This window comes from Sarcophilus harrisii, chromosome 4 (genome assembly GCF_902635505.1).
Source record: "Sarcophilus harrisii chromosome 4, mSarHar1.11, whole genome shotgun sequence".
Lineage (NCBI taxonomy): Eukaryota > Metazoa > Chordata > Mammalia > Dasyuromorphia > Dasyuridae > Sarcophilus > Sarcophilus harrisii.
The window spans coordinates 452992569-453064657 of NC_045429.1; the positions used below are offsets into that span (position 1 = coordinate 452992569).

At 39.8% G+C, this 72089-nt stretch overlaps 1 protein-coding gene across 2 annotated transcripts; it reads left to right on the forward strand.

Annotated features, from left to right (window-relative positions):
* Positions 1-7891: 7891 nt before the first annotated feature.
* On the forward strand, positions 7892-34574 carry TRA2B (transformer 2 beta homolog). 2 transcript variants are annotated; one of them, XM_031968065.1, is made up of 9 exons: positions 7892-8175; positions 24319-24452; positions 25699-25861; positions 26743-26931; positions 28201-28316; positions 29850-29933; positions 31705-31764; positions 32913-32986; positions 33606-34574. In XM_031968065.1, the coding sequence occupies exons 1-9, from the start codon at positions 8140-8142 to the stop codon at positions 33614-33616; spliced, it is 867 nt and encodes a 288-aa protein (XP_031823925.1). In that variant the 5' UTR covers positions 7892-8139; the 3' UTR covers positions 33617-34574. The 2 variants fall into 2 exon arrangements, with proteins under 2 accessions (XP_031823925.1, XP_031823926.1); XM_031968066.1 differs by lacking the exon at positions 33606-34574 and having other exon boundaries at positions 32913-32994.
* The last annotated feature ends 37515 nt before the right edge of the window (positions 34575-72089 follow it).

Here is a 72089-nt window from a genome sequence, read left to right on the forward strand (position 1 = left end):
TTCTTTATGCCTGAATCATATGGTGTTAAGTGTGGGCCCATGCCTAATTTCTGCCATACTAATTTCCAGTTATCCCAAGCAGTTTTTGTCAAATAATGAATTCTTATCCCAAAAGTTAGGATCTTTGGGTTTGTCAAACACTAGATTGCTATAGTTATTGACTATTTTGTCTTGTGAACCTAATCTATTCCACTGATCAACTAATCTATTTCTTAGCCAATACCAAATGTTTTGGTGACTGCTACTTTATAATACAGTTTTAGACCAGGTACAGCTAGGCCATCTTCATTTGATTTTTTTTTTCATTAATTCCCTTGAAATTTTCGACCTTTTGTTCTTCCATATGAATTTTGTTATTTTTTTCTAGGTCATTAGTTTTTTGGGAGTATAATTGGTATAGCACTAAATAAATAGATTAGTTTAGGGAGTATTGTCATCTTTATTATATTCACTCGGCCTATCCAAGAGCACCTAATATTTTCCCAATTATTTAAATCTGACTTTGTGTGGAAAGTGTTTTGTAATTTTGCTCATATAATTCCTGACTTTCCTTTGGTAGATAGATTCCCAAATATCTTATGCTATCGACAGTTATTTTGAATGGAATTTCTCTTTGTATCTCTTGCTGTTGGATTTTGTTGGTGATGTATAAAAATGCTGAGGATTTATGGGGATTTATTTTGTATCCTGCGTGCCTGTGCTTTGTGAATTCTCCATAAAATAACCTTTTTGGCAAGAGTACATTTGGCATTTGTACCATGTGACCAGCCCAAAGGAGTTGTTTTCTCTGCAGTAGACTTGGAATGTTCAGTAATTTAGTTTGAAAAAGGACCTCGGTGTCTAATATTTTATCCTATCAGGTGATCTTCAGAATCTTCCTAAGACAATTCAATTGGAAGTGATTCTGTTTTCCTGACATGATGCTGGTATACTGTCCAGGTTTCACAGGCATACAATTAGATCAGTACAATGGCTCTGGAGACCCTCAGTGGAGTGGTCAGTCTGATACCTCTACTCTCCCATACACTTTCCTTCCGAGCCTCCCAGAGCTGAGATAACTCTGGCAATGCATGTATCAATCTCATTACCATGTGTACAATTCTGGAAAGGAGCTTGCCAAGGTAAATGGCAATTTACTGCATTCAAAACTTTTGCCATTTGCTGTAACTGATGGTTCTACTTATGGATGGTGTGGTGCTGGCTGATGGAGTACCTATGTTTCCTCTTTATACCAAAATTAGCACAAGCAGCAGAGAATCAATCCATACTTTGTTGCATCTCAGCTGCAGAGGCTGCACTGAGTGTGCAATCATCCTGCCACAAAAATCAATGTAGCTAGGATAAAAAGGTAAAAAAAAAAAAGGTATTGGGAAATATTTTTGCATTAAATATCTATGATAAAGGTCTAATTCTAAAGCTATATAAAAATATACAAATTTATAAGAAAAATGGATGACTAGTCAAAAGGGATATGACTAGTCCTAAGAAGAACTACAAACTTTTTAAGAATCTTGTGAATAATTATTCCAAATCTCTAAAGAATAAAAAGTAATATAAATCAAAACAAGTTTTCTAGCAGTATTGTGTCTGTGTATGTGTGTTAGAAAAGAACTAGAAGCAAAGCAGAAGGAATGACCGATCTGGTACATGAATGAAATAGACTTACAGCCTTGTAAGAGACATGCAAAAGAAAAAATTCAGAGAAATATGGGATAAAGTGTATTAACTGATGAAGAGAGGCTGAGCCCTGTGATTAGAATGAACAAGCTTGGCCCTGGAGGTCTGAAAAAATGCAGTACTCTCCCTTCACTGCAGAGGCAGAGATCTATTTCTGAGAAATATTGCTCACTATCAGACAATGTCAATGCATTAGGTTGTTTGGGGTTTGTTTTTTGCTGAATTATTTTTTCCTTAAAAAAAAAATCTTTGCTATAAGATAGGGCTCTCTTCTAATACTGATAAAAACACAAACAAGGTTGATATAAAAACAAAAATCATAGCTAAAGATAAAAAAATGTTTAATGAAAAAAGTTTTTATGTCCCACAAACATCCATTGGATAATGCCAATCTCTTGCTTTTATATCAAACAACTCAAGAGTCCCCCAGGGTCCTCTGACAGGAGGACCAGGCAAGTTAATTGCAGAGCTCACGGTGACAATTCCAGTTTTCTATGAGACAAGCATGGAGGCCATCTGACTTGGACTATGTCTGTCCTATCCTGCATCAAGATACAGCCTTGCTTAAGTCTAGGAAAGGATTGTGGCTCACCAACATTACCTGGGAAAAATTATTTTTGCTTTTTAAGATTTTCAAAGAGTTTTACAGAACTCTCATTTAATCTTTCAATAACACTGGTAGAAGCAATTATCCCTCTTATGCAGATGAGGAAACTGAAGCAGACAGAGGTTAAGTAACTTGCCTAGGATCACACAGTAAGTATGAGATAGGATTTGAATCCAGGCCTTCCCGACTCCAAATCTGGTGCTTTATGTACTATGGCACCCAGCTACCTTCAGCTCCTGGCAGAGTGTCAGAAGGAGCCCTTCTTCTGTATAGGGTATTCCTCTGCCTAGTTGGAAAAATTTGCCCCAAAGTGGAAAATAACAATTCCACAAGTGGTCTGAATTCTCTCTGCTATCACTCAAGCAATTTCTCAAGAAAGGGTTGCACAGTATCTCATCCTTTGTCCAGGCTATTGGCCTAAAACACCCAAAAATGACCCAAATCACGTGGGAATCTTCCTCGGATAATAAGTGGTAACCCCAAAGAGAGGCAGAATTATGCTAGCTGACATTCACATTGTATGCTAAGATTCTAATGGGGAGACTGACCAATAAAGGCCCAGTCCTTGAAGGCAGTACAGATAGTTTCTCTCGGATCCAATTTAATCACATGGAAACCTTGGTGGAGTCTTCCCCTGATCATGCAAGGCTGAGAACTGGGGAAATGTTCTACCTGACTGCAGAGCTAGAACTCAGGAACTTACTTCCTGGTACCAAGTGGGCCACAAACTTCCAAGGAGGGCAGTGGGAGCCAACAACCCACCTACACCTAATATATTCGGGGGGGGGGGGTCTCCATTTCTTTCTTTGCTATCAGGCAACTGAGCTTTCTGAGCTGCATAGATCCAGCAATCAAGCTTAGGAGTTGCAGACATCTGGAGCTCTCCCTGCCTGTCACCCAGAAGCCACAACAGAGTCTTCAGGAGGCAGTTGCAGTAACAGTGGCCAATGACAAAGAGGTGGATGTGGGAATGCAGTCACCAAAGGGTGGTGGCAGCTTCAGGGATCATAGAGAGAAGGAGCAGATATGGACTCAGAAAAGTGACCCCTTTTTAGAGCTTGGAAGAACTCCATGAAAACAAAAAAGGGCAGGAGGAGAATCAGACCCGTCAACTACATGAATGCTCCTCATGTGGACCTCATTCCCATACTTGAATTTTGACCCCGCTCTTCCCAAGGGTCTTGGATGTGCCCCTGATTTGGAGAATCATTGTTTAACTATAGTTCTCACTATAACTTTTCAGTAAATGATTTTTTTTTACTAAGAGCTAATTGAAGCTTCTGAATGATCAATGGTGTCCAATGTTGAGTGATATGTTACTAGAATACAGAGAGAAGTAACAATAAGCTGCTCTTTGGAGACCCAGCCCACTAATATAATTGGGGCAGTGAGCTCAGAAGGGGATATGGAATCTCCTCTGATTCTTAAAACCCCGTTTTAAAACTTGGGAACTACAAGTATTTCTATACCAGGATCAATAATGAATGGTAGAGAGAAGATTGGAACCCAGAGCTCTCCTGGTTCCTACTCAAACATTCCTTAAGCTTTGTCTGCCATTTGTCAGTCTGATCCCTTGTATTAAAAGGATCCATAAGCATTCCTACTTTCACCACCAATGGGTGAAGACAACCACGGAGAAGTCCCTCAATTTGTATTTGTAAAAATAGTACTTCCTCCACCAAGGAAAGTCATTTGTTCTCATTTTGGTGCATTGGGTCTGAAGCCCACAGCAAGGCTCCAATGACTGTATATAGAAGGAACACCTAAGGCCAGTTTACCACCAAGGTTACTGAATTCCCCCTTACCACTTGGAGGCTGTCTCCAGACCAACAAACAAGAGAAGAGATGGGTAAAGACCTGTTGGGGGTCAGTTTTGATAGTTCAACACATTGGGCAAACTAAGTGGCACCATAGTGCCTAAAGCACCAGACCTGGTGTCAGGAAGACTCATCATCATTCAAATGAAACTTCAGACCCTTCCTAACTATATCAGTCTAAGCAAGATGCTTAACTGTTTCCCTCAGTTCCTCATCTATAAAATGAAGTGGAGAAGGAAATGGTAAAGCACTCTAGGTTCTTTGCAATGAAAACTCCTAATAGAATCATGTAATGTCTAGGCTAGCTTTCTTGGAGGTCCTTTGGACAGGTCTTGGCCTTTAGGTGGAGAAGTGATGAAGGCAGGAGAGTCACCATGAGGATGGTCAAAAATAGAATGTCTCATTTCCAGTCCTTCTTAGCCCTTATTATTTTAGTACAATTATATCATCACAGCACACTGAATATGTGTGAACTAAAGAAACATTACATCACTATACTAAGTACTAAGTATATGTGAACTGGAGAACCATGATCTCTTCAATTCCACTAAGTTAACACCTTGTTTCAAGTATACTTCTCCAAAGTTCCGGCCCTCTTCAGAGTCACAGAGAGCCAAATGCTGACTGAAACAATTGAACAATAACACCATGTTCCTACAGGAGTTCCCAAACTGGGACACTTTGTTAAGGTAAATTAATTCTCTTTGATATAATAAATCAAGCCAGAGCCTTGTGCTAACTGACCCACATTCTGAAAGACAGAATGTTGCTTTCTCTTATCTGTAAGTTCCTTTCAAAATAACTGAAAAATGACAAATGTTAGCAAAGTTCTGGGAATATAGGAACATTTCATTCATCTCTGGTGGTTCTGTGAACTGGTGAAGCCCTTTTGGAAAACCATTTGGAAGTATACTTCAAAGTTACTAAATTGTTTTTTATCCTTTTGACCACTACTAGGCCCATACCTCAAAGAAATGAAAGAAAAAAGAAGGGATCCCTATGTAGGGCACACATATACACACATAATGAGGCTCAGCTCTTTTTCGTTGTAGACAAAAATTGGAAACTAAGGGCCATCCTACTATTAGAGAATAGCTAAACAAATGATCATATTATAAATATACTATTGTGAATATTACTGCACCATAAGAAATGGTGGCAGAAGCTGGGAAATCTCTGTGAACTTAGATAAAATGAAGTGAACAGAAGTAGAACCATTTACCCAAGAACAACAACATTAGAAGAGAAAAACAACTATGAAAAACTTTGGAACACTGCTTAGTACCACAGATAAACCACAGAGTCAGAAATGTTATGGGCTTAAAATGCAGAGGGACACATAACATTTTCAGGCATGGCTTACGTAGGGATTTGTTCTAGTATCTCTTATTTATGATGGTTTCATTTTTCGTCTTTGTTGTTGCTGGTAAATCAAGGGAAATAGGACCAGTGGGAGGAGCAGATTATAAATGCATGGAAATATCTATAAAATGTTTAAAACTGACTAAATCCACCAACTCTTGGAGAAGTACCACCTGGAACCTATCAGTCTAATATCTGAATCTTGGATCACAAATATCTACAGTCTCAGACCAGGATTCCTTGAAAGGAGAGGAGCCTTTTTGTTTTTTTCCTAGAAAATCTGCAGACACAGGAGAAACCAGAGGCTTCCAGGGGGGTCCTCCAAGTCTCTGGTAAAATATTTGACTACAGGAGAAACCTGAACTCCCAATCTGCCTTAGGAAAAACACTGCTTATTTAGGGTCAGAACCAGATTCCAAAACTGCCCTCTGATGATTATTGCCTGAGTAACTAGAGTTTCAGTTTCCCTTTCTGTAAAATGAAGATGCATCTGAGGCCCCTTCTCAAGCTTTCTCTAAGATCTTGTTACTAGACTTAACTAGAAAAGCAGAATCTCCTTGAGGATAGGGATTGCATTGATGGGGGAAGAGGAGAGTTCCCTTTTCTGGATTTTCTCTGGGTTTCATTGACACAATTCTGTCTTGCTTCTCCTTTGTCTGATGGCTCCTTTGCTGGCCTGTAGTAAATGCTACTTTGGATTTTTTTTAGCCTATTGATTTGTTTGCTGCAGCTCATTTTCTTTTTCCTCTGAGAAAATTATTAAGGGCTGGTTCTTTGGAGTGAGGAGGGGGAGCTAAAACTCAGCTCAAACTTCATCTTCTGCCTGAAGTCTCTCTTTTCTCCAGAGTGCCGATACCCTCCCTCTCAGAACTGTTGCACATATTTATCTTTTCCCTGTATATTTCCTCCTATGTCCTTATTTTCCCCCCATGAAGGTCCTTGAGGATAGTTTCATTTTTGTACTTGTACCCTTAGAGTCCAGAACATCGGTGATCCTTAAAACGAGCTTTGCTATTTTATCTGGCTCTGCAAAACTATCTTTTTAATAGTTTGATCAGCACAGCAACAGATCTGCAAAGTGTGGTCACTTCCTGTTTGGCCCAGCCCCCCCATCAGTATTATTTCTCTAAGCTTTTCCTTTCTTTAAAGCTTGAATCTATATAAATATTGAATGTGCTTCAGTTTTATATTTTATGCATTCTGAAACGTTTTCTCCAAAAAGTCTTCCTCTCCCTGCTCCAGACCCTCCCCGTGCTTGCATTCAGGGAATCAATGCCGACTAAGGCTATTCCCGAGGTCACCGAAGGCCCCACCGATAATCCGGTTTTGCTTTGTCTTGGCCGGACAGGGCGGGCCCCATAAAGGGCCATTCAAGTGTCTCCCTTTGAGGGAGCCCAAACCCGGAACCGAGGCTTCACGCCCTGGGTGCAGGCCCTGCCCCCGGCTGACAGAGAGTTGGGGGCTCGGGCTGCCTGGGGTAGGGAGCAGGACAGGCTTGCGCGGGGCAGCCCGCTTAGGCCGCGACGCGCCACCTGTAGCTAACACTGGGCGGCCTAGGCGGCGGCCTGGGCCACGGCTACAGCCTCACGGACCCCTGGCCAGGGCACCCCTAGGAGCCCCTCCCCCCGCGCAGGGTTCGGTTCCTTTTCCCGGGCTCTCGCCCATCTCGCCGGGCCTAACTTGGCTTCGCCGATGGCCGGCATTTATGGGCCTTTGCCAGCGCGGTGCCCGGAGGGCCTGGGCCCCAACAGACGCGGGCTTCGGGTCGGGAGGCAAGGCCGGGAGCAGGGGGAGGCCCCCAGGTCGCCCAGGACCAGGGACAGCGCCCAACCCCGGGGGCAATGGGGAAGGCCCCGTCCTCAGGAAGCCGACCCCTCCCCCCCCCAGACCGGGGCTCCTTAAACGCCCGCGCGGGTTTATTGATTTAGGCCGAAGCCCGAGTTTAGGAGGCAGAAAAATAACCCGAACAAAGAGCAGAGTCCGAGGGGGGCTTTGTACAGGTCAAGCTACGAAAGGAGCAGAATGTTCCGGCACAGTCTGGGGTTTTCCTTTAGGCCACACAAACTACGTTTGTGCAGCTCCCCTAGGTTCCCTTCCTCACTGAGCCGGTTCCGGGCCCGAGGGGACAACCGCACGGCGAGGCCCGTGTCCCAAGGCGGGCCGTGGCGGCGGCCTCGCGGCCCTAAGCGCGTCCCGCGGCTCCCGCCGGCCCCACGGCTCCTCTCTCCAAAGGCTAAGGCGCCCCGGGCGGGGAGGAGGGAGTAGGGACCCTCGCAACATGGCGTTCTGCGGCCCAGGCCCCGCCTCTCTTCCCCTCCTTTCCCCCCTCCCCTATTCCGCTAACGACAAAGGCGCGCGCTCCTCGCAGCTACCTTCCCGCCAGAGCGCGCGCTGAGAGCGGAGCGGGGGGGAGAATGGACGTCACTTCCGGTAGGCGCCCCACCGCTCGTAGGGCGGAGCCGCGTCTGTGAGCACGCGCACGCCAGGCGCCGACCGCCATAGAAAAGGCTCTCCGTCACTTCCGGCGCGGGCAGAGCGGGACACAGAGGCAGTGGCGGGAGGTCGGTCTTCGGCAGAGGAGACGGCAGCAGCAGCAGCGAGCAGCTGAGGCGGCGACAGCGGCAGCAGAGGCGGATTCGGCGGCAAGACAGGGCAGCGAGGCAGCCCGGCGGCACCATGAGCGACAGCGGCGAGCAGAACTACGGCGAGCGGGTACGTGAAGGCTGCGGGGCGGGAGGGCGGGCGGGCCGCAGCCGTTGGGGAAGGCCGTTAAAGATGGCGGCGGGCGCGAGCCGGGGCCGGGGGCCGGACCGGATCGGGGAGAGGGGGAGGGGGAGGGGCGGCCCGGTAGGGGGTGTCTGGTTTCTCCCCGCAGCCATCTTGGGCCCCGCGCCGCCGCCGTCGCCGCCGCCGCCAAGGGCACAAAATGGCGGTCGGGTTGGGGGCGGGGGGAAGGTACTGATACCGGAAGAGGGGCCGCGCGAGGCCCCGGATGTTAAGGCCGCGGGCGGCCGCGGGCTGGGTCCCTCTAGACTGTGAGCCCTTCGAGGGCAGGGCCTCGTGGAGGCGGTTGCCTGGCTTTCTGCCCCCAACGCTGGTCACACTGTAGGAGTTGAATAAATGCTTGGCTGTGGAGGAAGCGAAATCAAACAAGTGACTTCCCCTGGGGGGAAGAAGGAGTTTGAACGCAATTCTGGCAGGGACGGCACTGAGGGGAGTTAGTGCTGGACTCGGAGTAGGGGGGGTTCGAGTCCGGCCTTAGATTCTGAGCCCAGGGGAAACGGTCCCAAAATGTCTGTGGGGAGACCGGGAAGGGCAGTTGCCGTGACCCAGTTATATGCCACGAGGCACCTGGACTGCTTGGTCACCGGCCCCTCCTTGTACCCGATTCCAGACTCGACCCCCCCGGCCCCTCTTCCGGTATCAGTACCCCCCCCCCCCCTCACCGAGCACGTGGAGGGCCCCGATTCAAGAACCGTGTCCCGTGCGGGTCTGGGACCGCCAGGAAACCCCCTCCCCCCGCCTGGCGGGGGTGGAAGGGTAAGGAGCCTGCTCTGGTCGTTAGTCCAGCTCCTGGGCCTCCTTTCCTCCTTAGCTGACTCTGGGAAAGCATTTCTCCTGCTGATTGCCCACTTGTTTCATAGCAGAAACAACTTCAAGGCAAATAGTAAACGTTTCTTACGAGGACCTCGCCAAGTGACTCGTGTGGGTTTGGACTCTGTCTGACACCTTAAGTATGACCCCATCTGTTTGTGGTTGGGGATTATAATGCAGAGGGTCCTGCACTAACTTCTAGGTGGAAGTGAGTTGTTGGTAGCAGTCATGTGATCATCAAGACATTTACGTTGAACCTTAGTTCCCTCGTCTTTAACGGACTGATCTTTGACTCGCTACCCTAGAAGGTTGCCAGGGCTTTTTTTTACATCAAGCCCAATCAGTGCAAGGAACGTGACTGTATTAGATAATCAGAAAGAAACTGCCTCCTTGAAGTAGACCTTCTGAGGCCCAAGATGTCACTGTATAGTTATCTTCGGAATTGGTCTTTAAGATCAGATCATGAGATGACAAACATATGCCATGTTTTGGAATTGAGCTTTAATCTAAAGCTCGCCTCCACGGAGTGCAGGAGGTAAGCCTCGGGTTTTCTTAAGTAGAGATGATGCAAATTTAGACTTTGGACAATAACCTGGACCTAATCCAAGAAAAAAGTGAACTTGGATGATTTAAGATTTTTAGCTAAAATAATAGTCTTAGGAGTTAGTTAAAATAATAACTTAGGAGTTGTTATTCAAATAATACGTTTGAAAGAGGTCCTTTTCAAAAACATTTTTTATTGACTTTCTACTTTGAGGGATGGCTTGCTGTAAGTAAAATCCACTAATTGGCAATATACTAATGATAAATGGTAAGTTTAGTTAAACTGGTGGATACCCCATTGAAAGAACAGGTGTTTTATCCTAGGACCTTAATTTCAATCAACATTCATTTAATATGTGCCAAGCACTGTGCTAGATGCTGAGAATACAAAATAAAATAAAGGAAACTGAGACAATGTGGATCATTGGCCTGGAACTTAATTCCGTTTATCTAGCTCCAAACTTAATGGCTTTTGGGGGGGGTCCCCAACTATATCACTGACTATCTGAGCATATTAGAAACACGTGGCAAAATGGAATAAGTCTGATATGAACCAATAGTTTATCCATAGAACTGATTTTTTTTTAAACTGAAAATTTTTGCCATAGGAAATAGTGGAATTTTGTACCAAATTGTTGTTAAATTACATTGTGAACTCTTGAATATCTATGACTGGCTTCTAGTTGGCTGCCAGTAACTAGCTGCTCCTGTAAATAGACGGGTCACTATTGAATATAGAAAATAAATTACATACTTACCCGTCCAGTTTATCTCAGATTGACATATCTATTTACAGTGTAGATGTAGTTTATTCAAAGGGATGTCAACTTACTCTTTGCTCCATTGTTCTCTTTAAGATTAGGAGTTATAGGACAGCTAGATGGCTGGATTGAGCACCAGCCCCGAAGTCAGTAGGACCTGAGTTCAACTCTGGCCTCTAGACACTTAACACTTCCTATGACCCTGGGCAAGTCGCTTAATCTCAATTGCCTCAGCACACAAGCAATAACAACCAAAAAAAAAAAGATTAGGGGTTGTATAAACCTGCCCACTGACCTATTCTACTGGGAGAAAATTTGCTCGTGGAGTGAACAGAGCAAAGTTCTGATTCCTTTATAATTCTTGTGAAGTTGCCATCCCACACATAAAATTTTCAAATGTCTGGGTAGAAAATACAAATCTTGGTATGGTGGCCTAATAGTAGTGTATGTTTACACTATGAAGACCAGACCTGTAAATTGATGCATTGCATTTTATTGTGGTTTTATTTTGATACCAAAAGTAAGTTCTTTATTCAAAACTGGAGTAAATGGAATTGTAGGCTCCTTTTTCAGAAGTCATTTTGAGACACTGAGAAAAGTACTGTATCTGGAGGGCTGCAGGTCCCATGCCTCTCTATTTGGGCCTCTGAATTGAAGTCACTTAGTCTTTCTGAATCTTTTTAACTGTAAAATGTGAGATTCAGAATAGAAGACACCCAAAGGAAGGTCTGTCCCTTGTAGCTCTGATCTGAAGAGCCTATGATCAGAGCCAAGACCTGCAAAGATATTGTGAACATTTTCTTTTTCCTCTAGATAAATGAGATTTTAGCTCTACCTTATTCCCTTCGTTTAGTCTTCTCAGAGGAATTTGACAAGCTCTGAAATAGGAGGATGGTGTTAAACACAAATACATTGTCTAGGGCATTGGATTCCCAGAGGAAGCTTAGTAAATAAATCTTTTTAAGTTCCCAGGGAACTTCACATCTGAATTTAAAGACCACTATTGAGTTCTCTGAAATACTGAGATCTTAATGCAGATAGCAAAAAAGTTGATTGAATGTGATGTTACATGCAAAAAAAGCTTAAGATAGGAAGCTACTCAGCTACAAAAGGCTTTCTTCCAAGTCTAAAAGTTATTTCATTTAGCATCTTCTCAAAAGCTTGAGAAACTACACAAAACTTCTCTTGAAAGTTAAAAACAGGCTTCTGAAATTACTACCCCAAGGGAAGAGAAGGACCTGCAGGGTCTGGCCTCACCCCAGTGGAACCTTTCAAGGCAGTATTTTCAAATCTGGTTTGGAGAACACTCCTATGTTAAAGCCCTGTCTCCGTCAGTGTAATGTCAGGTATCATGGATGGATCTTTCTGCCTTTTAAATCTTCATAGAACCAGCTAACAACAATGGACTGGTTATGCATGTACTTGAAAATGTTTCTCCCTTGGATGGGCCGGAGGAAAATTTAATTCCTCACAGAAATTATTTCTTCACTAAATACTTTTTCTTTTAATCCTTTCTGAATTTTCTTTGAGTCAAATTGGTCAGTTGTGGGGGAGGGCCTATTTTGTTGTGTTTTATTTTTTTAGGTGATGTTAATTGGTTTGTGGTTCTAAATGGTTTGCTTATCAATATTTTCCAAAAGTTTTCCCCTCCTTTTTTAATAGCCCATATTATTGACCCACTATTCTCAATATTTGTGTTGCTTTTATTTTCTTCTTGAACTTGACAAGTAAATTTTGATTCATTTCTTTAAAGGTGCTTAGCCAGTCAAACTGGAGTTTGACACTTTTACTGAAAAGTTTAGCAAGGTTTCTGGGGAGAAAAAGTTTCTTTTAAAATGAGTGCCTGCGGTAACATGTAGTTAACTATGTTAAAAGTTAAAATAGAAAGTTGAAAGGATTGGCAGGGACAAAACAGTTGGGCAAACTTGATTCAGCAGTGAATTTGAGGGAAGAGGAACATTAAAATGAGTACAGTAGTGATATGATCATTGTCTACCCTTCTTACCACTGATTGGTTGGTTGATTACTATTTGAGTTTTGTACTTGTAGGCCAGCTGCAGGTGAATACTAAACCTAACTTATCCAGAAACTACAGGAAATGCTTTACCCAAGAAAACTTGGCAGAAGAGGGTCAGTGTGGATGAAGCCACCAGTGGTGGTAGGCAGCTCTCTAAGTCCATAGCTGCTCTGGTTCTTTGCTTCCAATTGCCACAAGCTGAACATATAGTACAAAGGAAATTGATCCTGCACAAACTAATGGGATTTCTAGCCTTATAATTCTTGCTTTATTCCCACTAGAGATGTTTTTTCCTATTTAATAACCCTTCACATAAATTTTACCACTCTCTTCTCTCCAGGCTTATTAATATTAAACTTTTTCCCTTGTATATTTTCCAACGCTAACAATATCTAGTTCTAGCCGTTCCTATTCTCAAAGCATAGCACTTTAACCCTACTTTTAAGAATGTTGTCCTAAGCCTCAAAAACCGTTAGCCCAATATGGTATTGTAGTCTTTTTTCTGGTGCTTAAAGCCATAATTCAAGATAGATTATTAAACAATTACAATGAATATAGTGCTGAAATTTCCTTGTTGGAGTAAGTTTGTTTTAAAAGAAGAAAAAAACTCCACCCAAAGCAGCTAGATAGTGGTGGTGTAGATGGATGGTGCAGTAAAATACCAGCCCTGAAGTCAGGAGGACCTGAGTTTAGATCTGGCCTCAGACACTTAATACTTACTAGCTGTGTGGCCCTGAGCAAGTCACTTAATCCCAGTTGGCTCAGCAAAAGAAAAAGAAATGAAAATTTAAAAAGACAAACCCTCCAAAAAGAACTTGGACAACCAGTGATAATTCTTTTGATCGCTTAGTCTGGAAATGAAGTCTGATAGTTTTAACTTAAGATAAGTGAAAATGACAAATGACAAGGTAAGTAACTACCTGCTGTCTTTGTCAAAGATGGAAGGGAATGCCTTAGAGTTTGTTTCATGGCATAGACCTTGGTGCCTACCCTCCAAATATCTCACTCATTTGAACAGAGAGGGAGACAGGTGGGTGTTCGGTGTTCCTTAGTGCTGAATAAAGACAACAGATGCAGAGATTTTCCATGAAAACTTGATTCTTTTTAATGAAAGAAGCAGAACGGAATTTTGTCACCCTTTTAAGTTTTGGTGACAGAACTGTGGTATTTAGGAAATTTGGTATAAATCTTTTTATCTACTCTGTTTATACATCATCTTGATGTGGGTTTGGCATTTATTCACTTTGTCATAGATTGGTGTCTGCAGTTTTCAAATTTAAAGTTCTTTATAAATTAACTTTCTCTTTTTACTGTGTCAAATTTGGTTCCTCAAAATATGTTGCTTTAAATTTTGTATACATGTGGAGTATCATTTTCTGTTTATTGCAGCTTTAGCATTTTTTAGCTTCAGTGTATTTGTAGTATAAGGTTACAGTAACTTCTACCTTAATTTGGGCTGTTACATCAAAATGTGGTTCTTCTGTAGAAGGTTTATGTAAGGAGTGGTTGCTATTTTGGGAAATGTTGAATGCATTAAGAATATAAATTTAAAGTTTGTGATACTATGCCAGTTTGCAGGGTGGGTTTGGGGAATTTTTTGTGTTTTGTTTTGGGCAAGCAGGGTCACAAAAAGCATTTCTGCTTGTGACCATCGGGTTACTTTGTTGGCTCAGTATTTATTTACTTACATATTTCCAAGGATCTGGGACTTTAATTGGAGTGGGTGGGTGCTCCCTCAACTGACTGAAACCATTCAACTACTGAGCAGATGCTCTTCAAAGAATTGCTATGTCTCAACAATTGATGAAATCATGGTCAGTCTAGTTAGCCTCTTTCCCCTTCATGAATCCATTCCAGCTTGGTGTAGGACCTTGTCAGAACTATTGCTCTACTAGCATAGCCATTGGAGCTGCCATACCACAATAGGACATCAGAAGGACTTGAGTGTAAGAGAGCTTAGCTTTTTTATCTTTATTTGTGGGAACCTCCAAGAGAATATTAGTGTTGTTGATGGAGAAACCATTTGTTTTAAGATTTCAGTTTTAGGAAACCAAAATATTACTATAGACATCCTTTTTTTTTTTTTTTTTCCCTTCTTTAACCGTGTGAAAATTGATTTCAAATTGCTTTATGAACATTTAGCTTTGTGCACTTGAGCATGCCAGTGGATTGAAAAAAGCCATCTCTGGCAATAAAATTTTCCTTTTAAAAATATATTAGTGGCATAGACATCCCTATTGATCCTGCTAGGGTTTGTTTCTTGTAGCCATTAAGCAAATGAACAGTAAGTAGGATAGATGATGATCCTACAATCAACTTGGCATAAATTGCTACAGTTGGTTGTATGGAGTTGGGTATAAACAGCGGGTTTAGACCACAAATACTAAGGTTTGAGGTGTCATAAGTTGAACAGGTATCAGTACTATAGTTATTGACAGTGAAGTGTCATCCAGGAGATTGCATTCCCGATCCTTTATCCACCACTGCCCACTCCATCAGTCAGGCGCCAAAGAGGAAACGCGCTTGGGCCTTCTGATTCCATGATTACGGTTGGGATTCTGCAGATGAGCCACCTTCCCCATTTTTCCATCAGCTCTTCTAAAATAACCATTTGTAGATCAAGTTTTGTAAAAGGTGAGACTATCCCATAAATAAAACCCATTTAAAGTTATCCTAGACTAAAATTAAAATGCTGTAAACTGAGTTGAGAAAAATTTTGAAACATGCATGTCTAATGCATGAAACATAACTGTGATGGCATTATTTCATTGCCTTGGTACAAAAATAAACAACAGGTTTTTCTGAAAATAGCGTAGGTAATGTTTTTCAGATAAACTTAGATGACATGGCACATTAATAGTTTTTTAGCTTGTCTTTTAACTCAGCTAATACTAAGGTTGCACTGTTTTTATGATGCTATCTAAATTACAGTTCAGTGCTCCAGCGAGCATTAATAATATTTTTAAGTCATAGTTGATTCACTTAAATTTGAGAAATAATATTTCCCTCATCCCTCATGGTTACCAATTTGAGTAATTTTCCACTTTTGTATATTCAGTGCCTTTAAAAAATACCTTAATATTAGATGCTTATGAGGAACTGTCCATTTAGTTTTCTTTGAAAACTTCGTTTGTTGGGGTTTTTTGTTGTTTTAATATTTAAAATTAATTTTTTGATATAACTATTGTTGGATTCAGGTTTGCTCTCTTTGACTGTTCACATAGATGGTTAATATAAAACAGTCTTTAGATTACCCCCACTTCCTTTAGCTATTTTTAGTTCTGTAATCTCTTACCAATTCTAACAGAACATGCATTGTAATTGAGTAGACTAATGTTTTTGTTTTGGGGAAAGATTTTTTTTTTTTTTTTTTTTAATGATGAAGTTAGATAAACTTAAAATTAGAACTTTTCAGGGGTGGGTTAAACAGCAATATCCCAATTTTTCAGATGCAATGATATAGTTTGATTCCTCTTAACTCAGTTCTTAAATATGCAGTGCAAAAATGTTATGAATTTAAATGAGTATTAAATAGTTCAGATTACAATAAATGTGAATTACTTAAGCCCTGAATGGTTATTATCATCAGATGTATAAATGAATTAGACTTTTTGTTCCTGCATCTTTAAAATTCAGAATATCACTTTGACTAGAGACTATGCTTAACATGATGGTCTTTTGACATCTAAGCATTTTCTTTATTCATCTAAATAATTTCGCACTTGGTCAACTTAATAGACCTTTAAATGTTAATGAACAGCAAGTGTTCAGTTGTGTACTTCATGTTCAATACAGGGATAAGTAACTCTATTAGCAGTACAGACTGAAAGTTGACAATAATAGAACCAGCTGAAAACCTGATGTGTCAGTTTTTTGAACTGCATATTCTAGTTCTTAAAAGTCCAAACCAAAAAACAAGGCTTTTTTTTCTAGTTTCAGTTTTGGCACTAGATTTTATCCTGGAGTTTTAAAATATTCTTCATCCTGTTCTTTTTCTATTAAGGTTAATGTTGAAGAAGGAAAATGCGGAAGTCGTCATTTGACAAGTTTTATAAATGAGAATTATTTGAAGCTCAGGAATAAGTGAAGCTGAAATTTGAAAAAAAAAGAATGCATGCTAATTATCAGACCAGAAGTCCCACTTATAGAATATTGAGCAGTTTGTGTGAAGTGGGGAAGATGAAAGAAGTCAGAATTTGAAACGGAAGAATGAAGAAAAGAAATAAAAGTGAAGTTAAGCTAAGAAGTAATCTGGAATGAGAAAGCACTACGCTAAGTACTCACTAGTCTGTTTCTGTGTCCCTGTGTATATTTTGCTAAGCGTGCATGCGTGGTCTGCGGCCCAGGGAGAGGCCGAGCAGGGCCTAGCCTGCCTCCACCAGGGGGAGCATTTTTGATTGGGCAGCTTTAGTGCCAACTGCCCTGACTAATGATGGAGGTGTAAGTTCTGGTAACTACTGTTAGTAGAATACCCAGGCCAGGAAGGGGCTTTCTTTTCCTCCCCCTCCTGCCATTGATCCCACACTTGCCCCTCCCCCAGACCCATGAGGACCCGGGCTCTGGGACTTCAGGAGTGGGGAAGGTAATTGCTGCTACCACCACACTTGGGCACTTTTAAAGCCAAAACTATGTGTAAAGATTATTTTTCTTTATAGTTTTTGCCAAAGTTGAATTGTAGCAAAACCACCAAAATTTTCATAAACTGAATAAGTACCCTTTTGCTCCTTATGATCTGTTGTATTTCTTTGCATCAGTATTTTGGTGGTCTCATTACTTTCTTATCTTTCCAAATTACTTTTATCTTATCGACTAAACAGTATTAGCATCACCCTTTACAGACCTGATTTCTGAATATCATGCACAGTTCTCTTTGAAATTTCTTAAATTTCTCTCCTGTATATAGTCACTACACCTGAGCCACAAAGTACAAACTCCTTGAAAATTCCTCATCCTCACTGTCATCCTCCACCCTTAGTGAGGAAGGGGCTAGGAAATACACAAATAGACAGGGACTTAGTTCTGGGGCATTAATGTCTGCTCAGTTCCAAACTCATTTTGCTATGATCTTAGTCATCCCACCATCACTTAAATGATAAATTTTTATAGAATATAGATGTCTGATCTGATCTAGTATCCAGCCACAGATTGGGTTGGCTTGTGCAAGTTAAGGGTTTCCCCAGCTCTTCCTTGTCCCTCCCTACTTTGCCCCACCCATCTGGGGAAATTTGCTTTAAAATCCTATTTTTCATTTTCAAATGTGGGTTGCAGCAGTGAAAAGATTAAAAGTTCAGTTAGGTGGAATAAATAACAGTTGTTACTCCTTCATTAGAGATTGCAGCCACCATATCCATTATCAGGATGTGCCTGCCCAACACATGTTTTCCTACCTTTTTGGGAAGAGCAAAGGGATAATTTTCACTAAGAAAATTTCAGGTAGCTTTCCGTTTTAACTTTTCTTTCTCTGCCTTTCCCTTCCCTTGTCCCCCACCTTCCAAAAAAAAAGATCTGTATCAGCCCTTAGCAATCCCCCTATAAATAAGATGAGGCGATCTAAAACTTATTTTGTTTCCAGGGACATACACTTCATTGCATGGCAATTTCTATTTAAAAAATTCATGGCTCATGCCTAGGGTTTGGAGTTTTTTATAGTGTTGAGCCATTTCTGTATTCTCTGCAAAAGTTAAAAAAAAAAAAAAAAGTCTCTGGACAATAGAACCCAATTAGATACTTGTCCCCAAGCATTCTCTATGGTCTATTGCCATAGATCATTTTTGAAGGATATTTTCTTAGGACTTACATACAAATCCTGAGCAGGAAAGTATAGGGTGTCTTTCTCCCTATATATATATGCCCCAATACCTATTTCATGATTAGCTGTGGCTGTATAAGGCCTCATAATCTGGGACCATTAAGGCTACTTCATGAAAGATTGGGTTTCAGTTCAACAATTTGCATTTGGGAGTCCTTGGCTATCTTAATAGGTTTATTTTTTAAGTTAGATCTCTTTAAAGTGAGACAAGGAGTATAAATGTACAGTGGTACAATGCTGGTCCCAAGAACACACATTTTCTCTTTAGGGGACTTATCTCTGTATGGCCTATCTCCTGGATTGGTCCTATTTTCTTTGCTGTAAGACCTTAGCTTACTCTGGTCTGTACCTTTTAGGCTAGATTTTATATTGGCATGTCCCCAAAATGTCTATATCTACTTTTAAAAATAACTGTTACCTATATGCATCATCACCAATCCTCTCATTCCATTCAGCAAATTTACTTAGTGCTTAAAAGAGGTTAGAGAATAGTGTTTGTACAGGTCCCTGTGTGGGCAATGAAAATTTTAGGGTGCTGGCCATAGGGACTTAGTCCATGCTGGTTCCCATTAGGTGACTTTACAACAACTTTAGCAGATCCATTCTATTAGGTCATTAGCTATATTTCTTATTAATGGGAATTAATCAACAATCCATACAATCTAATCATCGATGGAACTAATGATAAAAAGTCCAGGGGTTGCTGGAAGCTGGGAATAGTTATCCCAAACAGCATCTCTTGTTTTGGGGATTAGTTTTGTTTCTGAATTTTGCCAATTATTTAGAATGGAGTTATATGGATTGTGGGAGGGGGAGGGGAGACAGTGTGTTAACTGGCATCTTTATTGTGAACTTGGCCAGAGTTATTCCTAATTTCCCCAGAAAAACTATTTCAAATTGTATTAATAAAAGTATATTCCTATCTTTTTTAAGTGTTGAAGTCAGATTCTCTCACCAAGCTTGCTAGACTTAGAATTTAAATCTTTTATCATTTGCAGATTCCTTGTACTTTACCCCCTCCTTGGGGATGAAATGGTACTAATATTTTTCCCTTTAGGATTTAAAATGGCAACATGTGCAACTTTTCCCAGGACACTTCTATGTGACCTTAGCTAGAATATAATTACATGTCTTGGTTCTCATTTTTCCATTAATTAGGAACCATTCCAAGAACTTTTGCACGTAGAGGGAGATACAAAATTGTACCTTCTTGGTATCAGTGAATCACTTTATCATGTCATGCCTTTGTTTCTTTTGAGGAAAGGCATTTTCTTGGACATCTGTTCCCCTTTGATTTTGAGGATGCCCTTGGTATTGCTCCCTTAGGAGAAAAAACTTTTTATCCATACAAAATTATGCTCATTATCATGAGGAAACACCACGTTTAAGAAGCTTCATAATGATCTCTACAATTGTTTTGGTTGCTGGTAGTCTAATGACTTTGGTCAAAATCTTTATCTTCACTACCCAACTAATTAGGGTGTTTTTCTAGTATCGAGACTGAAGGAAATATATAACTTCATTAAATTTCCTATCCTCAACTTATCCAATATTTAATCTATTCTCCCTGACTTTTGTCAGATAAATCATTCATATTGGCATATCTGAAAATGCTAAAGTAATTCATCATCATTTGAGTTCTTCAGTTTCATTTGTTGAGGTGACTGATGTCATTCTGTCTATATTGGAAAAACTTTTTCCCCTCTTATCTCCTCTGTTGAATCTTTATTTCTGAAATGTTAGTGAAGAGGTATTTACATTATCCTGAAAAGTTTCTTTGTTTTCTAGTGTTTATATTTATTGTTTCACAGCTAGTGGTTTAAACTTTTTGGTCCCTGGTAGTTACCTCTCTCCTCTCCCAAAGCTTACATCCTTAAGGGAGATACACTGGCAAGTTTCTCAAGTTACTTATTTCAATATCCAGGTTTCTATATCTTCTTCATTCAGTATCAGATGGACACCAAACAAGAACTTAGCAGGCCCATCCTTCAGCTTTGCTTTCTAATGACTTCCTCTGGCACAATAAATTTCCTTCAAATAATTGATTCTCTAAATGTCAATCTTTCCTTCAGATAGTCTAAACTTTGCATTTCATAAACCTGCTTAGATCCAAGTCTTCAAAGCTGCAGTGGCTGTAGGTAATTTTGATCTGATGAGTAGGTCCTTGCTATTATTCCTAACTTTTTCTTAGCAGCAGGAAGGGAGCAGTTGTCATTCTGGGAAATTGCACCTGGACATTCTCTGGCTGAGACATCTTTATTTACTCTCTTGCTTCTCATACCAGCTCCCCCTTAAAAATCTTAGCTCCTTTGGAAGTTGAATTGGTCTAGCAGGACATTTGGTTCTCATGAAGCTTCTGTCCTTTCAGAAATGGTTCTAGGCAGAACATCGATCATTTTTAACAATGAGACAAGTGGATTCATCTTCCCACCCAATAAAAGAATGCTTAGTTATCTCTATACCTAATGACAGGAAATTTAACCTCCTTCATCCTCTTGCCCTTTTTTGGATGCTTCATCTTCCATTAGTTCAAGTTAGGCCTTCTGGAGCTACTATAAAAGGTCTCCTAGGTCCTCTTTTTCCAGATTATATTTCCTAGGTCGTTAAATAATTATCAAATGCTTCCTCCTGATTATGCAAAAGGCATGCTCGGCCATTGCCCATGGAATAGTTTCTGGACTCCACTGCACTGTGGTACATCAATCAAATGCATAGCTTACAGTGAGATTTCTATGCTTACCTTGAGCTTGACTGTGTGCTTCTAAATGTCCTGGGGTTTTGTTTTTGTTTTCATATGGAACAAACAAGTGTCTGTTCTGCTCTTGAGCTTTTAGTCTTTCAAAACTCTTGGTCTTTAACCTGAACTGCTAGCAAAGGCATTTGGAATATGTGGAATTCTTTATTTATCCCCTACTCAATTTCATCATTTCCTGCCATATAATTCTAAACATTTCCAATTATCTAATTTGCTTTCTGTGTCTATCCTAAGGTATTGATAGAAATGTTTAACAGGGCCAAAAATAGAGATCAGGAAGCTAACTGAGGTGACAGCTCTACAGGACAAGAGTTTCTTCATTTTGGCAGTCTGGTGAAGCCTACTAACCCCTTCTGAGAATTATATTTTTAAATAATTTAAGGAAATTACGTTAGGGCTAGTGAAAAATGTGTAAATTCCCTTTCTCTTCTTTCCCCTTCCTTTCCCCCACCCCCCAAGTTCGCAGACATCTTGAGGATCTGAGTACCTTGCTGTTATTTTTTTGGTGTAAGTTCAGCTACATATCACCTATCTGCCTACATTTGTTGTAGTACACCAGAATAATTGAGATTTTCAAAAGCTTTGGTATAATCAAGAAATACTCTAGCAATATCTAACCAGAAGGGAAAATAAGGTTGCTTCATCTAGACCCACCGAATGCTATTTAGAAAGGAACCTTTAGTTTCTCTATTTTTCAAATGAACTGAAATAAGGGGAGGGAAAAGGGGGGGGGAGGCTGATGAGTTGGGTATAGTTCAACTGGGACTTGCATCCAGATCTCATAGAATGCTAATTCCATTTTAGTATCTTAATAAGAATCAGCATTAAGTTTACTGATCTGTTTAAGAAACTGCTGTTTCTCCCACTAAAAGCAAAATCAGAATGGATGTTCATCTGAGAAGGTTTACATGATCATTTTTGGAAGTCCTTTGGTTTTCTTTTCTTTCCCCACTTATCCTAGGAAATGGCCAGTGGGGTCTGCTAGAAAGATAACCTGAGCTAATTTACATGCCTAGCTGTGGGATCCTATGAAAGTCACTTAATTTCTCTTGGCTTTGATTTCCTTATGAAACAAGAGGTTCTGTGAACTTGTTATTTTTTAGAAAAACTATTGCCTTGTCATTTACTTCCTTTGTAATCCTATATATTTTATAAATCTAAACTCTTGAAAAGGGATCCCTAGACTTCACCAGACTGATTGCCAAAGGAGTCCAGCTCACCAAAAAGGAGATAAAGCTCTGAATTCAGATGATGTTCTAGCTCTGAAGTTATCTTTTGTCTGGGAACCTAGGCAGACATGGCACATTTTAGGTGAACTTTTCCACATTCTCAGTGTTTGTGTATTTGTCTGAAGTAAAATCTTGGACTTTGATAATTCCCCTCCAGTCAACATTGCTGATTTGAAGATCATTCTCTTTGAAGAATTTGAAAGTAAAATGGGAATGGAGTAGTTCTGTATTTTTCGAATAATTAAGATATTATACTATCTTTCCAAAGTGGTATTTCTTATCTCTCTTGCTTTTCTTGTTCCAAAAAAGACTTTTTAGAGGTTCTGTCATATGGTGGAAAATGCAGGTTCAAGCTCTGACCTTCATCCCTTAAGCATTTATCTGAAAAATGGAAATAATGTTACTTAGAGCCACCTCATAATTGTGAGGTAAGCATTTTGAAAACAAACTAAAGCCTATATTGCTTTAAGGGGGAAAAAAATCTTGCATTTCTCAGTTTCTACCTTTTAAAATACAGCCTCCCCTAAAGTGGGCAATAGACTAGAATTTTAGTCTAAAGTATTCTGGACCATAATGGTTGATCACTTTTTTCTCTTTTGAATTGTCCTCATGCCTTTTAGTTTATTTTAAGTTAGGGTGCCTCTCCTAGTAGTTTTAGGGAGGATGGTTCTATTCAACTCTATTGTGCCTCTGCCATCTAAGGACTTCCAACTCTTGCCCAAGTTAAAAATAAGAGGATCGGATTTCTTTAATACAAAGTGCCAGCCAAGTTTTGTCCATTGATAACTGTTCCCTCTTTGAAAGTAGTAACTGAATTGGGAATTGGAACACTCAATAACTTCCTGCTTTTTGTGATCTTGATTCATTGCTGGATTTTCTTGATTTTTCAATGGTGAGGATCTGATGATTTCTAAATTCCTTCCAACTCTTATCTTGCCATCATAGAGAATGTTAGTAGGCTAGGCTTTTCCCCCTGCTCAGTCTTCCTAACCCTAACCCTCCTCTGGTCCCTCAGCTCACTTACTAGGAATCACCCCCATGAACTTGTGTCTCAGCAAGTAGATATCCTTCACTGAGTCTTTAGTCTTTGCTCTCTGACACTCTGGTTCATTACATTGGTTGCTGCTCCTGGCTGGTTATAGAATCAATTCTGTCAACCCCCTCGTCTCATCTTTGTCTTTTTGCTCCACTCCAGGTTCTGATTGAATGGGCTGGCTTATTCCGGTTCATCAGCCACACCTTCATCTGGCCATGACTTCACTCCTGTTTCAGTTTTCCCTTGGTCATCTCCATGATGGCAGAAGGACTCGTTGATCCTTAGGCTGTTAATCATTTCCTCTCGAAGTAAAACTCCATCCCCAGTGCCTTTGGGTTGTCTGCTCTGCTGCCTTTTGTTTACCTCATTCATTTGGATCCTTAACATTGCCACCATATGTAGTGTCAGGGCTGTAGTCAACCCTGATCAGCTCCACTAGCGTGGGCTTCTCTCTTAGGAGCCATTATAATCTGCCACTGAAGGATGTGCCAGTCTTTCTTTCTGCCGGACAGTGAGGTAGAGGGGGATTGTACTTTCCCCTTTAGTTTCTTAGATGTGGACAGAATTTGTCACAGTTTCCTCTGAGAAATAAAAGAGCCAAAAAAAAAAAACAAAAAAAAAAGTTACACAGCTTTTCTGCCCCAAACCAGTCTACCCACAGATTGTTTTGATTTAGGAAGTTTTGGGACAAATAAGTCCTCCTTTTTCCTTGATTTGACTGCCCCTATCTGGGGAACTCTTTCCAAAAACCTTTTCCTTTTTTAAAAAAAAAAAAAAAATCTTTTGGTTTTTGCATATTACTCTCTTGCTTTGATTCTCTTCCCTCCACCCCCATTCAGTGCCCCTTCCAATGGAAGGCTTAGATAAGTTCTGGTCAGAGTTGCATCCAGGTGAAACAGAATGGGGTTGATGGGATAATGTACTCCACCCCTAGATGGAAAACGTTAACTAGATGACTTCCAAACAACCTCTAGTTATCCACTGAACAGGTGTTTCTGTAACCTCTTTGGAAGGGCAAGGGGGTCAGTCTGCCACACTGTTTCACTGCAGGTTGTTTAGATTGTGATGGCCGAGAAAGGGCCCAAATTAAACTTGACAAATCTGCACTTAGGAATCCCGTTCCGCTTCCAGAAGTGGGAGTGCCCATGGATCTGGGAAATCCGCAAGGCACACCCCTGCAAGGTCACGTTCCAAGGAAGATTCCCGGCGCTCCAGATCCAAGTCGAGGTCCAGGTCTGAGTCTCGGTAAGTGAGCCCTGAGTTTGGAGGGGTTTCTAGAAGGGAAGCTGGGAGCTGGGGCAGAGGCTGCTGAGTCTCAGTAGAGAAAGAAAATGATTTTGTGCTTTTATAACTTCATTGGGTACTAACTGCCCTTCTGAAAGCTGGTTTCATCCAAAAGTGGCTTCCAAGCATGTTCCTTGCTCCTCACACCCCAAATTTTTGCCTAAGCTTCTGTATCAATGGTGGCAAAGCTTTTCTGTATCAGTTTGTGCTCCTTCCCTCCAGACAGGCGTTTTGTGTTCCTTACCAAGGCTAATCAGTCATCTCTCCTGTATCTTCAATCTCTGAGATTTAGTCTTTGCCTTTCAAGACAGTGTCGTAGTAGGTGGTGCAATGGGGACTGGGCATCCGAATGCCCTCTGTTTCAAATCCTTGTTCTGCCTTGGTCCCTGGGCAGGTCCCGAGCCTCAGTCCTCTTCTAAAATGCAGGGGTTGTGACTCGGTAGCCTCTGAGCTTCCCTTCCTTTTGTCTGCATTTTTAAAAAGCATTTGACCCTTATAAGCCGTATCATCTCATCCTGTTCACCTTTAAATTAAATGTGTTTATACATATATATATATATATATCATGCATCCTTTAGGTGTTTTTCTCACCCCCTTTGCAATCTGTTCTTCTGACCCTCCTACTCTCCCCTTAACTATTCATTGGCTATTAGTGACCAACTTTCCCTCATTGGCATTTGACCCTGGTGACCCCTTATGGTCTCAATATGCCCTGACCCTACACTGCTAATTCTACCTCCTTTTTGGACTTATCTCTGCACCTCCCTCCTTAGTATTCCTGTTAGGACTTCACCAGTACAGACCCTCAGTGCGACATCTCTACAAGATGTTCAAATTGCCTCCAACTCTCCTTCCTAGGGTAGCACTGCTCTCTGCAGTCCTTGGACATCATTATCAGAGAATCCCCCTTGCATGGCTATCATCAAGTCTCTTGCCCCCAAACCCCCTTCAGTTGTCTTATTGCCTGCTAAAAATTTGTCTCATTGATTGTCTCCTACTCCCTCACTTTTCTGTCTAACTAAGACATTGTTTCTCTCGTACTTAACTTGGTACTTTGTATTTCTCCCATTGTGAACTATTTGGCTTTGTTCTAGCCCCTTCCAAGACTGACTCCACAAAGACAGCTCTGCCTCCTTTGTGGGGGAAGGGGAAGGCAGGTATGGACATCAGTCCGAATGATCATGACCATGGATACTTTGTCCTGTAGATCGAGATCCAGAAGAAGTTCTCGAAGGCATTATACTAGATCACGTTCTCGCTCCCGCTCCCACAGACGATCCCGGAGCAGGTCGTACAGTCGAGATTACCGAAGGCGACATAGCCACAGTCACTCTCCAATGTCTACCCGTAGGCGTCACGTTGGGAATCGAGTAAGAAAAACAGTTTCATTGTTCAGATTTAGGTTGCCTGAAATTGTATCTGGCAACTGCTCTTGGTTTCTTGGTGTTGGATTCTTTTGTCCACTAATTTGTGTTCGTGAGTAGTTATTTGACCTTGGTCCATAGAATACTGGATTGGCAGCAAAACTAGGGAACATTTCATGTTTGGAGAATTATGAATTTGTCTTTGGTTTCTTCATGGCCATTGGTATAATCTAGTGATTGTTTTAGGTTATGATATGATCAGGTAGCAGTGTTTTGGGCTACTCGGCAAATATTGAACATTTTCTAGGAATACAAAGCTATGGAGCAATAGAACATGAAATGATTTTTTTCAGTACACATTGGTAAAGGCTTGGTGCGTGCTAATAATAATTACTGTGCAGAATGATAGGCTCAGGTCTGTAATTTTGACATCCATCATTTGTGCTGCTAGTTTGGTATATGTAATAGATTAAAATGCCACTTGACAATAGACATTCTCTCAAAGCTGGTGTTTCTTTGTTTTGAGAAAACAAGTAACTCATGACATTTCACATGTGTGCATAATTCTTCATCTTCATTCCATAATCTTAAACCATCCAAGTGTATTTTTTATTTTAAAAACCCTATTCTGATCTTTTTAATAATGATTCTGATTAATCATTTAGTAATTATGTAATATATTAATGGTAATAGCAATTATTTTTTTTGTCTCCTTAAACTGGCATATTTGGGACCAAATTCTGAAACTGGGGAAGGGATTTAGCACCAGTCTTCCCTGTTAAAGGCTCTTAGAAGAACTGAAACTTCGTGTTGTTCATTTGTGCTCTTCTTTTAAAAACTTGAATTTTTTCAAGGCTGTTTTTAAGTCCTCTTATTTTTAATTACAGGCCAATCCTGACCCCAATTGTTGTCTCGGAGTGTTTGGATTGAGTCTATATACTACTGAGAGGGATCTCAGAGAAGTATTTTCCAAATATGGCCCAATTGCAGATGTGTCCATTGTGTATGACCAACAGTCTCGGCGCTCCCGAGGATTTGCCTTTGTCTACTTTGAGAATGTGGATGATGCCAAGGAAGTAAGTGGATATACACCTCTAGAATTGGGGGAGATCTGGTTTGGGAATTGTTGAAGGCAGCATTAATTTTCAAAAATGAAATTAATGTATCTGAAAATAAGATCAAGATTTCCTCAGGGGGGATGAGAAGAAAAGCAAACATTTGATAGCCATTAAAACGGTTATCAAGAATAGTTGATAACTTTTTAGAAGAAAACCACCACAATTTTAGAAATGGGAGTGCCAAAGTATGTGTCCCAGTTAATGGCATAGTTGGAATTCTAGAGCATGTGTATCATAAAAACGAGACTACCTGAAAATCTGACCATCAGTTGTGGCATTTTCTATAGGCAACTTAAAACTTCACAATGACTCAAATTCATTTTTCATTCAATGGGAATAATTCCTTCCATTCCCAAGTATGTCAGGTTTGACTGAGAAGGCTTTCAGGGCAGAAGATTCTTTTCATGTCCTTTCCTGGAGAGCAGATTAGGATTATTGTTTACAGTTCAGAGAGATGAGATTTTGAAGATGGGAAGGAAAGTATTCTTCTGTCTATAGTTTGAAATGAATGTTTTGAAATGGGTAAATCGATTTCCTACCTCTGCTCTCTGTACACTTTTATGTACGTACACAAAGGCTTTTGAGTTGTTATGGAACATTATTAACACACCAGTAGGAGGAAGCCTCCTTGACTCTTTTGCCCTGGGAAGGACTCTTGTCTACAATATGTCCTCATTTGCCATCTAAATGTAACAGTATCTATCCATTCTCATTCCGAGTACAAGGCAATGAATAGCACTTAATCCCCATACTTTGATGCATTACTTGCCAGGTTCTTGTAATTCATTGTTCCTTATTTACTTGATAGATATCATGCTGCCTCTTCTAAGTTAAGTAATGTGTGATCAGGAACTTTGTGTTTGTTTTACTTACTGTGACAGCCCAGTTCATCAGAATGTGTCAGAAACGAAGTTTTCCTGATTTTGTACTAGCCTTTTAACCACATGAAGCTGCCTTCATTACCTCTACATTTGTGGAATAATTCTCCACCCCGGGAATTCCCTCCTTGTGATAAAATCACAGATCTAGATCTAGTTCAAAAACAAAGAATGATAATCCCAAGTAGTCACATACCTCACTAGTGCTTTGCCACTAAAAACCATTCTCTACCCATGGCTCCATTTGATCTTTAGAACTTGGGCCAGGATGCAGCTTGGTACATGCAAGAACTTGGATTCAGATCTCCCTTCTTGAACAAGTTACTTCCCTTGTGTTTCTGTTTTGAAGGCTAAAGAGCGTGCCAATGGAATGGAACTGGATGGCCGGAGGATCCGAGTAGACTTTTCTATAACAAAAAGACCCCACACCCCAACCCCTGGAATCTACATGGGAAGACCTACTTAGTAAGTGGTTCTTGGTGTCCAGAAATTTGTGCCAGGAAAAAGAAATTCTGGTTTGCTCCCAGATGGCAAGCTGAGCAGAGTACCTGCTACCCATACTCCCCAGGGCTGGCAGCTCTTCTGATCCCACTTCTGACCTTGATTACTGAGGTAGTTAGAGATGACCCTGGAGGCCATCCTTGATGGTCTGTGTTTAGGTGGCTAAAGGATGTCCTCCAGAAAATTGGCATTAATGAGAAGTAATAAGAGTTGCTTGGGCTTTCGAGCCCTTAGTAGACCTTGTAATGAATGCTGTCATTTTCAATTCTTACGAAATATTTTACAAGGATCCCTGTGTCCAATTAAAAATGAGTCAACTGAGCATTTAGGAATCTTCTGTTAATCACACCTGCTTGACTCTATGCCTTTGGTGCCTTTTAAAGGACAATTAAGGGACAGGGAAGGCCAGGTGCTAGAAGACTGGGATGCATGGGAAATGGCATTCGTCAGGTTCTCTCACGTGTACCCCATTGTAAAGTTAACACTCAAATGTAATGTATTTTCTCTGCCAAAAAAAAAATTGATCTATTATAAGTTGAGGAATAATTATTGTAAGCTATAGTTTAGGTTACAGTTTTGAACATCTATACAATATTAGATCATAAGCTATATTCAGGTGGAATTCAAGACAGATTTTGGGTGGGGTGTTTTTGTTTTGTTTTTCCCTTTCATGGCCTATGTTCAAAACAAGGTGAAAGCTACTTGAGCACAATCAATATATGAATATACTAGTCACTTGGAATGTAGTGAGAGAAATTTAAGTTGGGAGAACAGCAGTTCCATTTTCACAAGATGGACTATCATAATGAATGAGGACTGGCTTTATAGAATTGGGATAATTTGGGGTTTAAGTCCTGGTACTGACACATGTCAGCCATGACAGCTCTCAAGTCACTTAACTTGTTGATACTTCAGTGTGACTTGGATAGCTTGCACTCAAAGCATCACTACAGCCAGTCTCCTCCAGACTGCAGGATGTTTCCTATTTTCTTGCTCTGTCAAAAAATCAAAGTCAAATGAAGCTATGATCAATCAAGTGATTAACATTCCCTTTTCTAAGTATACAGTGGGCTGTCCTTTCTTTAGTTCTCAAGTGTTCCTAGGAATTGAATGTTATGCTGGAGACAGCTGGTTGGTTAAGAGTGCCAGATCTGAATTCATTCTGTCCCCAGAAACTTACTAGTTATATAATGCTTGGCAAATCATTTAACCCACTTTAACTTGAGAAAGAAAGAAATGGCCAAATCACTTCAGAAACCAAATGGAGTTGCTAAGAGTTGGACCAACTGAAAAACAACTGAACAAGTGATTGGATTCACAATTTAAAAGGAGCCCTTTTCTCTTTCCTTCTGAAATTTAAATTTTCTATTACTTTGATATAGATTGTATATAAAGTTTTGCTCTGTTAAAATGTTTCTCTTTGTGTGGACTCAGCCAGGGATGAAGTATAGAGGTTTTTTTCTTTTTAACATCTAAAACTTGTTTTATATTGTGTAGTGGCAGTTCCCGCCGTCGTGATTACTATGATCGAGGCTACGATCGAGGCTATGATGATCGTGATTATTACAGCAGATCTTACAGGTAAGAAGTTCAGGGACTTTTCCAAATTTCTGTAGTGTCCTAGGAGGTCACACCCTTTGGTGTTTGGTTTACCAATTTAAAAAATCATTCTTGCAAAATTAGTTTGGTGTCGGTAGCTTTAGGATATCATATTTGAAATCTTAACTGCACTTTTCCCATCTTCTAGGAACTTTCAGAACGTGATGTAATTTTCTTGCACTCAATCAAGTTAAATTGTGCTGCCTTGGCAGCATATCTATTGATTAATTTCTTGTCACATGCATGCAGAGTTCCTCTCATGTGATCTGTTGAACAACATATAAGAAGTGCAGAGTACTCACCCATAAGTAGGTATATTGTGGCACACTTTAGTCTGTTTAAACACCAGGTGAACTCTGCCAAGGAACATGAGATAATTATACAATATTTTCAACCAGTGAATACAAATGAGTTTGTGGGATGCAATAGCCAATAGAGTAGGACAGAAGCCCTTGAAACTTATCATGAACCACATATTAGCCTGGCCCGTTCTTGCATATCTCCATGCATCTCCTTACGCTGTCCCCAAGGACCAGAGAGAAGAAAGCTCGTTTATTTTGTTGATAAAGGGAAGCCAAAACTCGGTAAGTAGAGTCTTAATGCTTGTCGTTAGGAGCCATAGAATAGTCTATTAAACCACATTCTGAGAATTCTTTCTAGTGTTCCCTTTTATGAAGTGAATCTTTTGAAGAGCCATCCTGTCTTGTACAAATAATCAGGAAAAGGCTTTTTCATTATGCCTTTGTTGAGCATGTTTGAAATTCAGTCCTCAGAAATCCTTGACAGAAAATAGCACCCATAAGCGTTGGGTGAATGGTCAGATTTACTTTGAGAAAGAGACGTTTTTTAATAAAGGATCTTGAAAAAATTCAAATGAAAATTCTTCCAAGGCAAAGATTGAGGTAAAGGAATTGAGTTGGGGAGAGAAAAAGGGAACAGGAGTGAACTGGTCCTGACTTCAACCCTGAAGAGTCCAGGAGACCCCCTACTGTCAAGTAATCAAGGTTAGGTAGTTGTGGGTGCATTTGTGCATGGTGGGGGTGAGGGGGTATGCACACATAAGACACCTAGTTTATACTCAAAAAAGTTTTGTTTTGAGAATGTTACCATTCTCTAAGGGTTTGTCTATTAATATTTACAAATCTTAAGCTTGGTTTGGGAGGGTGAGGTCTGGGTTATATTGTTAGTTAATTTGTATTTTATAGCACCTCGAGGCATTGTTGAATATCTGAGGAGCATTGTTAGCTTAATATGTTTTCCTTTGAAATGTACGGGATTATACCAAGTTTTGTAGCCTTCTTTGCTTTCCAGCATTTGTAACTTGTTTTGAAGGATGGATTCACTTATGCTTTGCCATAACTAGCTTGGAAAAGATGACTTAGGGGTGATATGATTGGTGCCTTTCAAGTATTTTTAAAAGGCTTGTCATGTGGGAAAGTTAATAGATGTGTTCTGTTGGCCCTGGTCTAAGAGCAGCGGGTGGCTGGCCCATTGAGGTTTGATTGAGGAATCCGTTGCAAACAATGAGGGCTCTCCCAAATTGGAGGGAGCGGGGTGCTGCGGAGGTCAAGCCCAGGCTGATACGGCTGATGGCAGTAGGAGATGTTTATTCTTCTCCTGGTTGAACTAGGTGGCCACGGAGGTCCAGTGATGTGATTCTGTGTTTTTTGTGTTTGTTGTTTAATGTCATCTAATATACTTTATCATTCCATAAACCAAACTGCAAAAAAGTATTTTGCTTGTGTCTTCACAGAGGAGGAGGTGGAGGAGGAGGAGGGTGGAGAGCTGCCCAAGACAGGGATCAGATTTACAGGTATGCTAGGTGAGGTCTTGGGTGTCGGGGAAAGGTCTCGGATTGCAGCAGGGCTCATGCCAAACTTGGTCAGACCAAGGGGTTCTCCATGCACTCTTGATCTCGCCCAATTGTAAGCTAGAACATGGTTATTGGACATTTTCAGCCAATGTTAAGGAATTCTTCCAAGGCAAAGATTGAGGGAGAGAAAAGGGGAATAGGAGTGAACTGGTCCTGACTTCAACCCTGAAGAATCCAGGAGACCCTCTATGTCAAGTAGTCATGGTTAGGTAGTTGTGGGTGCATTTGTGCATGGTGGGGGTGAAGGGGGTATGTACACATAAGACATCTAGTTTATACTCAAAAGTTTAGTTTTGAGAATGTTACCATTCTCTAAGGGTTTCAAATTTAGTGTGGATCACTAGGTTCTGATTGGACAGACTAAAGTGGCGCTCTAGAGCAACTTAAAGTTAACCTTTTCAAAATGTCTGGCTAATTTGTTTTCTTTAGAACCTAATGACTCAGAGCCTTGATCTGCATTCACCTCAGACCCCTGTGTGCATTTTGCATAGTTTCTGATCATTGGCACCTGGGTCCCCATAGACCTGCAAACACCATTTTGAAATTCAAACTGGGTGTGATTTCTTTATTTTAAATGAAATACCTTCGTACCCCACCTCCTACACATACATATAGACCTCTTTTTAGGTCAAAGGCTTGCTTTGGGAAAGGAGGAAAGGGATGTGGTAGTTTTAAAAGATAGCGGCTCTCCATACTGGCCCTCGGTCCTTACTTTGGTTTGGAGAATTGTCTGCTTGTCAGGGTCCAGCTTGCAGGTTGCTTGTTTGGGATCGAGACCAAACTTTTCACTACAATTGGGACCATGCTTTGACAAGGGCTAATATCAATAGCAAGCTCTTCTGGTGAGTCTCTTAAATCACGTTTTTGAAGTAGGGAATTGTCTGTCCCCAAAGGGGGAAGGGGGGGTGTGTGTCACACTCTCTGGATGATACTTACTGAGCCTCAGGATTAATGAAAGCCAGTGCAGGTTACTGGAAGCACTCCATAGTTGGATTGTCTTCAGAGCTCTTGTTTCCCAAGTACACCCATAGGCTAATTTAGGTCACATTGTTTATGTTGAAGATTGATCACTCTTTATTTGTTTACAGGAGGCGATCACCCTCCCCATATTACAGTCGTGGGGGTTACAGGTCACGGTCTCGGTCTCGATCTTATTCACCTCGTAAGTAAAGAATGTTTGAATTTGCTCTTTGCTCTTGAGTAACAAAGGCTGGTGGGTTTCCTCAGTATCTTGGGATGTTTGAGCTTAGCGTTGTTCCCCCTCAGATACAATGTGACAACTTGTCCTTTCCAAAACAAAGTTACTTGCCAGTTGTAGTATTACGATCTCCCAGTTCAAGCCAACACAAGTCTCGGTGCTCTTTATCAATTATGTCCTTTATTTCAGTATCCATAGTTAATACTTATCCATTTATCCAGTAGTTAACTTAAAAACTTACACCCAAACCCTCCCTGTACCTTCAGGGTGTAATTGGTTAGTATTTGTTCCTCAGCACCAGAGTTGTACACTACGTGCAGTTTTTGCCTTAAAAATATAACAGCTGTTGACTGTTAAAGGCATAGGACATGTCTTCCCAATCCTAAATCAACTCTGGAAAGCTAATATTTTAGATTTGGTGTATTTTGGCAGAAATTTGAGAGACTAATTAATTTACTTAGGTATATGGTAACAGGGAGAACTGTCGGGAGAGGGGCCTGGGTTCTAGATTTGGCTTTATTGAACGAGAAAGCATTATTAATATTTTTCTCTCTCTTCCTCTTTGTGTGTGTGTTTGGGGCAGGTCGCTATTAAAGCATGAAGATGGTGGATTTCTGAAATGGGATTTTTGTTTTGTGGACAATATTTTTTTATTGTCTCCTGTTTAAAAGTGAACAGTGCCTAGTGAATAGGTGACTTTTACACCTTTTATGAAGACTACTTTTGGTGGAGTTGAAATGCTGTTTTCATTCTGCATTTGTGTAGTTTGGTGCTTTGTTCAAAGTTAAGTGTTTTCAGAGAAGTATGTTTTGCATGTATTTTTTTACAGTCTAAATTTTGACTGCTGAGAAGTTTCTATTGTACAAAAACTTCATTTAAAAGGTTTTTCTACTGAATCCAGGGTAACCTGAAGATTTGACATTTATGTAAAATGCCTCCAAATGGTAAACCAACAATAAACAGTTTGATTTCTACTTTTCTTTTCACCACATCAATGCTTATTAGGAAAACTGAATTTTCAAATTAGTCTGTGGAAAATAGTCAGATGCCCTTTCACCCTTGCCATTTAGAGAGCACCGAACTTAATATATCTACAACTGAGTGTTATGATTATAATACTGTGTAACTCTGTATTACTAGTATTAGAACTAAAGGTATTTCTATCCAGCAATTGCTTATTGCTTGTCTGAGTGTTGTTTGTCAAGCCTTTATGTAATCTGTGCAAATAGCAAGTGAGGACAATAGTTACGGTCTAAGGGGGCCTCTAAGAAGGCCTGTCTTCCTCACGAGGAAGTGATGTGGAGCTTTTGGCTGTCGATGAGTTAATGGGACATTCCACCACATATGTAATCTTAATTTTCTGGCTTTTGATTACAAATAAAAATGGGTGCTTCATAAGAGATGGGAGAAAGGAACACGCCAGCAGTTTGATGAGTGAACTGAAGACTTTGCCTGTTAAATTTCAAAAACTTTTGAGATCTTTTTGCTTACCAAAGGAGGCCTGATTCACTCGACTGTTTTGAAAGCTGTGTTTAAATAAACTGTTAATTAAAAAGATAAGTTGGTGACACTTTCAGTTTGCCTAAAAGAATACTACATCTATCACTGATTCAAAGAAATGAAATGCTTACTCATTGAATTCTAGCATCATTTATTTGCTCTTATTTTTTACATCCGGTCATTTTGGGGTCGTTGTTCATTGGAACAATCTTCTGTTACACGATAGCTCCCAATACCAAATTTTTTTTTTTCCTTTAAAGTTCTCAGACCTGGCTTGGGGGGGTGTTTACAAGAAAAGGGGTTGAGTGTACTTGGGAAAAAATATAGCTGGGCATAAGATTGACAGTGCAAATTTGTCAGAATATTATAGAAAAGATTCCTTATAAGAATGCCCAGTTCGTTCTTTAAAAGGAATCCTTTCTATAATATGACAAATTTGCATTGTGTCATGGAGCCTTTAAAACTAAAATGGATTTCCAAGTTTTTTTAAATAGGGATTATTTCATCTTGTAGCAGTAATGTGTCTTTCATATCATTGAAGTGTTCAAAGCAGAGTGGAGACCAAATATTTGTTTATCTTAGGCAGAGAAAACATTTTGTCCCCTTATCCTCAAATCTACCTTTGAACTGATGTGCATTTTGACTGATATGGTAGTTAAATTCTTCTGAGGAAGGTCCCAAGCCCACCTAGTAGGGAAAAGGAAATTGTTGGGGAGGAGGGAGGGGAGTTTTTTGACACTGGGAAAACTAAAGTTGAATTTGGGAGAACTTGAGTAAGATTTAACTGAAGAAAGGATTGAGTATAAGGATGTGAAGAAACAATGTCAGTCAGTGCTCTTGTGTTCTTAAAATGAAGAGTTGGTCAATTTCTACAATTCTAAGCGAATCGTGTGGCGAATTATTATCCATGCTTGGAGAGACAGGACAGCCTGGCCACAAAGTTTATGTACAGTCAGGATTTCTTGCCAGATGGACCCATTATTAATCTTTTTGCAATGGCCTAGTAGGGAACTTTACACCTTTCTAAGCCAGCGATGAAAATTTAGTTTCACAAAGGTTGGCCCTTAGCTAACAACATCCTGGGGGTTATGGTTAAACATTAAATGCCAGGTGGTAGTGGGTGGACAAAGTCCCTGCCACCATGTGGTTTTAATGGAAGACCACAACCTGGAGGAAGGGCAGGGCCTGGTGGTACAGAAGCTGCATAAGAATGTTTTTAGAGAGTGGAATCTGCTGAGGTTGGTTCAGATGGGTATAAAAAGGGGCATTTATGTGTCCCAGTGACGGGGTCCATCCTCACGTGTACTGTCCTAACCTGAGCTTTTCAGTCACCAGCATTCTTTTCTCAAACCCAAAGACACCCCTTCTTCCTCAGAATATTTTACTCATTCATAACTGAAGGAAATGGTAAATATTTGGAGGTTAGTGAAGATAAAAGATGTCATTTACTTTTTTCCCATGCCAAACAACTAGCATCCTAAGGACTGGTGGATTGGCCCTTCCTTGCAGTGCTTAGCTGGGGAGGACTATTTAATCGCAGGTGCTGATGTCTCATAGGGCATGGGACGGGGTAATAGGGTAGAAGTTGGGGGCATCAGCTCCCCAACTCCCCCTTCTTTCTCCTTGGTCTGAGACTAAGATTAGAAGGCCTGAACATCGGGGTGGTAACCACCCAGAGGAACACTCTTTTGAGGGCAATCCAAGTGCAGGACAAATAGCCCTGAGCCCCCACTATTACACTTCCTATTCATACAAAATGAGTCACACTTTAAAGCTTTGCTAAATAAGGCAGCTAGGTGGTGCGCTTCAAGTGCCATATCTGCACACCGGGTTCAGATCTACTCTTATATACTAGCTGTGTGAGTCCTTTGAGATGCTCCCTTTGCCCTGTTTGCCTCCATTTGTAAGATGGGCTAGAGAAGAAAATGGCGTCCAAGATGACCCCAAGTGGGGTCACTGAAAAACAATGACCAAAGTAGAAATGTTTGTTCAATAGAAAGAAAAACCAGAAGGAATGGGGACATCACCGTCCAGCTAGAAACCTGGGTTACTCCCATGGTGTCCATGGGCATACTAGTCAAGCACCTCCAACCTAGGGCCCAGGGAATTTGGGGCTCCAGACTTCAGGCCTTGATCTCTTCAGGGAACATTTTGCACCATATTTTGCCTGCTGGGCCAAACCACTTCTGTTAGTGGTTCTCCAGCTTCAGGCCTGAGACAGCTTGCGGTTCTTGGAGCACAGGGCCATCCTTGGCCCTGGCTGGAAAAGTCATGATTCCAAATCTGGCTTTGCAGCTTGAAAAAAGCTACAGAAGGGAGGTCCAGGGCACTCTGGAGGCTCTTTTCCCTCCACTTCTCAAACTCCATGATTCTGCTTTCCTACAATAAGATCTCACCACTTACAGGATCCTCCTCCACTTCTCTACTTGGACTGCTTTGCCTCAGGCCCTTGCTGGCTTCTGTCTTATTCTTTGTTCCATTCCTGGTTTTTTCTCTTCTCCTATCTTCCACTTTCACTTGCTGTCTACCTCATTGACATAAACCAGGGCTTCTTGATTTGTGGCAATTCCACTTTATTTTGCATCTTTTGATGTGAAACTCCACTTTTCTGTCAAATATGACCTCCCCAACAGTCCGTACAATCTTCAGATTTTTGATTTATAATTTATCTCTTAATTCTGAAAATGGCCAGATTTACAAATAAGCTTGTAGACCAGAATAAGATCATTTCCATAGCACTTTTAAGATTTTACAAAGCACTCTACCTATATGACCTGAGAGAAAGAGAGGAGCACATATGGCAGAGAAATCGATTTGGCCAGTAATCAAAACATGGTCTAAACTGTTGCCTAAATAGAGCAAGAACATCAAGGCCTGAAGCCAATAAACATTAAGTACCTACTATGTGCAGGACCATCTCCAGTCATCTTGCTTTATCACTGGCCACTGGATCCAGATGGTTCTGGAGGAAAAAGTGAGGCTGGTGACTTTATGGCCTCACCTTCCCGATGTCATGGTCCTCTTCCAGGAATGAGGGACGAACAACAGCAACCACTGCTGAACCTGGGAAACACAGAAGAAGGCGGCCCTCAAGGGGCTCACACTGCAAATGACCATATGCAAACCAGGCTTAAATGGGAGATGACCTCAGACACCAGAATCCTCTTGGATTACAGTTGTCCATCCCTTCTGATCAACATTCAGCAATATCTCTGAAATTATATTAACCTTTTCATATCAAATCTTAAGTTCACCTCATCTACTGCCCATTTTCCTTGTCTCCAAAGCCTTCTCCAGTGAAGTATTGGGCATTTTCTTTGCTATATAATAACACAACATGTGACACCTCCTCCCCCTTCATTTTCAATCGTAATCCTTTTCTCAAACCAGCAAACTTCTAGGCAAATGTTCTTTCCAGTCTTGATGAAACTTTCTGTCTCTAGTCAAGAGCTATTTTATTTTGCTATTTTATACAACGGTGTAGAACTCAAATCATAAAGTCAAAATTCTCTTCAACAGCTCCATAGTTAGCCATTTGCTCCCATAGCTTCATAAGTTCCAATACGAGGTGAAATGCTCTCGAGTGACTTTTGGTTTCCTGCTTAGGATGTCATCATCCCTAGAGTTACATCCCAAGCTTTTTTAAGAACCACCAGAACTGGGTGATTGTCATCAGATTTAATAAATCTTGACAGACTTTCCATTGAGTCATAACAGGTATATATTGGGAAGATGACCCTCTTCCCACTTCCTTATTAAGGAAACATCCATTACCTCTTCTAGGGATACTAGTATATTGCTTCTATTTTTTTTTTTTTTTAATAGGACCTCAGAAATCCCAAACAATCTATATCCCTTTTGCCTCGATTGGGTGGGCCAGAACTTCCTTTTCTTTCTCTGTAACTCATTCTTCCCTTCCCAGAGTTACACTTAAGCATCTATCTAAAATGATCAAGCATATGTAATGGGGATAAGATAGAAGCATTTCCACTATGATCAGGGGTGAAGCCATTATCACCACTATTCAAATGTTACCTTTAGCAGCAAGAGAAGAAAAAGAAATTGAAGGAATTAAGAGTAAGAAATGAGGAAACAACTATCACTCTTTGTAGATGATATGGTGGTATATTTAGAGAATCAACTACAAAATAACCAGCAAAGTTGCAGGATATAAAATAAACACATAATTTGTTGGCATTTTTTATGTTACCAACAAAGCCCAGCAGCAAGAGAGAAATCCCATTTAAAATAACTAGACAAAAAATTTTCAAGTCTGTATACCAAGACAAACCCAAGAACACAATTGGCAAACACTTCATACAAATAAAGTCAGATCTAAACAATTTTTTAAAATATAAATCGCTGATAGGTTGAGTTAATGTAATAAAACACAATTCTACCTAAATTTTGTCAGTATAATGTCAACCAGACTGCCAAAAAATTATTTTATATTGCTAGAAAAAAATAACAAGGTTCATCTGGAAGAACAAAAGATCAAGAATATCAAGATAATTAATGGGGAAAAAGTGCAAAGGAAGGTGACCTAACTGTACCAGATTTTAAATTATTATAAAATGACAGTCATCAAAACCATTTGGTACTGGCTAAGAAAGTGGTGGATCAGTGGAATAGGTTATACACACAAGACACAGTATGTTGTCAGTAACTATAATAATCTATTATTTAATAAACCCAAAGACTCCAGCTTCTGGGATAAGAACCCACTACTTGAAAAAATTGCTGGGAAAACTGCAAAATAGTATGGCAGAGTGTAGGGATAGACCAATATCTCACACCAAGATAAGGTTGAAATGGATTCATGATTTAGACATAAAGAGCGGTACTGCAAACAAATTAGGAGAGCAAGGGAGTTTGCCTGTCAGGTCTTTGGAGAAGGGAGAGATTCATGGCCAAACAAGAAATAGAAAACGTTACGAAGTGCAAAAATGGATAATTTTGATTACATTAAAAAGGTTTTGCACAAACAAAACTAATGCAACCAAGATTATATGAATGCTATGGAATATTATTTTTCCATAAGAAACTATCAGCAGGATGATTCCAGAAAAGCCTGGAAAGACTTAACATGAACTGATGCTGGGTGAAGTGGGCAGAACCAGGGTATCATTTTACACAGCAACAAGATTATATGGTAATAACTATTATGATAAGACGACAACTCTCAGCAATACAGTGATCCAAATCAATTCCAATAGACTTGAGTTGGAAAATGCTGTCTGCATCTAGAGAGAGAACTATGGAGACTCGAAGCAGATCAAAGAATACTATTTTCACTTTTTTTGTTTGTTTTTTTCTTAAGGTTTTTCCCTTTTGATCTGATTTTTCTTTCACAACATGACTAATATAGAAATATGTTTAAAATGATTGTAATATATAACATGAGATTACTCACTGTCTTGGGGAGGAGGGAGGTAAGGAAGGGAGGGAGAAAAAAAGTGGAACTCAAAATCTTACAAAAATGAATGTTGAAAACTATCTTCATGTAATTGAAAAAAATAAAATACTATTAAAAAATAATTTTTAAGAGTTTTCACTTAGCATACCTACAACACAAATGTAGCTTTGGGAATCACCATTGGCAGGAACAGAAAGATGGATGAATGGATGGTTTTCTACTTACTGATCCAGAAATCAACCAATGTGGAAAATCTTAGGCAAAGATTTACCCAGACTAATATTTTAAAAGACAGTCAAAAATCTAAATTTGGGCTAATGGGAGGGTTCCTGCTTGTTGTATTTACTCAAGTCTGGGAAAACATGGATCCTGTCTCTTGTCAAACAGATGATAGGGAAATTGCTAAGTCTCTTTGATCAAGACTTGGCTGATTCAAGTCATGTACTCTCATTGGAATACAACCCATTTCTCATTGTAATAATCGTTCTCTCCATAATTGTAAACCTATCAGAGTTGATTGTCACCTTTAGGAACATCCATTCTTCCAAGGACATATAAACTGTGAGTGCATTGCCATGAGGGTCTTTGAGAGTTCCAGTGGCTTTTTTTTATTAACATGCTACCCTTATTAATAAAATTATTAAATTACCCAATTACATATCTTGAACCTTTTAAATGTCACAGTTTGTAATTATAGCAGATAGCACAAAGATCACAAAAACAGTTCCCTCAGAGGTCAAGATGGTCCCAAATCATCTTGAAAATTTCCTATGACTCCACCTATGGCAAATTATCCTTTTGGAGTTAGTCACAAATCCCTAGGATGCTTTTTAAGTTCACTCATCTAATTTCCATTGCTTCCACTAATTTGCCTTGGTATAAGTGAACAGTGATTAGGACCTAATTCACTAATTATTTGATATCAAATGCAAATACCAAAGGCAATTAGTAAAGGAAGATATTTGAAGAAATTATTTTTAAAATCAACCATTGCTTCCTGTTTCTTCTGCTACTATTGAGTAAACTATCCCCAACCATATTAGTTGGAAAGAGAAGAAGCATTTATTAAGGACTTATTGTGCACTAGTAGACATTGTACTGAGCGTTTTACAAATATTGGTTCATTTGATCCTCACAACAACTATGAAGTAGGTGCTATCATTATCACCGTTTTGTAGTTAAGGAAACTGAGGCAAAAAAATCTTGTGAGTTGCCCAAATTCACACAGCTTGCATGTATACAATGTTTTAAGGCTTACAAAGTTGTTCACATATATTATTCAGACCTCAAGGCAGCCTTGAGATAATAGTGCTATTATTATTACATTTGCATTAATCTAAATTCCCAAAGATTACTGCGAATAATAATGATAATAATAATAGTTAGCATTTGCATAACACTCCATCTTTGACCATTCTGGTGGCTCTCCTGCCTACTTCACTCCTCCACTAAGACCAAGGGTGGTCCCAAGATCCCTCAGAGAGCTAGTCCGGACAGTACATTTTGGCGCCCAACATGAGGCACTGAAAGAGCACACTACATTTTTGTCACACATCCTGCTTTTGCTCATAAGGAATCTAAGCTTCAGAAATGATATAACTGGTCTATAACGTGATTTATTGTAATGTACCTTATCTAATTGCCCAGAGAAAATTCAAATGTAGGTAACTTTTTATTCAATTAAGATCTTGAAAAGGAAAAAAAAAATTTTTTTAAGATCACATCAGCAGTTAAAGGAGTAGGTCGGAATTCTTAGGTTTTGATTCCAAGGAGAGTACTACATCAGATTTCCTCTTGCACATAAGATGTGACTTCACCAGCATAGGGAGCTTCTTAACTATGGGAACTCCTTCCTCTGAAGATTGTGATCCTTTATGCTTTAGTAGGAAATTCTCCGTAAACAGCAGGGGCAAAGCACAAAGCCAGAATTTTCTTGGTAGCCACACAAAATCTAACAAGCACAATCTCCTGAAATCTAAATGATTAATTAATTAATCTTGGTTACTTAGACAAATAGTTGAGACACACATCAGAGTAAACTTATCATTCCAATGTCCTCAAGTACCTTTAGCCTCCGTTTCCTGTCCTAAGATCAAAGGTAAACCTTTGAAACAGTGTATAATAGTTTTATATTTTGCTTCGGTCTCTAGATTTATAATCACATATTAACAAATATGTCTCTGCTATTTCAATAAGAAGTTTTGGTGAGCCAAGTTACTGTAAGATTCAAGACCTGGAATGGATTTTTACCTCTTGGCCCTCTACAGGGGTAGACATCATGCAGAGGGCCAGAGAGTGGGAAACCATTGATGGTTGTTATTGTTCATCCCTCATTTTTAAAGAGATTCAGTGACATCACAGGGTGATGACTTGACTTGCCCATGAATTGGATTTAAGTGGAGCAGAGTCTTCAAAGCATTGAAATCCAATGGCAAGATAAAACTCAGGATGAATGGCAATGGTCCAGGATGCTGTGGATGATTTGGGGAATCTTTAATATCTGACCAAGTTCTATGCATCCCACAGCATCTGCTTCCTGACCTTTGGAACAAAAGGTTCCCCTCTGACCATTCTGCCAGAGACATTTTTTATCCAGTTAAATACCCTGCTAACTCATCAACAGGTTTGAGACCTGGTTTAGCCAGTCTGCTGAAGGTGTTCAGGGAGAATTAGCTCCTCTAGAGTGAGGGCTTGCTGAGCCCTTTTCAGGACTGCTCATCCACTTTTGGTATCTATTCACCCAATTCTATCTGTGGCTCCAAGGTGTAGCTTGCACAGTGGCCAATGATTAATAGTACAACATTACCGAGAATTCCCACTTGTGATAAGATCACAGCCCTGGGAGATTATTTCAGGACTGCCCTTGAGGATACAAGCTCCATGCTATTCCCATTACCCTATATGGCTTCCCAGGTATTTTCCCTCTAGAGATAAAAGAATTCATCTCAAATTTTTCTTGGCAGAGATAGGAAACTATGGAGATGGAACAAGGTACACACCATCAGACTATGGTCTGATTAGTCTACTCAATTGCTTCCTCCCACCCTTTCTTTTATTTTTAAGGACTGGCCCCCTGGGCAAGGATGGGGAAAGGAATGGTTTGGGAAATGTAGGTGATATAAAAACAAAAGATATCAATAGAAATTAAAACATTTTTCTTCTAATGTGATAAATTATATTCGTAATTTTCTATGTATTATACCATTCTTAAATTCCAGAGACAAATTTCCTTGATGATTGGGAACCATCTTCAAATTATTGTCATATTGTTTGCAAAGATTAGGTTGAGAATTTTTGCATCAGTCCTCACAAGTTAAAGTAACAGACCGACATAGTGAATAGATTTTTTTTTAAGAATAGCATAATTTACTAGACATGTATATGTTAATAAAATTGAATTACAAAAGGAATACCACCAAAATATAAAATACTTATATTAATAAATCAAATATAGTTCTAACATAATTCAGGTTTCAAAAGCAAATTGAAGTATCTTTCAAGAACTACCAAAAATAGGGTGAGGAGAAATATTGGTCCCAATGATGCCATCAAAATTTTTAATAAAAAAAAATCAATATATTATACCACCCAAATTAATATCAAGAGACAGGATACCCAAACTCATGAAATGTCAAGTGCACAACTATTTCAGCCAGTGAATAGATTTCTTAAATCATAAAGTTAGAAAGCCCTGGATTCAAATTCTGCCTCTGATACCTACTGGATATGGACCCTATGGACCTCAAATATCTCTTTAGGATATAGTTTCTAAATCACAGAAGGATCATAATGTGCTTCAGAGGTAGAACTTCCCTTAGTGAAAGCTCCTGATACTGATAAAATCACATCTTGTTTGTAAGAGACATTCTGCTGCAGCACTAATCTTGGAGTGTTGAAGCCCTGGTTTTGAACCCTGACTAGCTCCTTTAACTAGTTGTATGACCTTAGATAGATCATTTCACCATGTTACCTCAAGAAATCCCTCAGCATTTATGAATGATTGAAGAGAAAGCTTCCCTACCTAATGAAATCATAATTTTTCTGTCATTATAGACTAGAATGACCTTTATTTATTTGCTATTTTGTAATTGTTCTTGCAGAATTTGTCTCCTAGAATAATTTGGAGCTATGCCCAAAGGGCTATAAAGTTGTGCACACCCTTTGAGTCAGCAGTGTTTCTGTTGGGTCTGTATCCCAAAGACATCATATAAAAGGGAAGAAAACCCACATGTGCAAAAATGTTTGCGGCAATCCTTTTTGTGGTGGCAAGAAACTGGAAACTGAGGGGATGCCCATCAATTGGAGAATGGCTGCATAAGTTCATAAGTTATAGATGTTATGGAATATTAAGTGTTCTGTAAAAAAAATAATTATCTGCTGCCTGCCATCTAGGGGAGGGGGTAGAGGGAGGGAAGGGAAAAATTGAAATAGAAGTGAGTGCGAGAATGTTGTAAAAAAATTACCCATGCATATGTTCTTTCAATAAAAAGTTATAATTAAAAAAAAAAAAAGAAATGATGATCTGGCCAATTTCAGAAAAACCTGGAAAATGTAACATGAACTAATGGGAAATGAAGTGAGCAGAACCAAGAGAACACTCTACACAGCAACAAGATTGTATGATGATGAATTGGGATGGACGCAGCTCTTTTCAGCAATTTGATGATTCAAGGCAATTTCAGTAGCATTGGCATGGCTAACACCATCGATATCCAGACAGAAAACTATAGAGATCCTATGGATCAAAGCAGAATATTTTCACCTTTTTGTTGATCTTTGTTTGCTTGTTTTTGTTTTTTTCCCTTTTGATCTGTTTTTTTCTTGCACTGTATGGAAATATATTTGAAAGAATTGCACATTGAAACTATATCAAATTGTTTGCTGTCTTGGGGAGGGGGAAGGGGGAGGAGAGGAAGAAAAATTTGGAACACATGGTTTTGCAAAAGGGAATGTTGAAAACTATCTTTAGTTTTAATTTTTAATTAAAGTTTTAATTTAAAAAATTTTTCTCTTAAAAAGAGTTGGGCAAGGGACAGCTAAATGCTGCAGTGGATAGAGCACCAGCCCTGAAGTCCGGAGGACCTGAGTTCAAATGTGACTTCAGACACTTAACACTTTCTATCTGTGTAATCCCAATTGCCTCAGGGCAAAAACCAAAAAAAGAGTTTGGCAAAATATTATCCTGTTCTTTCCTTGGTACTAGAGAAACCTGGGAAAGTTTATTTGCAGAGTGAAGTGAGTAGAAATCGGAGAACAATTTGTACAAAACAGTAACGTTGTAAAGGCAAAGAACTTCAAATGACTTAAGAACTCTACTCAAAAACCAACCACAATTCCTGAGGACTCCTGATGAAATACTCTGCCCCTTTCTGGCCCGGACTTAGTGTGGGCCAATCGATGAGAGCCACAGTGACTGGATTTAAGACTAGGTCCTTTGGAAAGAAATCTAGCAGAGCAACCCCACGATGTCTTGTGAGGGTTCAATGATCAAAATAAAGAAATAAATAAATAAAATTACATTCCTTTGGGCAGAGCAGCCACAGGTGAGTATATGATGCTCTGTGTGAACAGAAAGTAGGGAAAGGAAGGAGGCAAGGAAGGAAGAGGGAGGGGGGAAGATCAAAAGAAAGGGAAGGGAAAGAAAGGGGAAGGGAGGGGGAAAAGAAGGGGAAAAAAGTGGGAAGGAGAAGGGAAGGGAGGAGAAGGGAAAGAAAGAGGGAAGAGGGGGAAAAGGAAGGAAAGGGAGAAAGGGAAGGAAAGGAGATGAGAGAGGAAGGGAAAGGAAGGGGAAGGAAAGGGAAGAGAGGAAGGGGAGGAAAGGGATGGAATGGGATGGGATGGGCTTATCTTCTGAGGAACAACCAATGTGGAGGCTACTATTTAGGGACCATTCTGATTGCACCAAAGCTCTTAATGAAATCAAGGCAAAATGGAGCTTTTTATAACTCCCCCCACTGGTCTAGGACTCCTGTACAAACTTGTTAAAGAACCAGTGACTACTTTTTCCTATCAATTCTCGGACATTACCTTTCTCCATTTAAAAATTTTCTTCTCATAGTTTTCCCCTTTCCATCATCGAAAAAAAGATCAACTCATCCATGAACTAAAGATATAAATGAACAATAAAAACAATTTCTACTTGCAAGTGGTGGCCGGTCCAATAAGAGAAAGGGATTTCAGAGGTTCTATAGTCCATCCTCCTCCTTTTGGAGATGGAAAACTGAAATCCAACTTGGGGAAGTAACTTCTCTAGGCCCTAGAGACAGCTAGATGGCACTACAGTGAATAGACTGCTAGGTTTGGGAGTTGGGAAGAGCTGAATTCAAATCCAGCCTCAGACACTAGAGCTCCGTGATCCTGGGCAAATCATTGACAACACCATAAAACAGGGATAACAATAGCATCTGCTTCTTATTATAATAGGAGGATCGAATGGGATAATAATTGCAAAGCACTTAGCACAATGTCAGGTACATAGTTGACCCTTAATAAATGCTCATTTCCTTCCTTCCTTCCCCTAAGGTCACACAGTACGTTAGTAGTGGCCTGATTCTACATATCTTGAGAAAGTCAGTTAGAGCCTTTCGCTTGGTTTTGCTTTTTCATATTTGGAATAAAAATTTCTTCCCAGCCCCTTTTCTGCAAGAGGGAGGGAAAGAAGGAATAAGTATTTATACAGCACCTGCTTTGTGTCAGGTACTGTATTTATCCTTATTATCCCATTTGATCCTCACATCAACTCTGAGTGAGAAGTGCTATTATTATCTCCGTTTTACAGATGAAAAAACTGAAACAGACAGAAGTCAAATGACTTGCCCAGGATCACACAACTAGTAAGTGTCTGAGATTGAGTGAAATCGCATCTTTCTGACTTTGTGCCCAACACTCTCTCCTTTGTGCCATAAACAGAATTATTGTACAAAGAGTAGGAAGACCACTAGTTCAAGTGTGGACCCTCCCACTAATTAGTAGGGTAGGTAACCTTTAGGCATATATTTTGTATCTTTGGGCTTAGCTTATTCATCTGTAAAATGGGCCAATAATACGAGGACTGTTTACTTCACAGAGTCATTGTAAGGTTCACCTGAGATACTGTGAAGGACCATGGACAGATAAATGCAAAATATTACCATCCCACAGATTTGATATAAAACATTTCTTTTTAAGTAGAAGGAAGCAAAAGGCATTGCAGGAATTTGAACCCAGATTGTCCTATTTACAAGGTAGTTATTTTATTCATCTAAGCCCCAAAGTCTTATTAGATGAGAATCTTAGGATATTCTACATTTGGACCAAATAGGGGCAGCCTAGATGGCACAGTGGACAGAGCACCAGCCCTGAAGTCAGGAGGACCTGAGTTCAAATGTGGCCTCAGACACTTAATACTTCCTAGCTGTGTGACCTTGGGCAAGTCACTTAATCCCAATTGCCTCAGTTAAAAAAAAAAAAAGTCCATATAGTATAAATAGTTAAAAAAAGCAAGCTGCCAAGGTCTTGCTGGGATGTGAATTCAAATTCAAATAAGCACATCTAATTCTTAGCCTTAAAATACTAAATTAATTTAAAACACACTTTTATTGGCTTTCCTCCTTTACCGAGTTATTATTTTAGAAAGGAATATATTTAGGGAAGGAAAAAATAAAAATTTTCATAAAAGTAGGCCCATTTAATTATGCTTTCTAATTTACTTTGTTTCTTTTCTTTTGGAGGCAGTTGGGGATAGATGACTTGCTCAGTATGTGAGGTTAGACTGAATTAGTCTGAGATCAGGCCCTCCTGACTCCAGAGCCAATGTTCTAGCCACTGAATAACCTAATTTATTTTGAATCATGTTTTGGTCTGAGAATTTATCCCCTCCAAAATGGCCTTTTATATTCCCTAAGTAGGTTTTTGAGGAGTCCCAGTAATATATTTATTATCAAATTGAATGAGATGAGGTGAGATCTTTCAAGACAACTGTGAAAATCGAGTAATGCTCCATTTACTTCAGAGTTGGAGTAGGCCAGAAGGACTCTGAGCATTGATTCAAGGGCACACTTAAGTCCCCTTCCTGCTAGACTCCCATGACATCATTTTCTCCCTATTTCAATCAAATATGGACTATTATGTACTTATTGGTCAAGTTCAATTTCTTGGGTAGTTCCCAAGTTTAGAATGTAAGACCCTCAGTCCATGAGGATAAGGGCCAGTGGTGGGAGGGGTATTTGAGTACAGGGGTCCTCAAACTCCAGCCCGTGGGCTAGATGCAGCAGCTGAGGACAATTATCCACCTCACCCAGGACTATGAAGTGTCTTTATTTAAAGGTCCACAAAACAAAGTTTTTGTTTTTACTATAGTCTGGCCCTCCAACGGTCTGAGGGACAGTGAACTGGCCCCCTAGTTAAAAAGTTTGAGGACCCCTGCATTAAAACGTTAATCCTGCCCCAGAAGATGCTTCCTCCTTTAGATTGCCTGCTGGATGGGTGGGACACCTTTTTTCAAGAAGGTACAATAAACTTTGCTTTGCTCCTAGAGATCTCTCCAGCTTTTTTTATTAAATGGTGACCCCTCACCATTTCTGAGCCACACAAAATCCTGGAATTTTAGATTTAGAAGGGACCTAGTAGTCAGCCCAATACCTACCTAAGGAAGGGGGAAAGAATATGGTTCTCTCACACACACCCTCAATTCAGTTGAAAAAAATCATATGGGAAGAAATTTTAATGTGTTAACAAGGTGTGACACAATGGGATTCCTTAATGAGGTATGAACATCTGTCTGATTAAATTAAAAAGACTCATGATTGACTGAACAAACAAATTAGCCGTGCTCCAGAAACTCTAAACAGCTAAGCCCTGAATGAGTTTGATCAGGTCAAAACTGAAGTCACGGCAAATTCGGGAACGCTTTGTGGAGGACACAATGCCAGGGGAGAAGAAAGTATTGTTCTTTCTTTTTCTCCAATTCCCACTGGTTCGTGCAGCCAGCAGTTTGAGGGGTTCATTGATTAGAGATCTTGGCAAAATTGAAGAAGCCAAAACATAAACTCCAGATAGAGGGAAACAGAGATAGTCATGGAGGAAGAAAGCAGCTTTGAAGAACGGGACCACTGGAAGCAGAGAAGAGAGCCAGCAATGGAAAAGGCAGTGTGAACACACACAGCATCCAGGCCCCGAAGTAGCCAGGATTGTGGGTGGCCTTTGACACACGTGTATCACTGTACTCCAAAGCTCAACCTATTCTTATCATGGATGCTATGGATTTTTGTGGGAGAGTATCCTCCCTCCAGTTGTATTGGGGGGGGGGGGATGTATTAGAGTGTTGAACTAGTTCCTGCTTACCCTATCCCCACCCCTGCTTACCCAAGCATTTTGTATAAGCAGAAAGTCCTTGTGCTCTGTGGTCAGAGCACCCCATCCTGTATCCTGTTTTCGGTACTCCCCTGTTCTCAGTACCTCCTGTTCTTGATAATTAATGATGTCTGCTTCTGTCTCTTCCTGATTATACAATTAACACCCTCTAGCTTATGGTTTTATTTTTTTAATTGAAGTTTTTTATTTTCAAAACATATGCAAGGATAATTCATAAACTCCACTTGAAATTTTACCAAGTCTCACTGGCTGTTTTTCTCAGAACAGTTGTTACTTAAAAAAAAAAAAAAATCCTATTCTATTAAATACCTTTCATTAAGAGTTAATTGTCACCAGCCCTGAAGTCAGGAGGACCTGAGTTCAAATTTGGCTTCAGACATTTAACACTTCCTGGCAGTGTGATCCTGGGCAAGTCATTTAACCCCAATTGCCTCAGCAAGCCAAAAAAAAAAAAAAAGCAGATTTTTATTATAATTGCACCAATTAAAGCAAGCTAAATTTCAAGAAAGGAAGACAGCAAAGCACAAGGAGTAATACTGCAGATAAATTTATAAGAATTTGGGAATAGAACAGATAAATGACATCATGGGATTCAGATCGATGTGACTTCTGGGAAATTTGGTAATGAGTGCTAACAACTTCATGAAACTAAAAAAGTCAGAGTCCAGGTGTGAGACAGCAGCCCAGAATTTTGGATGACAGAGTAGATTTCCTTCAAGGATAGCTTAGTGGAATAAAGCTATCAAGCTTGGCTCCTATTTTTTTCACACACATTCTCTAAACTTGTGCCGTGTCACTTCCAAATAGTTACATTCCCAAGATGAGTATCTCATTCCCAAAGCCAAGTGATCTGGGTTTTTTGGGAAAAGTATTAGGGTCTCTACTACTATTGAAGTTGCCATTATGTCATTCCCAAAGTCAGATATCTGCAGGACACACCTTTGAACTATAATGCCTCAGGTTCCCTGAATTATTATGCTATATCCTGAATAAAATTATTATGGCCATCCCTTTTTTTTTTCCTTACCCCATTAAGCTCAGGTCACTCTCACATTACAGTGAGTTTTAAAACCCCAGATGGCTTATCTCAAATGCCTGGGTATTGCTCACTATCTCCTGTCCCAGACTCTCTGTCCCCTGCTCCCACCTTCTTGACCCCCAACCTGTCAGAACTAAAGTTATGATCCTTCCTGAAATTATGACTTCTCCAGTGTTGTCCCCCTTTGCCTTTGTTTCCTTATAGCTGGAGCCCTATAAAGGTCTGTGTTTTAATTGTTAGAGGTTGGCTCTCTTTGGGGCAGGAATCCTGTCCAACTGACTAGCCTACATTCTCCACTATTAAAATATTAAATCCTAATCTCTGTCTTGCCTCAGTTACTCTGACATTACAGAACCTGAGAGTAGTAGTCCCATGGGGACCCAAACTATAGACCAATGAGAATGAAGTTTTTTTGTTTGTTTTTGTTTTTGTTTTTTGCGAGGAATCTAAATTTAGTTTTTTTTTTTTTTAACAAAACATATGCATGGGGAGTTTTTCAACGCTGACCCTTGCAAAACCTTTTGTTCCAACTTTTCCCCTCCTTCCCTCCACCCCATTTCCTAGATGGCAGGTAATCTAATACATGTTAAATATGTTAAAATATATATTAAATCCAATATATATTGTATTTAAGATTTTGCTGTATTATTTATACAATAGTTTGAAGGGTGGTGTGGGGTTAAGTTTATTAACAAGACAGTAGCACAAAATGTTCTGTTTGTTTTTATGTTACTTTCTTGTTGTTTTGTGTTTTGTTAATTTGAATGAGATTTAATCACTAAGTATAAAATTGCTTTGCTGTTCTTCATCATCATCATCATCATCATCATCCTTAAGTAGGACCTTTGAGGGCTCCATGAGCCATCTACCATGTCAGGCAGTGAAGTGTTTATAGGCACTGGACCTAGCTTTAGATACTTAGCTTGGGTAAGTCACTTTACCTTTCAGCCTCTATTTCCCTATTTGTAAAAGGGACAAAATAATAACATCTACCTCTGAGGGCTGTAGTAGGAAGCGACTGAGATCTTCTGTGTAGAGTATTATATGTTGTTGAATCATTTCAGTCCTGTCTGATTCTCTGGGACCCTATTTGGGGTTTTCTCAGCAGATAATGTAGTGGTTGGCCATTTCCTTCTCCAGCTCATTTTACAGATGAGGAAACTGTGGCAAACAGAGTAAAGTGACTTGCTCAAGATCTCACTAATCTAATGATTAGATCAATTAGTCATTCCACAAACATTTTCTTTTCAATAAATATTTATTAAGTGCATATTTGTGCCAGGCACTCTACTGGACACATTATACACAAAGATAAAAGTGAAATGAAAAAAGTTGGAATCAATTAGTATTGTGTCTGAGTAAGTGTCTGAAATCAAATTTGAATCAGTGGTGAGATCTTCAGTGTTAGGTATAGTTAGCAGAAGAATTAATTTAGGCAAGTAGGAAGAAGGCTCTGTTGAGGTTTAGATTTGGGGTACTTAAATGAAATTAGGGCTTAGTTGAGGTCTAGTGGCAGGTTTGGGGTATAGGGAGTCAAACAGCTCCCCTGCAACCCCCTTGGATTCAGCGCAAGGATACTGTGGTAAATGAGGTCTAGGAGCGGCGCGAGTTCCCAATAAAGGAATTTATTGGCCTAGGGAGCTAGATTGGTAAAAGAAATTTATTATTGGGTTTGGAAGTAGGAGATAGGTGAAGCTAGACATAAGGAAGGCACGAGACAGAGGGTCCAGTGGACAGAAGGTCCTCACATGGCGACCATGTTTGGAATCTCTGCAAAGAGGGGTTCCCAGCGTGGCCCTTTTATAATAGGAGACTTAGCTCAAAGGGCTTTTGGTTGTAGCCCCAAAGTTGGCTCAGATTCGGATGGGGCTGGACAGGTCCGGATCTTCTATTGGAATTCTAAGGGACCAGGATTTGTGAATTAAAGGGTAATTTACATTATTAACTAGGAGGGGGTTTGGGAATCAAAGATAGGAAGTTTTTCCACATCAGCTCCGATAATGGTGATTTAGTTAGAAATCCAAGTTATGTCAAGAGTCGGAGGCTAAATTTTCCCTATAAAACAATTTATGGCCCATGGCTTTGCTTCTACCCTGCTTAGGGTCAGTCCATCTCAGCACTCTGCCTCTTGGTGTCTTTCCCCTTCCCCTTCCCCCATGCCATGTGGCAAATCCCCTAACTCTACTCTGCTTCCCAGCTCCACTTCTCCCCCTTACAGCTAACTAACCCTTTTAAGGCACTAAGTCCCTTTCAGGATTGAGCTTGCCAGCTGAGGCCATGCCCCAACCTCCCTCTCTACTCGTAATTGGGAGTTCCACTGAGGAACTTGTCTTTCATTTCTCCCCCACTCTATTTCCCATTTACCCTATGAAATAAACTGAGTGAAGCCCCTCTCATGGGAAACGGCCTTAAATTGTGTCCTAATGAGGCCTTGAAGCTTTGCAACAAGTGGAGCCAGAGCTAAAAAGCTGCAGGTGTTCCTTTGTCTTGAATGAACCTTCCCCTTCTGTTTCCCCCAACTCTTAATTAGCATTTAAGTACTTCTTTTAAAGGCAATTTATTCTTTTGTTTCTGGGATAGATTTCCCTGTTTAGAATATAAGCCTGGACTTCCCCAGACAATGGGAGAGAAGGTCAAGGGGTGGGGGGGGGCTTCTGTTCTATTTAATCTTGCGTTTTGTAGTTTGTGCTTTGCATTTCTTTAGTTGGAGATGCCCTTTCTGCTGAGATTATAATAACTCCTTTTTTGCTTTTTCTTATTCTGAGAATCTCCTATTGTTTTTGTGGTCTCACTGCCCTACACATTTACCATTCCTGGTGTCTGTTCTGCAACCCCTTCCCCTAAAATAAATCTACTTTTTGCCAAAGAGAATGGCTGTAGAAGGCTGGAACTTGAAGAAGTATATTTGTTTCAAGTATACTTCTCTAGAGTTCTGGCCCTATACATCTGACTCTGTCCCCAGTTCTTTCAGCCCTTATATAGCCTATTACAATTACATCATTACGACTATGTATGTGTGACTAGAGAACCATTATATCACCATACTAAGTACTAAGTATATATGGGAACTAGAGAACCATGATCTCTTAATTCCATTGAGTTAGCACCTTGTTGTAAGTATCCTTCTTTCAAGTATACTTGTCCAGAGTTCCGGCCCTCTACAAATGGCCATTGGGAATTCTCCACATGACTGAACCCCAGCTTTTGGTACCTGCCATCATTTTGTGTGGGATTTAGAAGACCCTTACCCAAAATGACTACTCAGAGATCACTCAAAATAGAAAGCAGGAAGGTCATTTATTATACCTCCAGAGGATGAGCCATCCCATCATGAGATAAGAAAGAGAAAGCTCGAGGGCTAAAGAAGTAGGAAAGATACACAGCTTTTATACAAGAGATTACATCATAAGTAAGAGAGCCTTGAGAAAGGAGAGGGAGGCATCTAATTGGTTGTTGCTATCCTGAGAGATTGGAATGGAAGGTTTCTGTTTCCCCGAAATCCTCTGATTTCTGGGAAACAGAAACTCAGGCCTTCAGGCTCCAGATAATTAAGTAGACAGTAATATAGCTGGCCAAGACTCAAGTAAATATGGGCCTGCACATATTATACAGGTCAGAGGGGAAACACAGAAATAATGAAAATAAAATACAGAAAAAGAATTCACATATTCCTGTAAGTTCTTCACCTTCTCTCTCTATTCCACACAATTTGGTGACAAATCCCACCCCGTAGATCACATCATCAGGACAGTGAATCTTCCTGACTCCAGGCCTGGAGCTGTAACCACTGTACTGCCATCTAGTTGCCCAAAACATTAAACAAATTCCAATTTTTTTCATTTCATTTTTATCTTTGTGTATAATGTGTCCAGTAGAGTGTCCGGCCCAATGCACTTAATAAATGTTTATTGAAAAGAAAATGTTTGTTGAATGACTAATTGATCTAATCATTAGCTTCCCTTTTATTGCCATTACTCTGTTTCTCCTGTTTCTTTCCTGTTGTGGGCTTCAGGAGAAAGGGGGTAAAATGGGACAGTGTATCAGAGTGGAGAATAACTCAGCAGAGGAATCCCACCAGGGAACTCATGCCTGGATCTTCTCCAAAGTTCTTCTCCTGTGTCTTTGTATTTTAAAGAATATTTATAGTCTAGGTACCAGTGATCTTGTGATGGAGAGCCATCCACACCCTGTGAGAGAACTGTGAGAACTGAATGTGGATCACAACATAGCATTCTCACCCTTTTTGTTGTTTGCTTGCATATTAATTTCCTCATCATTTTCTTTTCTGGTTTAATCTGATTTTTCTTATGCAGCAAAAGAATTGTATAAACACATATGCATATATTGGATTTAACATATTTTTTACCATGTTTAACATATGTTGGATTACTTGCCATCTAGGTGAGGGAGTGGGGGAAGGATTTTTTTTTTTTTTGTAAGGGTTAATGTCGAAGAATTATCCATGCATGTTTTGAAAATTAAAAAGGTTTAATTAAAAAAAAAAAGTTAACCTCAGATGTAAAGTAGTAAAAAAAAAAAAAAAAAAAAAAGAATATTAATGGTCTTATGTAAAATTCATTGCCAGAAAATGACTTTTCTCAGAATATTTCCATCTCCAACTTCATTACCTGAAATGTGTCTGAAAGACAAATTCCACGGCTGTTCCCCCATCCCTTCCTTTCTAGTGGCCAATCTCTCGGATCTTTGAAAACTCCTAGACAAGTTGGCTGTAACACAAATTTTAGTTTTCTTAGACTGTGATTAATCTAATGCATGTGTGAGTGTCTGCATTTGTGTATTAGTGTGTGCATGTATGAATGTGCATGTGAATGTGTGTGAGTGTGCATGTAAGTGTGTTTGCATGTGTGTGCATGCATGAGCAAACATGTGAGTGTGTGAGTTTGCATGTGTGTGCATGTATGAGCATGCCTGTATGTGTGAGTGTGCACATGTGAGTGCATGCATGTATATATTGGTGTATGTATGAATATCTGTATGCATTGTAATATGCATTGCATGAGAATGCCTTGGCTTGGCGCCAAGCTTGGCTCCTCACACAATGTTTGCAGAATGAAGATACGTTGGTTACTCTCTGAGAGCAAAAGCATCGACATTCCCCCAAATGCCTCCGGGCAGCACAGACAGGCCATTCTCAGCTGTGCAGAGCCCTGGCTGGGGGAGGGCTGGGGGGGGAGCAGATGGAAGCAGGTAGGCTTGATTTCAGCCCTGTCCCTGACACAGTTTGCTTGTACAACTCTGGGAAAGTCACCTAAGAAATCGTCAAGATTCCAGGCTATTGAGGAGAGAGAGATCTGTATCCATGGAGGGAGTTTCCACAGCAGACACACATTGATGAAACCCTAGCTCATGACCCATCCCCAAATCTCCGCTCCTGTGAAAACCCCGTTAGTTTACCTTCAATGTTATTACTATTTAATGTTTTTTAATCAGTTAATTATTAAATTAATTAAATCACTTTATTATTAATATTATTATATTAATATTGTAATGCCGGAGAAACTGAGGCAAGATAGAGATTAGAGAGTTTTTAATATTTTATTTAGAAGGAGAGATTGTGCTGGGGGCAAAACAGGATCCATGTTACCCCCAGCGGCTGAGTTGGACTCGTGTCTCAAAGCATCCAGCAGCAAGTGATGGATTCTGGGGATTCTTACAGGGCTCCAGCGATCAGGGGAACAAAGCAGGGTGTGGGTGAGCACTGGTGAGTGGGAACTTCCAGCAACAGACCATAATCCGGTTCTAACAGGTTGGGGATATGGAAGGTATGTAAATCCTGATACATTGGGAGGGCTAGGAGCCACTCAGTCTCAGATAGGAGATATCGCCCCCATCAGAGATTAGCCTTCTGCAGTTTTATGGCTCTATGGAATGGTAGTGGTCAGGCCTCCCAGCTCTAATTTATATCAGTCCTAATGATTAGGAAGGGGGGGTTGCAGCCGGGGAACTGAGGTAGAACAATTCAAGGAACTGAGGCAGAACAATTTAGGGAAACTGAGGCAGAACAATTAAAGGATTATTTTAAAGGATTAAAAATTATTTTTAACATTTAAATTTGTCATTAATTATACATAATTAATAATGTATTTATATGATATGTAATGATTGACATCTTGTTAATTAACATAAAATATTTAATTATTAAAGATTAATAATATTTAATATAAACAAAGATGTTCATAATATCACCTTTCTCAACTTGTGTCTTGGATCCTGTCTTCTGTTTCCCATGCAAACTTTCCATCTCTAATTTATTTAAAGTAAATGTCATTGGATTATCCTGTTTAGCTAAAAACTCTATAAAAGTTGCCTGCCTCAGTTCCTCAAGGCCAAATGATTTTTGAATGAGTTCGATTCAGTTGGCTAGCCTAACTCTCCACATTAAAACAATTAAAAATGGGGCAGCTGGGTGGTGCAGTGGATAGAACACCAGCCTTTGAAGTCAGGAGAACCTGAGTTCAAATCTGCTCTCAGACACTTAACACTTCCTGGATGTTTGACCCAGGGCAAGTCAAAACCCCAATTGCCTCAGCAAAAAAAACCCCAAAAAAACAAAAAACAAAACAAAACAAAAAAAAAAAACTACAACCTACTCTCTGTCTTGCCTCAGTTTCTCTGACATTACATTTTGTGTGTGTGTGTGTGTATGTACATAAATATATCATTTCTTAACTATAGTCTGCCTGGATGTGATGTAGGGATGAAAGGGGGAAAAATCAAAAAAAGAAAGGAAAAAAGTAATAAAAATCCCACGATTAAAAGTAAATAAAACTATTTTAAAAACTAAAGAAAAATTAAAAAAACAAAAATGTTTGAAAAGCAAAAAAATTGTAAATGAAAAAATATAAAAGTAAAACAAGTTAAAATAAATAAATTTATTTTTAAAAATTAAAAAAGAAAGAAAAACAAAGAAAAATTATCTTTATATGTAATTAGGAAAAATAAAATATTGTTTAAAAATAAAATAAATGTCATTGACAGTTTGTTTTACTACCACCTACATTTCAGTAAATTATCAAATGGCTTGTTGTTTAGTTTCTGATGACTTAGAATGAAAGAGAGAAAGCAACTGCTTTCTGTTCTCAAGGGTCTTCCCCTTTCAGAATAATACTTTCGGGATGGTAAACTAGGACATCTTTTGTCTTGATTCTTACCTATCCTTAGTCACTGAATGGATATTGCCTGGACAAACTGAGACCTGGGAAAGATTTTAATTTAGAGAAATCAAGGTCATCCACTACATCTAGGCCATTGCTAAGTCAGTTGTCTTGACTTATGTTGTACCCTCGGGTGTGAATGGCTCTGGAGAAGAAAATGAGACTGATGACTCTGCATAGCTCTGTCATACTTAAATGTGATTCAAGTTAAGACATCCATCATCTCCCTGAAGGCATGGGTCCTTTGGAGAGCAAGGAACTAAGAACAACAAAATGCATTACAAAATATAAAGGATTAGCTAAACAGAAACCAGCACAATTCCTCCCTGATTCTTCCCAGAGAGCCATTCCACTTAATGGGAGAAGAAGAATGTCCAGCAAAATTATTTGACAAGGTCTGATATATAAGCCATATTCCATACCCATAGTCCTTCACTCCTGTAGAGAAGAGATTCTCCCCTTTGTTTCTAATCTGTCCAACCACTGATTCCTCCCCTAGTCAAATGTCTCCATCATTAACAAATTGCCATAGATGCTAGCTACCATTCCCTTCAATTAGTACCCTATAATTTCCTCCCTTTTTATAGCCAGACTCCTAGAAGGAGTTAGCTATAGTCATGGCCTCCACTTGTCTCCATTTTCAGATCCTCAACAACCTCCCTTCCAACTTTGTCTTTCTGCTGTTACCAGTGCTACCTTAATTGTCACAGCCAATGGCCCCAGCCTCTTTGTGGAACTTGAGCCCCTCTCTCCCTGAGACAATCTCTCTTTCCGGGGCTTCCAGCTCTCTCCTTGTTCTCTGCTTGTTTGGTGGAGCCTTCTTGGGCTCCTTTCTCAGGTCATCATCCCCATTCCAACCCCTGAGTGTGGATGTGCCCCGGTGGTAGCCACCAGCACTCTTTTAATTGCCATATCCCTTGAACTTTGCTGAGTCGGGATTCTTGTGGAGCTTTCTGCATCACTGAACACCATTACTCCCTCTCACTTCTTAGATATTCACTTTTTCCTGGGTTTTCACAACGTGGTTTTCTCCTGCTTCTCTTTCTTTCTGACTATTCTTCTCATTCTCTTTTGCAGAATCTCATTCATGTCTTGTTCCCCTCGACTCTCCCCTGGGATCTCTTCTCTTCTTGATAATCCTCTTTATTGATGAACTCATCAGCTCCTTTGGAGCTCATCCCCTTTCCTCTCTCCTTTCCCCATTTTCTGTAACGGGTGCCAGGAATGATGATAGTAAAGGTGAAGATCCCTGATGTGGTGTTTTATTAATATTATTTTATTCGCCCCTTCATAAAAGGTACCCAAAGGATTTGTGTTCTTTTATCCATGGGGGCCAAACTGAGACTCTTGGCTATGGTCTCCCCCATAAGTTCGCTATAGGAGGTCTACCCAACATGCTGGAAGCTTTCCTTGCTTTTTCTTGCCATCTCCAGGATATCAGTGGAAACCTGAAGCCGTCTATCTATTATCTCTCACCCTCATCATCCTCTTTCTCTATTTGCACTTTTCCCCGGAGATCTTTTGATTTTTTTCTTCTTCCAAGTTCTCCATTGGTTGGAGTTTTCAACCTGCTCACATCTACCTTGGGAAGCCAGAGAGACAAATAACAGCTTTCTCGGAGGTCATTTGTGATCTGGGCCATCACTAGGGATTCTGGAATTCTGGGACAAAGGCCAGAAATCACACCTGGTTTAAGTCTCATCTGTCTCATCTCTTCCCACACACACACACACCAAAAAAAATATTGCTTATTAGTCAGGTAAATGAAAAATAATGCTCACATGGTTACTATGTTCTGAGCCAGCACTGTGCTAAACCACGGGGGATTTAAGTAGATTAAGATTAGCCCTGTTCTCAAGCAGCAGCACACATTCTATTTGGAACAGACAACACATGGAGAATTCACCTGTAGGGAGATGGAAAGGCTTTGAAAGCTTAGAGAGCCCAGTGGTCCATAGGGCAGAGCAGCAGAGCAGGTGGCAAGACCTTCCATTATCGGGGATGACTCGGGCCTCCAGATGGTAGGAGAAGCCGTGTCTGCCCTTCGGACCCTGGGGATGGAGGGGCCTGGCCCTTTGGCTAAAGACCTGGTCGCTCTGGCCTGAAATTAGAATTCTGGAACATCAAGGAGATGCTCTAGTGATAGAGCAGTTCTGGGAGTCTTGGGACTGGCCACACCCCTGAAGAAACGAGGACTCATCAGTGTGGGAAAGGGGGTGTCCTGAGGGGAGTCCAAACCGCAAGGTGGCGCCATGAGACTGGAAGACTTGGACATTTTTCGGAAAGTGAAAATCACCAAATGGGGAAGAAAATCGTTTACGAGCCCTGGTGAGTGTTTTATGGGGTTTTTCTGCATTGTGGATGGGCTCCTTGGGAGAGACCCGAGTGTGGGAAACGAGTGGGACCACGGGGTGATTTATGGTATACATATGTGACCTCACGCTCAGAAGACAATAACTGCCCTGCTTCCTAAAAGCATCCCGAGGCTTGGGTTCCAATCGTTGGTTTGAGGGTTGGCTGTTTGAAATTAAGGAAAAATGTCAGAAAAAATGGTCAGTTCTTAAACCTGTCCTAAAGTCTCCGGATGCAACAAAGCACTAGAAGTAGATCCCGTGAATTTGCCACCAAAGACAAGATCAATACAGTGACCAGTAATGTTTTTAGGGAAGGATGAGTTCTTAGTCCCAGTGAGGTATCCCAGGGACTCAACTACGAGAAGGCATGAGAGGTAGGAACAGAAAATTTCCCAGAAGCTGCTTCTCTGAGGCCATTGAGTCCAAATGTACCTGAATCTTAGAAGAGCTGGAATCTTAGAAATGAGGTTCAAAGGAGACCCCAAAAGCTTAGGGTTGCAGACTGGTATCATGAGGTGTCTCAAAAGAATTTGAAGGCTTGCACCCATCTCCAAGTCAAGGGGCAAAGTTTATTATAATTGTAACGCCAATTGAAGTGGGCCAAGTTCCAAAAGGATGAAACAAAGAACCAGGAGCAAGAAGATAACTTTACAGGAAAAAACAGAGAGATCCACTTCTTCATGTCACTGATAAGCTAGTTTTATGGCTTAGAGGTAGAACTGAGGAGTAGTTTGGTAGGCATCTCACCATTTGTCTCAGAAACAGGAGGGGTGGAATGCTTGGCAGTTCAGCTCGAGAAAGGACCTAGAGTCCGGTACTTTGTCCTGTCAGGTGATCTTCAGAATCCTGCTAAGACAATCACTGACCAACAGATTGTTATCTGGAGGCCAGCAGTGTTTTTAGGACTATACTGTAGGATTCCTAAGGCCAGGAGATTTTAGGATTGTCGACAAACAGATTATTAGAACAATCACACTCCTAAGGTTTAGGGGCCTCAGGATCGCTGCTATATTTCTCCTAGAAGCTACACTCCATCACCCTAATGTTACAGGTAAGGAAACAGATTTAGAACTGAAAGAAATCTTTGAGGTCAAGTCCAACTCCCTCAGTTTATATGCAAAAAACTGATTGTGAGACAGCTGAAATGACTTGTTATATAGCTAGAAAATTTCTGAGAGAGAATTTGAACCCAGCTTCCTGACGCCAAATCCAGAACTTATTGACACACTGCCTCTTAATGATCCTCCACCCTCTGTTTGTAGACCCTTCATAAAGAACATTTCCCTCCTGAAAGCACCTCGTTCCTTTTAGAAACTTTTTCCTATGAATCCTATGAATAATAAACTTTTTCATTAGAATAAACCTAAACCTTCTCTGCACCTTCACATTTGACTGGAAAGCCCTTCACCATCTTGATTGCCTTAATAAATGCGCTTCCTAAGATATGACGCCTAAACATGCACTCCATGTGGTCTCAGCAGGGTAAAGCACAATTCCTTCTTATTCTTCGAATAGGTACCATCCTTTCTTTGTTTGTCTGTTTTTTAAAGGTGCCATTTAACACAGCCCAAGTTACATGAACTTTTCTGGTTGTCATATCACTCTCTGGAATTGATCGGATGGTCCGTTCATTGACTGTTGCCCTTTGTTCTCGAAGAGAACCAAAATGTCATCACTATGTTAGAATCAAGGTCCGGTGTGTCTGACCAAGGCCAATCAGACCAATATGAGCTCAGGATGCTCTGCTACAGTCGGACACAATAGTCCATATGAACGTTGCAGGGGAGGGGCTTCTTTAACCTTGTGCATCTTGCATTTCTTCTGAGCTAATTCAATTCTGTTTTGCTCATAGGGCACAGCACCTTCTCTGATAAGGGCACGCCATGCTGGGCAGTCCTGTGCCAGTGTTCCTTGTGTCACGCCATAAATTCCAGAGTTAAGAGAGACCTTGAGAGTGTCCTTGGAGCTTTTTCTGACTATCATGTATGGGAGTGCTTTCTTTATGTGGGTTGTGCATAAAACAATCTCTTTGACAAGTGTACATTTGACGTTCAAACAATGTGGTCAGCCCAGCGGAGTTGTGCTCCTCCAACCACAGAGTTGGGATGCTTGGTGGTTCAGCTCAAGAAGGGACCTTGGAGGCCGGTACCTCGTCCTGCCAGGTGATCTTCAGAATCCTACTAAGACAATTCAGACAGAAACGAGTCAGTTTCCTGGCATGGCCCTGGTATTGTCTATTTTCATAAACATACAACAAAGAGGTCAGCACAAGGCTCTGAAGAACTTCAGTTTGAAGTCAGTCTAATATCTATTCTCTCTCATACTTTCCTTTGGAGCCTCTCAAAGATTGAATTAACTCTGGCCACGTGTGTGTCCACTCCATTATCAATGTGTACATTTCTGGAAATGACACTACTAAGGTAAGTGAGCTTATCCATCATTCAAAACTCTATTTGCTATAACCAGTGATTCCACATATGGATGATGTGATAACTGGCTGATGTAGCATCTGTGTTTTCTTGTTGTTAATTGTTGGGCTAAAATTGGCACAAGCAGCAGAGAATAAATCCATACTTTGTTGCATCTCAGCTTTGGAGGCTGCATTTAGTGTCCAATTATCTGCAAACAAAAAATCATGTATCAGTACTCCTTCCACTTTAGTTTTGGCTTGTAGTCTTTTCCTTCTTTTTTCTTTTCTTTTTTTCCTGAGGCAATTGGGGTTAAGTGACTTGCCCAGGGTCACACCGCTAGGAAGTGTTAGGTGTCTGGCAGATTTGAACTCAGGTCCTCCTGACTTCAGGGCTGATTCTCTATCCACTGCACCACTTAGCTGCCCTTTTGTAGTCTTTTCAAGTTGAAGAATTCCCCATTAGCAGGGGAGCTGACTGATGCTATGTTAATCCTCATTGAAGATGTTTAACAATATGGCTGAAAACATCATAAAAAGTATGTGAGCGAGCACACGGCCTTGTTTCACTCCACTGATGACTGGAAAGTTCATTATCCAGAAGCCAGGCAAGCACGCCATCATGAAATTCTCATACAACACTGATGAATTTTTCTGGGCAATCAAATTTTGATGTAATTTCCCATAAGTCCTTGTAATGTTCTCCCTAAAATGTAATGTTCTCTGTTGAGGTTTTCTTGGGGTCTCTGGGAGCAGCCTTCGATTCAGTTCAATAATCACCACAAGAGTAGCCAGGGGTGAAAAATCCAAATCCTTTATTGTCTCCTTCAAAGTCTTGTCTCCTTGGGGCTCGGCTAGTTTTTCTGGAGGCCTTCTCTCTCCTTGGTTCCCAGAGCTTGAGCTCCCACCTGCCTTCTCTGGCTTCTGAATCTCCCCGACTGAATCCTGGCTCCTAGCTTATATGCCCCACGCTGCGTATACACCAATCATTATATCACTAGGAAATCATTATTTGTTATAGGATTAAATCACTGATAAACTAGATTTAACCACTGTCTCCTCTGTTCCACTTAGTACCTTGTTTCAAGTTCTGGCCCATAACATCTGCCTGTAGGATTAAATCAATCATACTGAAGCAGGCTAAATTAGATGACTATCGAATCTGTCAATTCACTGACTTAGTGCCTTGTAAGAATCCTTTGTTTCAAGTTCAGAGTTCTGGCCCATAACAAGTCCTCATGACTGATAATATCAAAGGCTTTGGCCAGATCTACAATGTTGTATACAGGTCTCTGTTCTATCCCTGGCATTTTTCCTGGAGTTGTCAGGCAGCAAACACCATATTGATGGTTTCTCACCCTCACCCTCTCGCCACATTGGCTCTCAGGTAGATGACTGTCTTCCAGGTGAAGGAGCAGCCCATGAAGGAGAGCTCTAACAAAAATCCTTTCAGCTGGAACATTTCAGTCAGCTTTTGTGGGAGCAATGGACCCCACCTTGTAATTTCAGCTGGAATAGAATCAACACCTGGGGCTTTGCCACATGTGAGGAGCCGAATGTCATTCAAAATCTCTTCTTCAATTGTAAGTTCAGTTAGAGAGGGACTGACTATACCCTGAGGTATATAGTCAGTAGCTTCAGCATTGGCTGATGACTGTTGAGAATTCTACCCAAGTGTTCAGCCCATCTTTCCAGGGTCACATCTTTATCACTAATCACTGTGCCTCCATCAGCACTGAATAATTGAGCTGCACCATAGATCTCTGGCCCATAAATAGCCTTTGGGGAATCATAAAAGTGCTTTGGATTGTTGTAAAACTGAATTTCATTTGCCTTTTTATTAAATCAAGAATCCTGCATCTCTCTAAACTTCACTTCTATGTTACTGTTGGAGTCCAGCTCCTGTAGTGAGATGAAGGATGTGACAACATACCTGGCCAGGCGGAGAAATCCGGATTATGGACTCTTCAAACTTTATTGATCAGAAAGACAAATATATATATATATATATATATATATATATATACCTCAAATGCTCATAGGTTTGATACAAAACACACTCTTTAAAGTTCCTATAGTTTTTCTCTAACAAACAAGATCTAAACGATTAAGCCTCGGATCTTGATTAATTAAACAGAGATGCAAATAGTTGAGATACACATCATGATAAAGTTTATCATACCGTAGTCTCAAGTATCTTTCTCCCAAATGCCTTAATCTCTATTGTGGGCTCTTTTTCCTGTCCTAAATTCAAAGGTTTGCCTTTAATCCAAAGAGTAGTGTTTGCATTTTGCTTCAGGCTCTAGATTGTTAATTTATTATATTGACAAGCAGTCTCTATTTCAATAAGGGAGTTTTGGGAAGCCAAGTTACTGTAAGATTCAAAACATAGAATGGATTCATACCTCCTGGCCGTCTACATATTACTTTTCATATAACTAAATACTGGCTTCTTAAGAGATGGATAAACTTTTCTTCTAGTATACCCTATGGAGTTCTTGTTTTTTGTTTAGTAGCTTCTGAATTTCTCCATCATTTGATGTTTGCAAGTATTCTAATTCAGATGAACCATACTGTAATACTGTACATCGAATCTCTGAAAGCTGCCCGCTCCTTTTCCTTTCCACTGTTTCCTTCTGTGTGATGGCTCAATTCCCTCCAAGTTAGCAATAAAGTGTTTCCACTCAGAGAAACACTCAAATCCAACCTCACTCACTTACTAGATGTGTGATTCTCGACAAGTCACTCGATCCTTATTGCTCCAACACCCTGAAAAAAACAAAACCAAACCTGCATCCAAAACAAAACTTGGCACTTAAAGCATCAAGCTTTAAGCATGTCACTGTCGAATGGTTCTGTATTACCTCTTGGACAAAATAGCAGTTTTCCCTCATGGCATTTAAAACTCTTTACAATGCAGCTCCTCCCTATATTTCTGGAATTATTATACAGCTCTCTAATCTCCCAGAGTGGTCTGTTTGCTGTTCCTATTATACAACATTGCCTTTCCCAACTCTGTATTTTCACTGGTTATCCTCCATATCTAAAATGCCCCCTTTCTTCACCTCCACTTCTTAATGTGGCTTGTTTCTTTCAAAACTTTCTTCAAATTTATTTTCTATATGAGGTCTTTGCTAATCACTTGTGTGATAACTATTTCTCCTTCAATCACCAATTATCTAGGATTTATTTTGAATATATTTTGCATTTATTTATATGTGTATCATATTTATATATGTATCCATATTCCCTATGGAATGTATTCTCCTCGAAGCTTGGGATTGTTTTGTTTTCATCTCTGTACATGGTACTTGACACATGATGGATGTTTAGCAAATACAGATCAATTTATTTATTTACTAGATTTAATTTATTTTTTGTTAAAGCTTTTTATTTTCATACTCTACCCACCAAATCCTCCATCCAATCTCGTATACAACACATCAAACTTGCACAGAGAGTGGGCGGGGTCATTCTTTCTCCAGGCATATATTAATAGAGTATTGTCCAATTGGTAATTAGCCATAAGTGCTTAGATTTGACCTCAGTGCATCTGCTCAGCTTCAGCCCATTTTATATATATAATTTTCAACATTCACCCTTGCAAATCTTGTGTTCCAATTTTTTCCCTCCCTTCCCCATCCCCTCCCCTAGTTGACAAGTAATCCAATATATGTTAAACTTGTGCAATTCTTCCATACATATTTCCACCATTATCATGCTGCAGAAGAAAAATCAGATGAAAAAGGAAAAAGTGAGAGAGAAAACAGAATGCCAGCAGACAACAACAACAACAAAAAAGAAAATACTCTGTTGTGATCCACACTCAGCTCCACAATCCTCTCTCTGGATGCAGATGGTTCTCTTCATCATAAGACCATTAGAACTGGCCCTCATCGTTCATCAGAATTGATCATCATGTAGTCTTGTTGCTGTGTACAATGTTCTCTTGGTCTGCTCATTTCCCTCAGCATCAGTTCATGTAAGTCTCTCCAGGCCTCCCTGAAATCATCCTGCTGATTGTTTCTTACGGAACAATAATATTCCATATCATTCATATACCACAGTTTACCCAATCCTTCTCCAATTGATGGGCATCCACTCAGTTTCCAGTTTCTAGCCACTATAAAAAGAGCTGCTACAAACATTTTGCACGTGGGGATCCCTTTCCTTCCTTAATGATCTCTTTGGGATATAAACCCAGTAGAGATACTGATGGATCAAAGGGTATGTATGCACAGTTTGATAGCCCTGTGAGTACACAGCTCCAAATTTCTCTGCAGAATGGTCAAATCAGTTCACGACTCCACCAACGATGTATTAGTGTCCCAGTTTTTCCACATTCATCATTATCTTTTCTTATCATCTTAGCCAATCTGGGAGGTGTGTAGTGGTACCTCAGAGTTGTCTTTATTTGCATATTTCTGATCAATAGTGATTTGGGGCACTTTTTCGTATGACTAGAAATGGTTTCGATTTCTTGATCTGAAAATTTTCTGCTCATCAGATCAATTTACTAATCATCCTGTCATTATGGGATTTTTATGCCCCCAAATAGATTTTTTTTTACAAGCCACTAAATAACTTGCAAGAAGGACTACTAGTTATAGGAATCACATACCATCATTGTGGGTCCATCTAAAAGTCATTTGAGTTTCCTTTGATACATCAAAAGCTATGATTTCCTTGATATCAAAATGAGCTAACATTGCATTATACTCATTTCTGCTGTGTATATTCATGATCTTACCAGTGAGGGGCACTACCTCTATATATGTGTCCTCCCATCAATCCTCCAGAGAGATCCAAGAAACTGGAGACTTTCTCTGACCCCCTGTGACTAAGTACCAGTGAAACCCTTGGGTTGTCCATTTGTTATCCTTGCCTCTTCTTATAGGATTCACCCACTGTCTTTTCCATTCATACCTTCGTTTACATCTATTGAACTACTCTTTGAAGATATCATTTTTGGTATTATGCTATCACCCCCTCACACCCATCAAGCAATTCTCCTTTGCCCTTTGTGTTACTTACTGTTTTGATTCTTTGGAGATAGTAGTGTTCCATGATTCTCAACCTCATGGTTTATTTAGAGATTTGCTTTCCATTTTTAGGTCTAGGAACACATATGCTGTTCATTTTCCTCTTAGCATTGTGTCCACAATAAAGATGAGGTGTTAAGAGATGTCCAAAGAAGCCCATGCTCTGGTTCCATGAGCTGAATGATTAAACTTCTTATAAATATTACTATCTGAAGCTAAGGGAACATAGCACATGTTTCTGCTAAATCATAATTTCTATAAAAATATCATTCTTTATTAAATCAATTTGGAATAAAATTTGCTAATCATCATTATAAATGGCAATATGCAACTTAGAGCAGGATGGTAGGGAGAGGAGATAATTTGTTATGCGCTTGTCTTCTAGAGCAAGATTTATTTATTTTTTTGTGATCATAGATTTATTTTTTTTTAAGTTTTTTATTTTCAAAACATATGCTCAGATAATTTTTCAACACTGACCCTTGCATAGCTTTGTGTTTCAGATCTTCCTCTCCTTCCTCCCACTCCCTTCCCAGATGACAAGCAATCCAATATATGTTATACATATTAAAATATATGTTAAATCCAATATGCATAAACATATTTATACAATTCTCTTGCTGCACAAGAAAAATCAGATCAAAAATGAAAAAAAGAGAGAAAGAAAACAAAACACAAGCGAACAACAACAAAAAGAGTGAGAATGTTATGTCGTGATCCACATTCAGTTCCCACAGTCTTTTCTCTGGGTGCAGATGGCTCTCTTCATCACAAGACCATTATTGGAACTAGCATCAATCATCTCATTGTTGGAGAGAGCCACGTCCATCAAAATTGATCATCATATAATGCTATGCTCTCCCCTCTGCTCATTTCATTTTGCATCAGTTCATGTAATTTTAGAGCAAGATTTAAAGAAAAATAAACACTTAGGTACAATAGGTACTTTTCATCCTAAACTGTTACTAAAGATGGTTGAGCCCACTCATTTTCTCGAAACTTGAGAATCTGACTAATTTTAGATCCTCATCACTGAAAGCTAGAAGCTCTTTTTTTTTTTTTTTTTTTTTAGCTTTGAGATTTTCATCTCAGCTTCTTAGAGGGTGAAAATTTCCCCATTTTTTCCCTTCTATTAGTTTTCAATGAGTCTACTGACAAAAATAGTCTGACTAAGTCTTCCAAAGGCCTTTGGGTTGCTCTCCCATTATTGACAATCAACTATTAGACCATATGAGTTACTTTTCCCTTCTATGGGAAAAAACCAAAACAAAAACAAAAGAAGAAAGGAATTGGTCAGAGTTATGTTGCTTTTGCAGCAAAATTCTTAAGGAATAAAGCATAGAGTTCAAAGTAAAATAAACTAGTTTTTCCACATATAGCAAGTGCTTGAAATTTCTATGGTATAGGAATATGTTGTATTGTAGGGACTCAAAACCCTTAATCCTGAATTTTTTGGCACAAATATTTTGGAAAAAAACAGAATCAATGGTTATAGAAGAATGGCTATAGATGGTGGATTAGGAGTAGTCAGTTGAATTCTCTTAATAATATTTTCCTCCAAATAACTAAAATAACACCTCGAATCAAATTTTGGGATGGTAAATTTTTTTAAAGGGAGGGTAAGAGTTTTCTAACTTAAGAAAATTAGGAGGTCAGTAGGAGAAGTCTGTAAAACTGGGGTAGAGGTCTGTCTTGAGCCCTGATCAAAAAAAAAAAAAAAAAAGAGCTAAACATCATATTTCTTTTTTTTGTTTAATTATAGCTTTTTATTTACAAGTTATATGCACGGGTAATTTTACATCATTGACAATCGCCAGACCTTTTGTTCTAACTTTTCCCCTCCTTCCCCCACCTCTTCCCCCAGATGACAGGTTGACCAATACATGTTAAATATGTTAAAGTATAAATTAAATACAATATAAGTATACACCAAACATCCTATTTCAAGAAATTATCAAGGAAAACTGTTCTACTATCTTAGATCTAAAAGGTAAAATAGAAATTGAAAGACTCCATTGATCACTTCTTGAAAGAGATCCCAAAATTTAAATTCTAAGAATATTATAGCCAATTTACACAGCTCTCAGATCAAAGAGAAAAGACTTTTAGCCAGAAAGAAACCATTCAGATATAGTGAAACCATAGTTTCCAGAGTCTTCCAATGGCTCTCATGAGATGGGTCCCAGAAGGATCACATTTTCCTGAGCCTCAGAAGTGATTTGCTCATGCTCCCATAACTAGCAAGTGTTTGAGATGGGAGTTCTTTTCTGACCTGAAATCTGAGGCTCTTTCTGATTCAATTTGGAAGAGAAGAGGTAACAGGCTGCCCACCAAGCTGAAGGTCTACCACGAACCCTTGGTCATATGAAATCCCCAAGAATTCAGACTCTACTGTAGAGAGTGCAACTCCTCTGGATTGGACACAGTTTTCGTACACCAAAAATGCATTAGCCTAAAAGACTATTTTATGGTGAACACACAGAAGGTAAGCATTCATATGGAAGTCTGAAAAAATGAGACAAGGACACTTTCAAGGTCTCTCTGAAAAACTGCCTTCAAATGCGAGACGTGGGAGATACTGGCACAGGACCACACAGCATGGCGTGCCCACCTCAGAGAAGGCGCTGCGCTCTATGGGCAAAACAGATTTCTGGTAGCTTAAAGGAAACATGAGAGGTGCAAATTTGGAGCCATCTTTCCTCTAAATGTTCATCTGTGATCAACCTGTGCTTGACTCTTTTTTGAGCTTATATTGGTCTGATCAGTTAATTGGATATATGGCACCTTGGTCCCAACAAAATAATGTCACTTTGGAGCTCTTGGAGAACAAAGACGAACCAGCCCTAATATAGTCCATGAACTGAGTCTAGAATTGAATAGAACAGGGCTGGATCCTGGACCCCTTGGCAACAGTCTGACAAAACCTATGGACCCTTTCTTAGAACCATGATTTTAAAGGAGAGAAATGGACCCACATGTACAAAAATGTTTGTGGCAACCATTTTTGTAGGGGCCAGAAACTGGAAACAGTGGATGCCCATCAGTTGGAGAATGGCCGAGTAAGTTATGGTCTATGAATGTTATGAAATGTTATTGTTGTATAAGAAATGATCAGCAGGATGATTTCAGAGAGGCCTGGAGAGACTTACTGATGCTGAGTGAAGTGAGCAGAACCAGGAGATCATTGTACACAGCAACAGCAAGATTATATAACAGTCAATTCTGATACATGTAGCTCTTTTCAACAATGAGATGGTTCAGACCAGTTCCAATGATCTTGTGATGAACAGAGCTATCTACATCCAAAGAGAGGACTGTGGGCACTGAATGTGGATCACAACATAGCATTCTTACTCTTTTTGTTGTTGTTTGCTTGAGTTTTATTTTCTTATGCCTATTTTGGATTTAACATATATTTTTTTTAACACATAATGGATTACTTGCCCTCTAGGGGAGAGGGTGAGGGAAGAGGGGAAAATTTGGAACACAAGGTTTTGCAAGAGTCAGCGTTGAAAAAATTATCCTTGCATGTTTTGAAAATAAAAAAAAAACTTCAATAAAAATAAATTTTAAAAAATGACCATGGTTTTAAGTAAATAGAACAAAATACAAAGAACTATAAAAGAAAGCAAGTCTATTGAAAGACACTTATAAAAATATTTTAAAATCATATTCACAGATTCTAGGTTGAACATCCCTCAGCAGGGAATGGGATGATGTTAGCTTTCATTCATGAAAATGGCCTCTTACCACCTACCTTCAGGAGTTACTAAATGAGTATGAGCCTCCAAGAAAATGACATAGCAGATGATCTCAAAGGCAATGAAAAGGTTGATAGTAGAAGCTTTCAGTGGGCATAAGACTGTGGTATAATGTTAACTACTGGCTTGTGGACAAGGGATGGTGTAAAAGAACTCATCTAGGAAACACAGGATCAGAAAGCGAGGCAGGCCAGTCATGGAGTGACCATAGGGTGCGACCAAGGAAAGCCTGGTCTTCAGAATGATAAATGCCCTGGAGGAATGAAATCAATATATTGGGGCAGGGTCCTCTGTAGATAATGACAATACTGAATGAAAAGGTATGGAAGGGTTGCAAACTGTCCTTCTGAAGGGAGTGCCCTCATTGTTGAGATTATAGATTCACTGAGGAATTGAAGAAGTATTGTACTAGAAACTATATTCCCGGGAAATTAGAGGCATGGGAAAAAGTGGGCTTGGCCATTAACTTTTTGGTCTCCTGCCTTAGTTCTCTTCCCAGGGGGAAAAAGCTTCTTTATAAAACTTAAAACTTTGTGTAATTTTTGGATCCATTGAAGAACTTAAGAAGTAAACTGAAAGTATTGTATTAGAAACCATATTCCTGGGAAATTAGAAGTATGGGGAAAAGTGGGCTTCTACTTGACCACTAACTTTTGGTCTTCTGCCTTAGCTCTCATCCAAGAAGGAAAAAACTTCTTTATAAAACTTAAAACCTCGTGAAATTTTGGATCTTTTGAGGAACTGAAAAAGTAAACTGAAAGAAAGTATTGTATTAGAAACCGTATCCCCGGGAAATTAAAAGTATGGGGAAAAGTAGGCTTCTGCTTGGACATTAACTTTAGGTCTCCTGCCTTAGCTCTCTTCCAAGGGGAAAAACTTCTTTATAAAATTTAAAATAAATTAAAATAAATATAAAATAAATAAATAATAAAATATAAAAAATAAAATAAATTTAGTGCAATTTACTCTAAAAGGATTTTTTTTGGGGGGGATTTTTAATAATTGTCCAATTTTCAAAACAC

Bases quoted from the DNA above. Each gene is read 5' to 3' on its own strand.
- TRA2B (XM_031968065.1), top strand. From the start codon at position 8,140: ATGAGCGACAGCGGCGAGCAGAACTACGGCGAGCGG. The intron at 24,453-25,698 runs GTAAGTGAGCCC...TTTGTCCTGTAG, and splicing joins AGGTCCAGGTCTGAGTCTCG to ATCGAGATCCAGAAGAAGTT. The intron at 25,862-26,742 runs GTAAGAAAAACA...TTTTAATTACAG, and splicing joins GGCGTCACGTTGGGAATCGA to GCCAATCCTGACCCCAATTG.